Source organism: Podarcis liolepis (assembly GCF_965112155.1).
Source record: "Podarcis liolepis genome assembly, chromosome: 2".
NCBI classification, from domain to species: domain Eukaryota; kingdom Metazoa; phylum Chordata; class Lepidosauria; order Squamata; family Lacertidae; genus Podarcis; species Podarcis liolepis.
In genome coordinates, this window is record NC_139555.1 from 12,728,163 (window position 1) to 12,800,251 (window position 72,089).

General features: G+C 43.6%; 1 long non-coding RNA gene across 1 annotated transcript; it reads left to right on the forward strand.

The window, feature by feature from the left end:
* Positions 1-16,827: 16,827 nt before the first annotated feature.
* Positions 16,828-43,092, forward strand: LOC310700650. Its single transcript, XR_014522661.1, has 4 exons — positions 16,828-16,997; positions 19,488-19,615; positions 27,684-27,871; positions 42,827-43,092. It is a non-coding gene; the product is annotated as an uncharacterized lncRNA (long non-coding RNA).
* Positions 43,093-72,089: the final 28,997 nt, after the last annotated feature.

Here is a 72,089-nt window from a genome sequence, read left to right on the forward strand (position 1 = left end):
GGCCTTCTATTAGCACTTTCTTTCAGACTCCATGTGTGCATTTTCTCCTCTGGCTTACTGTTCTTTGGCTCCAAGACAATTGTCTATATGTCTTATGGCTGCAGGAACCAAAGCAACCACAACTGACATCCTCTGAGTGAGTTCACACCTGAGGTGATGTAGTATAGCAGTCACAATTGTGTCCTAGAAAGCCCATTGTTCTAATGCAACCTCATTCACGACCTCTCTAGATGGCCTTAGGCAAGGTATCATTTCTCAACCTCAAACCCTTACAACATCAAAAGCAATACTGACCTACCGGTACTTTACAGGGTTGCTGTAAGGATTACTATAATATTGCATGTGGAACATTAAAAATATTCTGAATGACTGGGGAAATGAGGAAGGTGTCCCAGGCAAGTTCAGATAAATGAATCCAATGCCTACCATGCTAGGTGATTTTACCTTCATTATGAAGACCATCACCCTGCTTTCAGAGCCAAATCTTAGAGGAGAATGGTAACTCACATGAAGAACTGCTGTTTATTACCTTCAGCATCCACCCTCCAAATCACTGTGATTGGAGTGGCCTCAGGACACAATTCACTGTGATTTCTAAGTAGATCTATCTATCTATCTATCTATCTATCTATCTATCTATCTATCTAAACATAAGATCCCTTCCCCACAACTCTTCAGCTCTTCCCTATCCTCTGCACCTCTTCTCCTTTCTAGCTCTGGGAGTCCCCCCAGTCAGTTTGATTTTATTTCTCAGAAAAAGAAAGGCAAAAGAAAGGAAAAGGAAAGGTAATCTATCTATCTATCTATCTATCTATCTATCTATCTATCTATCTATCTATCTATATCATCTACCTATCTATCTCAAGGCTGTTAGACACCTTGCTAATGGTTTACATTTTGGATTACTATATTAAACCAGTTCGCTACCTGCAGCATCTCTCAAGGATCGTTCTTCTCAATTTACATGACACAAAGCAGCTGATTGATCCAACTAATTGTGTTGCTTCCTAGGTACATTTTTTTAGCCAGAACTTTTGTAGAAGACTTCAGATAGTGACTGTTACATTAAGGTTGCAATCCTATATACACACTTCCCCTTGGGAGTACTGTAAGCCTTGTTCAACTCAACTAGACTTACGGTACCTATTAGTAGACAAACATAGGACTGAGACGTAGGCTATTAGATATTTGTGCACCACTATCCTTCTCTTTCTAAAATATCCATATACTTTTTCAGTCCTGGTGCAACATTTTCCAAATGTTGAGGGACTAAACTGAGCAAGAAGCTGGTGGAGAACTTTTTTTTTTAACATCAGAAGAGACTCTTGTTAAACCCAGGTGATATTTCAGCTCATGAAGACAAGGAAGAAGGCCAGTGGAGAATTTTAACATTACGCTAGAGACAGGAGTAGCCAAGGACTTCACAAATTTATATTTTTGTATTGGATCTATAAAGCCAAGACAGCAGGGAATTCCAGAATGCATTGTAGGCTGGTGTCTGCTTCCAGTCTTCATAGATCCACATGGATTGGAGAAATGTGTGTGTTAGATTATATATATATATTAAAAAATAACCTCATGTCTACAAAAATATTAATGTGCACCTGAGAGACGTGGAGGAATCATTTGGCAAGCACCTGTCCAGCAAACTCTTCCCCACTCCTGTTTTTACACCTTCTAAATTTCTGATCAAGAATGTCTTCTGGCCTTGAATTCCACTTTTGTTATGAGGCATGAAATAGTAAACCAATATACATATACTGTTTAGTACACATATTGATGTGTGCGCGCGAATCACACATATTTATGCAAGGACTGATATGATGTTGGGCAGTTTAGGTGACAAAATCATTTTCTGCAACTAGCAGTCTAGGAACAATTGGAGTATAAATAGGCTTTATACGAATCCAAAATCTACCATATTTGTCTGGTATGACATGATGTAATCTTTCCATGCAGTGTCCCTCAAACTGATGGATGTTTTCCAGGTGGGGAAAAGGCAATATATGTTCCAATGTTGCTGACGTAAGGCTCAGTCTAGGAATGCTATGAAACAGGTGGAAACATCCATCTATTTTAGTAATTTAGGCACTTGTGCTTAAAGCTGAGTTGGCATTATCAAATAGAACTGAGCTCTTCATGTGGCTCAAGCTTATATTTAGTAATAATAACTGGAGCAGTCAACTTTAGTTGATTAATCAGTACAATGCACCAAAAGTATGCTCCAGCACTCCTACACTGGGATGTGATTAGATGTTAGGAGAGGATATATTTATTAGCTATTATCCTTCCTTCCTCATGTTTGTAAGTTCAGCAGAGTGCCATACCTTTGCAGAATTAAATGGGAAGCTTAGATTGGCTAGTTTTAGCATTTTAGTTTAAGTAAACCTGGATGCCTTAAGGCAGACTGGATTTCCCTGGTATTTCCCCCTTAATAATCACACAAACTGTCTTGTAAAATATAACAATACATTTTCCTCACTCAGAATACTTGTTGAAGAGTAACAGAGCAGCTTTGTTCAGGGAAGCTTAAAATGGTAATTCAGTTACAAAGACATACTTAAGTCTGACTTAAGTGGAGTCTGAACATGGAGCTCAGACTTAGCAGATGCTTTTACAATGCCGGCATGGTGATGAGAGCAAGAGAGGAAGAGAACGTGTCCAGGCAGGTAGGAGAATATATATGGTAGCTACGCCCTACTCCTGTCAGGGCAGTGTGAGAGTGTCTCTCACAGAGTCTTCTCTAGGAAACTTACAGGAAACTCTGTGAGATTTAGTTCCTATCATGTGCCCATCTAGCATAATATGAATTGTTGGCTTTGACTGAATTTAAAATCTCTGTTCTCATATCCTGAACAGCAACTCAAGGTGGCAGGTATAGTTGAAGATCCCAAAACACAATAAATAAAAACCAGGACATGTGATTAAAAACATAGGAAATAAGTTTTGGCCTTTCTCAGCAAGTAAAATTCCTTATTTTGCATTGATACTTCCATGTCTTGATACTTTCCTCTTGACCATACACTTTAAAAAGCTATTTTCAATATAGTAAAAAACAAACCAACCACCTTTGCTTCTGTTGAAAAGCTTTTCATTTTGAATCCAGTGTAATATCAAATCTACTTCTACCCAGCAACCATTGACTGCTGCTTCTCCTACATCGATCATCTCATGTCTTATTGGAAGATTGACTTTTCCTTGGAAAATGTTCTCCTTCCCCTCCTGTGCTGACTTTATGTCGACATGAAATACCATCTAATTCCTTTCTTCTTTGGTATCCTGTTAAACATTTTGTGGCCTGCCTAGTTTTTGCTTGATAGGCTGTCTTCTGGTCATCCACATCTCCTTGAATATTGTGTATCTACACAATAGCAAATTGCTTCAGAAAGTGATGAACATTCTTCCAAGCCATTTTTTGTTGTTGCTTACTTTCGCTTCTATTGTGTGACCAATGCCAGATCCCCCAGCCTGGTACCCTCCAGATATTTTAGACTACAACTCCCAACAGCCTGGGACACGGGTGGCGCTGTGGGTAAAAGCCTCAGCGCCTAGGGCTTGCCGATCAAAAGGTCGGCGGTTCGAATCCCTGCGGCGGGGTGCGCTCCCGTTGCTCGGTCCCAGCGCCTCCCAACCTAGCAGTTCGAAAGCACCCCCGGGTGCAAGTAGATAAATAGGGACTGCTTACTGGCGGGAAGGTAAACGGCGTTTCCGTGTGTGGCTCTGGCTCGCCAGATGCGGCTTTGTCACGCTGGCCACGTGACCCGGAAGTGTCTCCAGACAGCGCTGGCCCCTGGCCTCTTAAGTGAGATGGGCGCACAACCCTAGAGTCTGTCAAGACTGGCCCATATGAGCAGGGGTACCTTTACCCTTTACCTTTACCCAACAGCCCAAGCCAACACAAAAGCTGGATGGGGCTGCTGGGACATGTAGTACAAAACATCTGGATGGCACTAGGTTGGCAAGGGCTGTATTAAGCACAACTGACGAGTTCTGAAGTCCATATTAGGGTAATGAATTTATTAAGCCAGGCTGAATAGTAATAGTAGTAGTAGTAGTAGTAGTAGTAGTAGTAGTAATAATAATAATAATAATAATAATAATAATAATAATAATAATATATAATATTGCATTTATATCCCACCTTTTTTCTCCAAGGAACTCGAGGTACTGCACATGGTTCTTCCTGCCCTAATTCCCACAACAACCCTGTGAGATAGGCTAGGCCAGGCATGGCCAAACTTGGCCCTCCAGCTGTTTTGGGACTACAACTCCCATCATCCCTAGCTAACAGGACCAGTGGTCAGGGGTGATGGGAATTGTAGTCCCTAAACAGCTGGAGGGCCAAGTTTGGCCATGCCTGCTGGGTTAGGCTGACAGGCAATGATTGGCACAGGGTCACCCAGTAAGCTTCATGGCCAAGTGAATATCACAACATCAAATTTTAGTTGATTATTTTATCTTTGGCAGAAGAATAGTATAATGGATTAGAATGCTAAAATGGTAGGCGTTAGATTAAAAGACGATCCACTGGACTTCCAGGAAGAAGATACAAGAAGTGAAGAATATAAATTGCATTTCCCCCAACAATAATTTCAATCTTAGACAATTGAGCATGTTAGGCTTTGAACATTTATGGCTGATGAAGGGCATGAATGAACAAACAACGTACAGGGTCAAATCAGTTGTTTTAGTATAACAACCGTCGCATGCACCTTCACTATTCTCCATAGTAGAGATAGGAAACTTGTGGCCCTCTAGATGTTGTTAGAAATAAGTTAAGAGATCCTGTGTAAGTAGAACAGATTAGGAACGGCATGAGGAAAGGGGTGAGGTGAAGAAAAGATATCTCAAAAACCAGTTCTGCATTTTAATTAGTAAGGCGGGATTCCCCGGGAGCTTCCATTTAATCTAAACTCCATTTAATTCAAATGTAAAAATAATTGACAAAAATAAGGGCCTTCTATCCAACGTGAACTGAAACAGATGAGCAATAAAAACCAGCAGGTCTTCTAGGGAGTTTTCTGGACAAGCTTCTGAGAAGATCTAACTATCCGAGATAAATATTAGCTGGGATATTCGCTACCACCGATGGTGAATGTGCGATGCCATGTTGAGTGGCCAACGGTCTGTGCGGGCTAATAAAGGCTGGAGATCCGGTCAATTAAAGGGATGGTGAGAGTGAGAGCCCTGTGTGTACAGGCAACCACGCATTAGGTCACTGATGGTGCCTGCAATGCATTATAGACCTGAACTCAGATTTGGTAGAGAGGCTATTTTGATCTGCACGGGAAGACTCGTGTGTGTGTGTGTGTGTGGAGCCTCAGAGCAGCCCACAATGGAGACATTTCTTTGGGGAAAGTGTAGAAAGAGGAAGACGAACGGATTGGACTCCCTTCCATGGTGGTTTACGAAGTCTGAGCAGGAGGTATGCAGCCATTTTTTGTTGTTCCAGCAGCCGCGCAAACCACGGAAAGAATTCAAGAAGGGTTTTTGCTCTGCTGTTCGTCCTGCCCCTTCACCCGCCCCGAGAGGCTGCGGCTTACAACCATGTCGGTAAACTGATCAGCCAAATAGTATTTTGGTGGGGATGGTGGGGGTACCTCCATATTCTTTATTAGACTGTTGCTTTGAGTTGCTTGGCGTCTTGACTCGCGCTTTCCACCACTTGGCCACCGACCACAGTTTGTTTTGGAATGTGCTTTCCTTTCACACCCCTTTGCACACACTTCTCTGCGATATTTGCGATATTTCTCTCTTGCAACCCACCCACCCTTTTTATTAAATATAGAGAGGTCCTTTCTTTCCAGATGGTCCGGATGCAATGTTTCAGACGCTTTGGCGTAGGCTTTAGTTTGAAGATTTACAGAAAAAAAATCCTTCCAGTAGCACCTTAAAGACCAACTAAGTTAGGTCTTGGTATGAGCTTTCGTGTGCATGCACACTTCTTCAGATTTCGTGTGCATGCACACTTCTTCAGATTTAAAGAAAAATATAGATTGGATCAGGGGTCATTCATTGTCAAACTAAAGAAGCGAAGTCGAAAGTGATTGGCTTCAATGATATTCAGAGCAGACCCGCTGAAATGAATGAACACGATTAACTTGATTTCAATGGGTTTACTTTGAACAGGACTCAGTTGAACCCAATCCATCATGGCCAAGCAGGCGCAGCACATATGCGTACGCGAATACACACAGAGAGTGTTGAGGCACAGTCACACAGGGAGAAAAAAGAGCAGAACTTGAACTTGATGATGGGGAGAATATAACTCCTTTCAGTAAATCTCCCGATTGCTTGTTTACTCAGTATGTTAAAACAAAACTGGGTTACAGCTAGGCGGACTGACATTCAGAAGAGATATACTCCTCTCACTGCCTTAATACATGTTAGTCCATTGCGGCCCTAGTAGTCAAGCTGCCCAAATCTATGCACGTTTTCTCAGAAGTAAATCAGGCCGAAGGCAGTGCCACTTACTTCCAAGTAAGGAACCGAGCCTTAGCTTTCTTTCTTCAGGAAATGTGCTGATAGTCCTTCGGCAAATATGCCTAATGAAAGGTAAGCTGGGCTCTGCGAAAGGACAGTTTTGCGCAGTTTCATCCCTCTCAAACCTATTTACCCGGAGACAAGTCTCACTGATTTCCAAATTCCTAACGTTCAGGAACGCATGAAACAAATCAGGATGTGCTCATTAGAATTTGTTGACCAAACTGAAGACATCATCTCTAAAATTTAAGGCCGTGGTCTTCTTACCAGTCCTATCTAAAATCTTTCCAAAAGTTAGCTTGGTTTTGAGCCTTTTGATTTGTGAGAGATTTAATCCGTGTGTGTGTGTGTGTGTGTGTGTGTGTGTGTGTGTGTGTGTACACACCACTGCGGCTAGTTTAGTAGAATGGCAAAGATAGTCACTATATGTTAATAAAAATAATATTTCTGTTTCGTTGCCGTCATTGTTTGCGTACCATCCTACTGTGTCTATGAGTTCTTTACAATCTATCTTGAGAATTAAAAACGTGGACAGTACTAGCTCGGGACACTTTAGACGTAGCTGGACTCCCACTCACTCCTCAAAAAACCCCTCCAAACTCTCAACTATCCCAGGATCATGAGTCAGTCAAAATTAAATGCTTCAGATTTCTCTAGACCTCAGTGGGTCAAAGTAGTGTGTTTAGGATGGCATCCAAATCCCTCCTATTGCAATCAATAGATCTTAAAAGTTCTTAATGGTGGCTGGACCCACACTAGGATTCCAAAGCAGTGTAAGAAATTGTATCTCATCATCTGTCTATCTATCACCTTACCTGTCTATTTACCCTCCTACCTAACCTTCCTAGCCCAACTATCGAATTATTAGCTGTGGATTGCGTTTTAAGAAATGTTGTAGTTTTCTTCAAATGACTGAAAGTTGACTATGTTGGAAACCAGAATTAAAGGGCTTGTTTTCCATTATTTTCCAAAGACGGTTGTTCTTAATAGGCAACTTGGAATATGCAGAAAAACCGTTGTTAGCCAGGCTGGGTCATTTGAAAAATATAATCTCCCACCTGTTTTAATTTTCCCATTTTTCAGATTTGGGGGGGCTTTTCTATCGTGTTTTAGAGCAAAAACGAGAGAGGGAAGTGGTGGAAAGACGACTGAGGAAACATCGAGGCAACTCTGTTGCAGTATATATTTTAGATTCTAGTTCTGGAGAAAGAGGATAGCATTTTGACTCTGTGAAGTCAATAAATCAATTTAAAAGAAAGTTGTGTTCCATACATTGTGTCTTCACGTTTGTAAATACACCCAGAATTGCAGTTCAGTATAATTTTTGCTCCCCCCTCCCGCGCCAAAAAATAAAATACACGAACTTGTCTTAGGAAAGAAAGCAGGAAATGACTGGACGTTTTGCGATCAACATGGTATTTGCGAGTGTATATACCGTAGTTTAAGAATAGATTTAGAGTTTTAATTCTAGAAATGGAGGGTTTTGTATAATTCAGTTCAACCTAGCAATCCTCCCCATACGATAAAACACCGGATTATCGACATCTTTGATATTTCCAAGGGCTTAAAAATACCAACTGATTAATTATGCCTAAACTTTGGTTTTGGTTTCTGCAAGTTCATTTCTAGAATACAGAGACCATTTGAATAATTTACATTTTGTTTTTAATATATGAAACGCAAATAAGAAAGTCCCGTAATTATAAATTCTTGAGGAGGGAGGGAATGAAGACACTAGTTTTAAAGCCCAGCATTTATAGTGTGTTTGTGTTTAAAAAATCTGTTTGGTATTTTCATTTCGCATTAAAAACGACCTTGCATTTATTCTTTTTTGTCCAATCTCCAATATAATAAACTAATAATAATAATAATAATAATAACAACTTATCTATACCCCGCCCATCTGGCTGGGTTTCCCCAGCTACTCTGGGCGACTCCCAACAGGATATTAAAAACACGATAAAACATCAAACATTAAAAACTTCCCTAAACAATACAAAAACTTTCCCACATTGTAATGTTAGCTGCAGATTTGTAGGGAAATCATTTAATAGTTTTTTGGGGGGGCGGCAGTTATGTCAACTAGTCCGTTCTCTGACTTGTTTTTTGTCAAGTGATTAATTTATTTAAATTTTATATGACTCGCTTATTAACTGGGCAGCAAAGAAAAACAAAATGTTTGAACCAAGCAAGATCGAATTCGTGCACAAGTTGGCTGAGGGTATGTGGGTGGGAACTAAGCGATTTTTAAAAATAAAAAATATTGTATTCAATTTTATAGGCTTTAAAATAGGACTTTTAAAGTTTCAGCGTTCCAGCATTTAAGTTCTGCAGTGGAGAGTTTAGAATCATAGTGTCAGTACCGGGAGGATAACAGAATTCCTTTACGGTCAAAGTTGGGCAATTCTTTACTCCGTGAAGTGACGGGATGATGTAATAAGGGTGAGGATTGCCGCCTCAAGTCAAACTCTCCAAGGAAGCAATACATGTGGGCTCCATATTACAGGTCCCTCTCTTTCTTTCTCTGGTAGTCAGCTTACTTTGGGAAAATTCAACATACCACATATGATGTACTTTAAAAGGGGGAAAACTCATATTGATTTCTGTGGACACCAAGGTGGAGTTTATTACTAGAGCTGTCAAGTACAACATTTTCCTGTTGCCTAGAATGGACACACAGGGGAATGTGGCTCCAGACAGGAAGGACTTTCTGTCATACCTGTTCTGGAGCTTTCTCTGTCTGTGTGTGACCAGGTAGATGGGCATGACCCTAGTTGACCAGATAAAAGAGCTGGTCGTGCAACCATCTCTCTTTTGGGCTCTTACTCTCTTACTCTTGAATTCTCCTGGCTCTTAGCCAGCTCATGGTTCAACCTTCACGTAGGATGGAGCCCACAAGCAGAGTCTGAGATGTCGCTCAGTCTTCTTTTGACTGTAACCACAAAAAAATGGCTGCCTTCAGATTACTGCTGTGAACTGAATGTGAGTAAAACTTTATTCTTACTTTTAAAGAAGACTACTATTTTAAGAGGGAAATAAAGGGGAAACTTACCAGGAACAATCCAGACTGGATTGCTTAATTACAGGATTCTAACGAATCATCATCAACTTGCTTCCAATAAGTTGCAAAGGGAATGTGCTCTGCTGTTTACTCACTAGCATGCGTGGGGAGTGAAAATATCAAAACACTACTGTATTTTCCCGTCTATAAGACCCCCCCCATGTATAAGATGCCCCCTATTTTTGGGGACTCAGATTTAAGAAAATGGGGGGGGGGGAGATATATCCTTGTATAATACGCCCCCCTAATTTTTGATTTTTTTTAAAGGGGGAAAACCTAGTCTTATACATGGAAAAATACGGTATATTCTTTCCTACCTTTCTTAACATTCCCCCAATTTCAGCATGCTTCTTTCCTCCTTTTAAATCAATGGTGCATTAACAGAGCAATCCTACACATGTCAACTCAGAAATAAACCACTGAGTTCAATGGGGCTTGCCGCCAAGTAAGTGGAGATAGGATCACAGTATTAATGTGATAATCTTGGACTGTTTTCACAATTGCTTGCCTTGCAGAGTGGCGTGTGAGAGCTTGGCTTTCAATGAACAGGTATATGCCTATTCATCTAGTTTTCCCTTGGCATGCGTGTTGTGAAGCATGATTTTCAGCTGTTGTAAGCATGCTGAGTGATAAGGCAGCAATTGCAATGAGTGAAGGAATGATTCCACTGAAACTGAGGAAGGGTATGGTTTAGCTCTAACTAAGGCTGGGAATTCTATGTGAACATGGACAGATAAAATAAAAACCAAACCTGCTCCATTAGGCCAACTGGTTTCTTTGTTTGTAGGATGGACGTGTGATATTCAAAGACAGGCCATTCTCCATAGTAGCTCCATAGAAATAATTGGACTTAATTTCAGTGGACCTTCTCCGAATGTGATCTGGTTGAGTATTACTCTGTCTGTGAGTAAACTGTGGGTTGTATTCACCCTGGTGCATTTCACCCTAAAACCACTTTCCTACAATAAGAACATTGGGATTCCATTATTTATCAGTTATCATATAGACTTCCTAACCCCTTTCTTATTCTTTCACAAATCCACCAATCTAGCCAATAAATAAGCACAGCAACATGTTATTTCATGATATCTTTGATATGTGGTGTGTAGGATTTTTATTAAAAAGCGGTATACAAATGTATGGAATGAATGAATGAATGAATGAATGAATGAATCCATCCATTCATGCATTGGCTTAACTTTCCTCCATGCAACACACATGCACCGCTTTACAAATATTCTGACTCCCTTCTACCTCTAAATGAAATGTTGCTAAACCACCCAAACATCCCGTCTGCCTGGTTTGGTTTGCCATTGCCGCAGAAGAGACCTGAATGCTTTGCTTGGGCTCAAACTCCTAATCCTTGGTGAGTGGGAAGCACTTGAATGGGGTGTGTGAGGAGGGGCACACAGTTGAGACTGGAAAGGCACTGGCAGGGTTAAAAAACAGCTGCTCTCCCCTCCTTTAAGCCCCTACACAGGTGATTTTGTTCATCAGGACCACCTGTGCAATTTCTGGCCTCATCAGCGGTGCTGTCAAGGGAAGGACTTTGGGGCAGAGGTCCAGAATCAGTACCATCGTGTCCCCAGACACACAAGGACTGCTTCACCACATTTTGGATTACTGAAGAAATGACATGGTGCACATTGCCATCTTAAAAAGTAAGACTATCAAGGCCAGAGTCTACATTTATGTAACTGCACCACCGGTTATGAGTAAAAGTATAAAAAGTAATCTGTTCTTTTTAAATTTTCCAATTCAGTCTGGGACATAACCTTTGAAGTATCTGGGTCTTGAAATCTTGCAACCAATCTCCTCTCCAGAAAACGTGCAATGGTGCTTGGAGTGTGTCCAATATTGTTTTAGGGAAGAGGGAGGAAATTCCAGGGAAATCCGGTGGGTGTGTAGACCTACTGCATTGAACATTATATCCATCACTTAACCCTATGGAGTTGTTGCATTAGGGCGGCAACTCCAACTCCTTTTGGTGGAAGCACAGTGGGATGTTCCAGAACCCATACCCATTGCAGTGGATGGTCTGGAAGGCTATATCCAGCACTTTTTCTTCTCTAAAATAGGTTTAGGGATACTGTCATTTTGACTCAAGAAAATCACCATTTTATAGTTCAAATCGGGGAAAATAAATACAGTAAATGGACAAAAGTTCAAAGAGCATATATTACCTCATATTATCACACATCCACATTCCACACTGCTTCACACATTAGGTGCTCGCTTCCGTCTGAGACTCAGAAAATGCCAGGAAAGGAAATGAAGCCCGGAGGTGGTATCAACGAAGCTGACCAATCAACATGCTACATTCCAACTCCTACTTCACACATTAAACGCTGGCTTCCATCTGAGACTCAGGAAACACCATGACAGGAAATGAGGCCGCCATCAGGGGTAGCAATGGAACTAATGATTCACTGTGCTAGAAAATTTTAATTTTTTTAGTTTCTTCTCCCGTTAGATTCACAAAATGTGTAGGGGTATGCATACCTCTGCATCTCCCCAGAATAAAGCACTGGCTATAACTAATAGAACAAACTTCTTGTTGATAGAGTTGACCTTCAAGCCTCACGCCTTCACTTCTAATTCACTCTTGTTTGAACATTACTCTACCCCACCTGCGGCAGATGGGAGATAAGGTGTTAGGAGTGGGGAATGTGGGACCTTCCAGATGTTCCAATTCCCACCATCATTGACCACTGACCTAGCTGGTGGGAGCTGGAGTCCAGCAGGTTTCCCACCACAAACACAGGAATACTTATGGTTCATCATGGGTGTCAGAAAAGAAGAAGCAGTTCCTGCGCTCTTCTAATTTTCAGGGACTCTGGAAACCAAGCAGTGTTCAAACATTCCTTAAAGGCATTATAAGAACAGCCTAATTTGACATCTTTAAGAGGAGATGACTGGCGACGACATTTATTTATTTAATTAATTAAAAGGTGTATCCCAGTGTGGCGATCACACAGGGTCCCCGGACGTTTTACCATCTATTGATCCCTGTGCCATCACTTGATTTCTCGCTGCCACCACCCAAGGCCCTACCTGGTACAATACTGAGTCCAGTCAGGGTTAAGTTGGAACATAAACTTTTGTTTATTTATTGCAGTTTAACAAGCGTGTGGTTTCATAAACGGTATTGGTCAATTACAATCATAGGGTGCCTATCCAGACCTATAACTTCTGCTACCTGCTCTCACTCACTAAACCACCTCTCAGATATTTACTTGTCTTCCTAGCTCCTAACTGTTCCCGACTCAACTTATTTCGATACACTAACTCAACCTACCCACAGACTCTATCCCAATTCACTCCCACTCCAACCAACCACCCAACTCCCAACAAACTCCCCTTTCGCTCCTCCCAGAGCTGGTCTGACTCCACCCCCTGGGTTCTGATTGGGTAACTTGTTTAACTAATTCACCTCCAGCACTCTCATATGTTAAGGTCACACCCAGTACCAATCACCTGACTGGCCCACATTCCCTAGGGGGGGGGGATTATTGCAATGCTTCACCTTAATGCCATCATTATCCTTCCCCCTCCCCAGTCATATTGTTATATTGTCTCATGTGCTCATTCCTTTCCTGCAAAGAAGGAAGAATTGAATCAATTATTTTCCCCTGACCCTTGAATTTGTCCAGGGAAGCCCCCTCTGATCCTTTAAAAATAGCAGAACGGCTAACTGAATTTGCAGTGGTTCAGGTCCATTCACACATTCTTTGCTCCCCTCACTCAGTTTCACATTTACTCCAAGACTTTCCCTGTCCTTAGTTGCAGCATAAACTCATTCGAACTTCAGGAAGCTACTCAAAAGCTGCAGGCTTGGAAGTAGGGTAGGGCACTTTCACTGTTCACAATCATGGGTTTTCACTTGTGTTCAGCGCCAAGGAAAAGTGAAATGAGAAAAGGTAATGGGTGATGCTATCTCACCATTTTCAAGGCTGAGCTTTGTTGTTGAAAGCAAATTACAGCCCTCTGTGAAAAACACCTTTGCAACTCTCTGAAATGTCATCATGACTTCCACTTGGTTTTGAATACGCAATAATCATCCATATTCCATACACAGGGAATGCCATAATAATAATAATAATAATAATAATAATAATAATAATAATAATAATAATAATAAATTATTTATACCCCACCCATCTGGCTGGGTTTCCCCAGCCACTCTGGGCAGCTTTCAACAAAACATTAAAACACAATAATTCATCAGATATTAAAAGCTTCCCTAAACAGGATTGCCTTCAGATGTCTTCTAAAAGTCAGATAGTTGTTAATTTCTTTGACATCTGATGGGAGGGTGTTCCACAGGGTGGGCGCCACTACCGAGAAGGCCCTCTGCCTGGTTCCCTGTAACTTTGCTTCTTGCAGTGAAGGAACTGCCAGAAGGCCCTCGGAGCTGGACCTCAGTGTCTGGGCAGAACAATAGGAGTGGAGACACTCCTTGAGGTATACAGGACCAAGCCCAGTTAGGGCTTTAAAGGTCAGCACCAACACTTTGAATTGTGCTCAGAAATGTACTGGGAGCCAATGTAGGTCTCGGTGGCCGCTTCCAGTCACCTGTCTAGCTGCCCCCTGAAGGGCTACTCTTTATGTAGGGGACGCGGGTGGCGCTGCGGTCTAAAAGACTGAACCTAGGGCTTGCCGATCAGAAGGTCAGTGGTTCGAATCCTCGCGAGGGGGTGAGCTATCATTGTTTGGTCCTAACTCCTGCCAACCTAGCACTGTGAAAGCACGTCAAAGTGCAAGTAGATAAATAGGTACCACTCTGGCGGGAAGTTAAATGGCGTTTCTGTACACTGCTCTGGTTCGCCAGAAGCGGCTTAGTCATGCTGACCACATGACCCGGAAGCTGTCTGTGGACAAACGCCAGATCCCTTGGCCTGTAGAACAAGATGAGCACTGCAACCCCAGAGTCATCCACGACTGGACCTAACGGTCAGGGGTACCTTTACCTTACTCTTTATGCTCCAGTTTTTACTGAATTGCTTACAAGAGTTAATCTTATCTGAATAAATGTCATATTTGGCTGTTTTTCTCTTGCTATGTTTGGTAGCTTTCCACGAGACATTTACAGAAGCCGCAGTGTTAAAAACAGGTTTTTATGTATAGTTACTACTATTATTTCCAACCTCAAGATGAAATAGAGCATTCAGATCATGGCTTGTTTGGGTTCTCTTTCCCTCCTCCCCACTTGTCCACAAGAAAGTCTTAGTTCATACAGGGCTGGGAGTTGGAATATTAATCTTGGAAGTACTACCATGCCCAATTGGCACAGTTACCTGCACGTAAAAGCATTTAACATATACAATATATGTGTCTGCATTTCAATGCAGAAGCTTGTTGGGACTGACCGCCAGATAAGTGTGTATAGGAATGCAGCAAGAGTGGCTACTAGGGAAGTTTTTAGCTGGGCTTCTTTGGACTGGAATGATGCCCCTCAAATAAATGTACCTCATAGCTATTGTGCGGCATGGTGGTATTTAGTACATTTCAGTCAAATACTGATGCCTGCCTACAGTGGTACTATCAGGGGTAGGACTCTGGGGCAGAAAACTAAGACCAAACCCAGCAGAATGAGCAGATAAGCTCTGCATTGCAGCAGGGCTGTCTAACTACCTTTTCAAGCAAGCAAAGCAATGGAGGTACCCAGGGCCATAGCTAGCCCCCCCCCCCGCCATGGGCACAGGTGATGGGGGGCATGCAAATTCGGCTAAAATATGTCCATAAATATATTGATTATTGCCTCATAAGAACTGGTTTTAAATAGAGGGTGAATTGAATGGGGGGGGATTGGAGGAGAGGTGGAAATAAGAGCTAATTTGTCCGTGGCTAGGGGCACAATTTGGACGGTTCTGCCAGGGGCGCAAGATCACCTAGCTATGGCTCTGGAGGTACCCCTGTAAGATAATTAAGTCCAGACCAGAAAATTACCTCGCTCCTCTGTCAGCCTACACTAGAAACTTATATCAGTCTTAAAATACTTAAGCCACCAAGAACTCCATAAAATAATATTGGGGATTTGTACTGTTGGGATGTGAATAGATGCTAGGAGATGATATATTTATTAGATATTACCCTTCCTTCCTCACGTTTGTGAGTTTAGCAGAGTGCATCCCTTTGCAGCTTAAAAGGGAAGTTTAGCTAGACTAAAATAGGATTATGTAATCCTGGATGCTTTAAGGAGGCCTTGATTTTCCTGGTATTACCCTCTTTTCTCCCCCTTAACACAATAATCACAAAATCAGTCTTGCAAAAGATAAAAACAACATTTAATCACTCAGAATACTTGCTGAAGAGTAAGGGGTACAGGAGCTTGGTTCAGGCAGGCTTAAAATGGTAGTTCTGTTACAAAGACATAGTTAAAGGTAAAGGGACCCCTGACCATTAGGTCCAGTCGTGGCCAACTCTGGGGTTGCGGCGCTCATCTCGCTTTATTGGCCGAGGGAGCCGGCGTACAGCTTCCGGGTCATGTGATCAGCATGACTAAGCCGCTTCTGGCGAACCAGAGAGGCGCCGTTTACCTTCCCGCTGGAGCGGTACCTATTTATCTACTTGCACTTGACGTGCTTTCGAACTGCTAGGTTGGCAGGAGCAGGGACTGAGTAACGGGAGCTCACCCCGTCGTCGCAGGGATTCAAACTGCTGACCTACTGATCGGCAAGTCCTAGGCTCTGAGGTTTAACCCACAGTGGTCTAGCTTAAAAAGGGTGTCTGAGCTTGGAGATCAGACAAGCAGATGTCTGGCAGAACGGAAGGAGATGGAAAGGTAGGGTGTGTCCAGGCAGGTGGGATTCTCACGGAGTGTCTCTCACGGAGTGCTCTCTATCAAGATTACAGGAAAACACTGTGAGCTTCAGCTCCTATCCTGTGCCTATCTAGCAAAACACGAATCGTCAGTTGAAATGTCCCACAGTACCTTGGTGAAGTAGTTGGGAGTTCTCTGCTGCAGACCACCCTCCTACAATTCCTAGAATTCATTGGATGAGGGAATGTGAAGCAAAGACTATAAGTATGGACACACTCCAAAATAGGAGAAACTTCCCACTTCTCTTTTCTCAAAACTAGAAAGCTCCCAAGTCTTTCAACACAGAGATGTTTCTTCAGTACCTAGATGAGAAGTTCAGCTGCCCTGTACCACTCAGGTAGCCTTCTCCTGCGCTTAGGCCCATACTCTGAGAAGTCCAACGAATGGCTTTCGTTACAATGCACCCGTTATTACAAGGCATGTAAAATATGCAAGCGGTACTCCAGAATCATCAAAATAAGTACAGCACGCAGCAGGTGCCTCAGTTTGTGGGACCTTGTTGAAGAACGAGGCTGAAGAAGGAGTTTCTCTTTGAAACTGGGATCAACGGGCTCCAGCCCTGTTTGCTACAGATGCTCCGACGCTTCCAATAATTCTTGCTTCGGAGATAATGAAAACATATCATTAATTGTAATACGTATTGTACTTATTTTGATGATTCTGGAGTACCGCTTGTATGTACTACATGCCTTGTAATAGCGGGTACATTGAGACGAATACAATTCGTTGTACTTTGCTTGCCATATACTGTGTCTTTGTATGCTGGCCCGAACCCCTGGTTTTTCTATTTGTGTACGTTTTCATACAGCGGGTTCCTTATTTTGGTGCAAACTCTGAGAAGCGCAGGCCGGCCAGTTCTTCGGGAAAGGCGCGGAGTCAACTTGCGCTTCACGGTTTGGGGCTTTAGGAATCTCACGTTCATAGTTAATACTTTTATATTTCCTAGTTATTTAACTTCTCCCTAGACGCCTTTCTCTCCCGCCGCCCGCCACTTCCCCAACAGAAGCTCGGTTTTTCTTCTTCTATTTTATTTTATTCCTTAGTTTGGGCACTAATTAATTTTTTAAGTATCTTTTTTATTCCTCCTCCTGCTGGGAAATGGTTCTAGTTTAGCCCTATATACTTTTCTCCCCCTCCGCTTTTTTTCCCTTTTCGCCCTATCTGGAGCGGCGGTTCAATAAATAACTTTAATGAGGATGGTTTAATTGCTTTTGGATGCGGACTGCAGACGAAACGTTTGGCTGAATTATTTCTTCGGGAGGAGAGTCGGAGTTTACTTTCCTTATCCAGGCTGCCAAAACTGTCTTCATAAATACTCTCAATCTTCTCTCTCTCTCTCTCTCTGTTTAAGTGACTCTGGCGTGTGTGCTTGGAGGGGGTGGGGAGATCATTGGAAAGATGCTTATCATTTTTTTCTTTATTTACCATTCCCCATTCTGTTCTGGAAGACGCCTCTAACCTGAGAAATGTATTCCATTTGAAAGTTTCTTTGCTGAGCCCGAGACTCCTTAATCAAGAATCCCCCCACCCACCCCCGTAATGTTAATCCTCCCACCCTTTCGTCCTTTTCACTCCCTTTTCCCGCCTAATTTTAAGTTCCGCGTAAATCCAGCAAAATAAACATGTCAGCTGGGGAGACTAACAAGTCAGGCCGCCGTGAGTAACTGCCCTGCCGATCTGACAAATACGGTAGATTATGAGCCGGAGTGCGCCATCCATTTGAGAGAGACAGAGGGACTGAGTAGGGCTCCCTGTTGGCTTGGGAGAGAGAGGGTAGCTTTAAAATTGATGGCTCTGTGCGGCCCGTTATTATTAATAATAAAACGTCTCCAGCCTGGTGAGTAATCTTGAAAAGGGCTTTTTGAGTGGCGGGCTCTGAAATGAGTTACCGCTTTCCCACGGGACGCGGGCCGAATCTGGGAATTGGAGAATTCGTAGGACCGGAAGGAAGGAAGGAAGATCCTATATGTACTAAAAGCGAGCTGCCTTATCCAGTGGAGGATGGTCCATTAGGGCATGTGGGGTGCTGCCCCACCAACTTTCGTCGTCCCTCAGTCAGCCCACACCTGCCTATTTTCTCTTTTGCTGTCAGCTTCCGCTTCCTCAGTCTCTGTGAAACTCAAGAGCAGGCATAGGCAAACACGCCCCCCCCAGATCTTTTGGGACTACAACTCCCATCATCCCTACCTAACAGGACCAGTGGTCAGGGATGATGGGAGTTGTAGTCCCAAAACATCTGGAGGGCCGAGTTTGCCTATGCCTGCTCAAGAGGGAGGAAGATGCCAAACTAGAATTAGTTGGCTGTGCTTGTCATGGGCTCTGTGGCGCCATCTAATGATAGGCTCCCTGTCTTCCTCCCTACCGGTTCTAATGGACACCAGCCACCACTGCTGTTATCCTAGCACCATCTTTGCAGAAGAAGGAGGTGTCTGCAGGCTTAGGAGAACCCAGGGAGAACTGGCAATGCTTAGTGGGTTGGGAACGCTGACTGGCTATGGAAGGAGGTTAATGGAATGGGGTGTCCCGGGAAAGGGCATGGTTGGGTGGAGCCCAGAGCAGGAGTGCTCCACACAGCAACATTATGTTGCATGGCTATGGAGGCCCAAATTAAGGTCTGTTGAATATCAGGGAAAGTGGGACATGGGATTGGGTAGAGAGGAAGAAAGATGCATTAATGGACAAACATGGACCAAGGTAGCCTTTCAAACATTGGTGGTTTAATTGAACAGGACTAGAATATCCTGCTTTACTTAAACTAGCTAAGGGAAGTTCAGGGTCTTCACCATTGGGAGACAATGAAAGGTTGGCATACTACCACACCATGATTTACAGGATTGCAACTAACCTTCAGTAGAAATTATTATGTAAGGCCTTTAGAGAGAGCCATTAGGTGAATGCAGCACAATTCAATAAAATCTACTCAGAATTAAGTCCCACTGAATTCAATGGGGCTTAACGCCAGTTAAGTGAGCATAGGATTTGTGGGAGGATGTGCAGGTAAATCACAAATGCATGATTGCTAGATAGTCATATCCTCTAAACTTCTGTGGCAGAAGGGGAACAACACAAACTTAATATTTACTTCTTCCTGTCACTAAACACTCCTTTTCTTACCTCCAGTGGGGCAGGATGTCTGTTAGCTCTCCTCCAAAGAGCACACTCAATTTTGAACTGGTCTATGGACTTCTGCAAACTTGGCTGCCTGGTTTTCATCACTGTAACTGTTGAATCCCGGCAAACCGTTTGAGGTGAGTAAATATTTTCTAGTTAATAGTCAGAGAGTGATTTCTTTGCTAAAAGAGAAACATAAATGGGAGAAGATAATAATCTAAGTCAGCCTAAAACATCATTGGGTATCATAATTGTTATAAAAGGTTATGCAACCTTGGCCTAATAGCTTATAGAGCGATAAGCTGCACACAGGGGGTGATTTTAACTCTGCTGAAATAGCTATTTGCATTTTTATGAAGGTGAGAAAGGGTAAAGATAATTAATAAATAAGATATCATCTCCTACTCATCTAAGTCCATCCAACAGGATTGACCCTGGATTCCCATGGCACTGAATGACAGTCAGTTGCTACTGTTTTTAAACAGCAGATGGGAAGAAAAAAACCCCAGAAGAGGAGAAACAAGGCGCAACTGTTCCTTTCTCTATCTGCATTTTGGTCCCAGATTAGGATGCGTTGGTTTTTTCAGGCCTATGGAAAGGAATAATGTGAGACCTAGACAGCCGTTGGGTTGTTTGATCTTCTGATTATCTGATGCTTTGGGCTGGTTGTGGTTATATTTGTTTTATCTTTTGTCGGTTTTATGGTCCTTGTATTGATTTGTGCAATTTAATAGATGGTTGTGCGCCACCCTGGGAATGTTGGGGGTCGAAGGACTGAATACAAGTGTCATTTATTCATTTATTCATTCAATTTATACCCTACCCATCCTCCCAAGCAGCTCAGGGCAGTGATAGATAGATAGACAGACAGACAGACAGACAGACAGACAGACAGACAGACAGACAGACAGGCGGATAGATAGATCCTTCACTTTGCCTGCTACCTCAACTCAGATGGAGGTCAAAGTACTGTAGTTCAGTATGCTGAAGGCATTGCTTAAAAAAAAACAACAAACTACAACAGTGTAGTCATTAACATTTTAAGGACCCTTGGGTCTTTTATGATTTTTTTAAAGTATTGTTCAGACTGTGTCCAGGATATGCAAACCCACTGAAGGGACTTTTCACCGCTTCGGTAATACATAGAAGACTGCTGAAGTCAAACAGGTTAATCCCCATAGAGTTATGGAAGGGAGATAATTCAGGAGTAGCCAACATTGTGCCCTCCAGATGTTTTGGACTACAACTCCCATCAGACCTGACCCTACTGGCTGAGAGTGCTGGGAGTTGATAGTTCATTAACCCAGGTAAGCATTGGCCTACCTGGGTTAAGGAAAGGAACAAACGCGATCAAAAGGTTTAGCTTGGAGCCAGGCAAAAACATTCCTTTATAACCACGGCTTTGCCTGATTAAACACTGTGTGGCTTTTTAAAGGTGTTTGTGAGAGGTGGGGGTTATTGGGTTGTTTCTTTTTCTGTCTGTTTTTATTATGTTATGTATTTTGTGTTTTTATGCTGTAAACTGCCCTGTAACCCCGCCGTGATCTTCAGATAAAAGGCAGTATATAAATTTAATAAAAAATAAAATAAAGGTTTGGGACATTTGCAGTGCAATCATGTCTACTCAGAAGTCCTAATTAATTCAATGGGGATTTCTCCTGGGTAAATGGGGTTAAGTCTGCAGCAGGAGACTTCAGCTCTAAACATGCTTACTAGGAGTCAAGCCCTATTTAACACAGTGGTACCTCGGGTTAAGTACTTAATTCGTACCGGAGGTCCGTTCTTAACCTGAAACTGTTCTTAACCTTAGCCGCCGCACGATTTCTGTTCTCATCCTGAAGCAAAGTTCTTAACCCGAGGTAATATTTCTGGGTTAGCAGAGTCTGTAACATGAAGCATATGTAACCCGAGGTACCACTGTACAAGTGAGATTACCTTGAAGTCAATATTGTTACAAAAGTCGGGTGTTTCCCGCTCTCTCTGCCAAACAGTGGCCAGAGCCCATGGGGTTCCACTCCCTCCCTCAGGGTTTGTGGTCCTTCGGAGAATTGAAGATGCTGCGGGGACTGCCGTAGCTTTAAGAAATTTAATTTATTCACATATTTACACCTTCAGTGTGCATGGAGGCAGTCCAGATCTTACAGCACGGTCATCTCAAGAGGGGTTTGTCTCCCGCAGCAGTCCAGTCCAAGGCATATCTCCATTCTCATGTTCCTAAACAACAAGCCTCTTTTATTCCGTTCTAGTCGTCAGGTCTTTTGATGTTTTGAAGTACTAATGGCTAATCTCAGGAGTTTGCCGAGTTCATCAACACTTGTAGGATTAAGGACTGGTACACAATTAGGACATTTACATACTTTAATCAACTCTTCACATGCTAATTGCTGATGCTCAGAAGTAGGTACACGCCTTCCAGTACACATGGATCTTGATCACATTCTCTAAGCCTGACACAGTCTTTACACATCAACATCTCACACCCCTTGCATAGCCTCCTTTCTAATACACATTGAGACGGTCTTATATCCCAGTTATACAAGTTCTAATTAAATCCTCATATTTACTAAACCTAAACATTTAGCCACAGAGCTATCACAATATGAATAGGATAGCACTGTTACAAGAGTCCCGATTGTCCGGGAATATAAAACCGAGGGACTGACCGGAACTGCCTATAGAAAAAGGAGGGAGAAACTCCTAGGTAGTTGTCAATGGAAGAGGGATGAGACGCCCTCCAATTGCCCTCCTACTCCCAGCATCAAATCTCAATGGGTTTGTTCTTTCCCAGTCCAGGGAATCTGCTGGGACACACAGACTTCTCCAAATAGCAGAAGGAGGCGGCGGTTTCATCATAAAATGAGAGCCGGCTTCTGAGCCAATCGACCACTGAGTCACCCTGAGGCTTGGCTCCGGGTTGACTCTACTTGGCGAAGGAGCTCGGTTTCTTTCACTAGAACAAACAGCTCGTTCTCCCGTGCCAGCTCCCTCCTCCTGACAGCTCAGCTCTCCCTGGAGGAGACCAGGGCGCTAGTTCAGATGTCAGTCGGACCAACATTCTGCAAACTCCCAGATGAAGGAGAGAGGCATTTGTTTTGCTTATATTCTTTTCAGTCCTTAGGAACCCAAGAAGCTGCCTTATACCGAATCAGACCACAGGTCTCTCTAGCTCAGTGTTGTCTATACACTGATCGGTGGTGACTCTTCAGGATTTCCAGCAGGGCTTTCCAGCCCAGCCCTACCCGGAGATAACCAGGCTCGAACCTGTAGGCTCTGCCACTCAGCTACAGCTCTTCCCCAAGAACCTCAGGGAACTATGGCAATGCGAAGAGAACAAATATTTTGAAGCAATGGACTCTGTGCCTTTAACATCATCTAGTGCACAGGTCAATCTCCTTGTTTAAAGCAATAGTCACTGCTACCAGTGATTTCGTACGCCAATCAATCAATCAATCACCAATCAACCAACCAACCAACCAACAACATGCGTTCTGATTACTCTTCAGATTCCTTTCCCTTCTTTAAATCACAACCTTATTCTTTGGGCAACTCGTTCTTTCTATCAAGAGAAAGAAAACAGAAGAAGGCAATTGTGAGGAAAGGGACTACAGATAATGTTATGGTAGTCTATTATGTGGTCACATTTAGCCCTCGTTTATGAGTGCAAGTAAATTTCTGGGCTCTCTGTTGCAAAAGGACTTCATAGAGTGAGCCAATCTACGCGAAAGATAAAATAAAATAACTAAGGAGCACTCGAGCGTTTGAATTTTTGTTTTCTACATTTGTTTTGGTGGGGAGACGACGCGGAGGATACGAGACAGATTTATAAAATTATGGACGGAGACAAGCGAAGGAAATCTCTCGAGCCCCCCCCCCCCAACAAGCCCACTTTTATTAAAAGTGTATGCGTTGTTACTAGACTTGGAGCAACGCAATGAAATTAGTTGGGGGGGAAATCTAAACTACCCAAATCAATTGTTTCTGTGGTTGGTGGCCATCATTTTTAAAAGGCCCTTTAAAAAACCAGTTAAAGACAAACCCATGAAGAACAGGACTATCAGATGGCATGGCTGTTAATGAGGGATACATATTCAGAGAGTGTACGTATATCCCAAACAACAGGTGAAGGCGATCGTATTCAAATCCTGCTTCTAGACTTCCAGGAAGCAGCTGGCTGGCACTGGGCAACATAGAAAACTGCCTCACAATGAGTCAGAAACTGGGGACCATTTGCACGCAGGGCAGATGTTTTGCCACCGAGCTATGGGACTTTCCTGTAGGAAGAGGATGCTCAGTGCGATAAACAGACCTCTGGTCTGTTCTAGCAAAGCGGGGGTGGGGTGGCGGAGACTTACTTGGGCTCCAAATGTGTAGCTGTGGTGGTGAGCGGGTCAAGGGGATCGAAGATCTGCTACTATTCCTGCAATGGGTATCTGTCTCCAGCGTCCTATAGCCGCTCAACCAACCTGAAAGGGGAGCTTTCTTCCCACTCTTTGTGCTTAATAGAGCCAATCAGAGAGAAAGGAGACGGGTCAGCTGCTGAGGGTTATTCTGGGCAAGGTGTGCGCAATGAGAAGTTGTTTCATATGCTCCAAAGCTAAGCATTTAAGGAACACTGAAAACACAAGGTGCTTACATGTCAAGAATACAAGTGCACAAGTTCTGTACAATGGAAGAGAAATATCATCTAAGTCCTCTGAAAAATATTATTGGACTGCAGTGGTACCTCGGGTTACATATGCTTCAGCTTACATACGCTTCAGGTTACAGACTCCGCTAACCCAGAAATAGTGCTTCAGGTTAAGAACTTTGCTTCAGGATGAGAACAGAAATCGTGCTCCCGCAGCACGGCAGCAGCAGGAGGCCCCAATCTTAGAAGGGGGTGCGGCTGTGAGGTTGTGTGGCTGTGACTATCATGAAATGATCCTTCACTTCTGAATTTGCCACTATGCCACCACTTGCCACTGCAAAGAGTAAAGTTTGCTGTATCTGAGGTGCCTCTGGTTGCAGTGGTGTCTTAGGCAATTTGAGATTCTGGACTTCATAGCTTTCCCCACCCACCCTTCTTGAGATGGAAATGTGTAGTTCTTCACTTCTTTCAAAGTGTGGTTAGCCAGCCCTGCTGCGTTGGAGGGCTCTGCTCGTTCTGCTGAGTGGGACTCTGAATTTCTACCCTCAAGTGGTGTCCTGATGGAATCATGGCTCTGCTGCGCGTGGATAGTTAGGAATGAATTTGACAAAAATGCCAGGAGGAGTATCTCTCTCACCCCACCGCCTTGTTCAGTATAAGGCTGCAAGCCTAACCCCATTTACCTGGGAGGAATCCCTATTTAATTCAATGGGACTTACTTCTAAGTAGACACCATTAGGCTTGCAGCCACAGACACAAACGTTCCTCTTCTGATGACACATAGGTCTTTTGATCACTGCAGATGGTGACAGCAGTCACGAAATTAAAAGACGCCTGCATCTTGGGAGAAAAGCAATGGCAAACCTAGACAGCATCTTAAAAAGCAGAGACATCACCTTGCCAACAAAGGTCCGTATAGCTATGGTTTTCCCAGTAGTGATGTATGGAAGTGAGAGGTGGACCATAAAGAAGGCTGATCGCCGAAGAATGGATGCTTTTGAATTCTGGTGCTGGAGGAGACTCTTGAGAGTCCCATGGACTGCAAGAAGATCAAATCTCTCCATTCTGAAGGAAATCAGCCCTGAGTGCTCACTGGAAGGACAGATCCTGAAGCTCAGGCTCCAATACTTTGGCCACCTCATGAGAAGAGAAGACTCCCCCCTGGAAAAGACCCTGATGTTGGGAAAGATGGAGGGCACAAGGAGAAGGGGACGACAGAGGACGAGATGGTTGGACAGTGTTCTCGAAGCTACCAGCATGAGTTTGACCAAACTGCGGGAGGCAGTGGAAGACAGGAGTGCCTGGCGTGCTCTGGTCCATGGGGTCACGAAGAGTCGGACCTGTCTAAACAACAGCAACAGGTCTTTTGACACTGTGTGACACCCCGCCTTCCCTCAATACACACTTGCAACAGCAATACAACGCAATCTTGTTTCCAGGACGAGTTTTGCTTTCCTTCATCCAAATCGCATTGAAAACAAACTGGGAAAAGGGGCCTTCAAGGAAACTTAATGACCTAAGGGAAGATACTAGGATGGGAAGGTAGCCCACTTGGCAAAGCCGTAGGCAGCTGGAGGAGCAGGGGCCCTGCGCCAGGATTTTGCATTGTTGCCACTGGATGCAGTTGTGGGAAGCCACGAGTGAAAGTATTTTATGGGATAAGACCGCTCGTTACATTCTCGTTGGGATATTGAGGCGGGAAGAGGATTGGATCGTGTAGCTCCTTTTGCCAATATTTGTATTATTATTTATTGGATGTATTCCCTGCACCTTCCCGCAAGGAGCCCAGGGCGGCAGTGTAGATACCAAAGGTGCCATCTCCCTGGGGCACTGGGTGCCCGAACACCCACAAAATTCCCCATGAAGGAGCCGGTCACCCGAAAATTTGCATGGCACCCACGGCCCGGCCACTCACGGTCGCGGGGGGCCAAGCTGGAACTCCTGGTATCACCCACTTCTAGGTATATAGCAGGGGTCAGCAAACTTTTTCAACAGGGGGCCGGTCCACTGTTCCAATAATGAGCGAATTCCTATGCCCCACAAATAACCCAGAGATGCATTTTGAATAAAAGCACACATTCTACTCATGTAAAAACACCAGGCAGGCCCCACAAATAACCCAGAGATGCATTTTAAATAAAAGGACACAATCTACTCATGTAAAAACACGCTGATTTCCGGACCGTCCGCAGGACGGATTGAGAAGGCGATTGGGCGGGATTCGGCCCCAGGCCTTAGTTTCCCTACCCATGGTATATAGGACTGGGACCGTGGAAGGAAAACCACTGTCTATTTGTACAGTACAGTGGTACCTCGGGTTAAGTACTTAATTCGTTCCGGAGGTCCGTACTTAACCTGAAACTGTTCTTAACCTGAAGCACCACTTTAGCTAATGGGCCTACTGCTGCAGCTGCGCCGCCGCTGCGCGATTTCCGTTCTCATCCTGAAGCAAAGTTCTTAACCCGAGGTAATATTTCTGGGTTAGCGGAGTCTGTAACCTGAAGCGTATGTAACCCGAGGTACCACTGTATCTTACTGCCTGGCTAAATGCCCGCCCCCGCCCGCTGAAATATCTTTTGCATTGATAGGTACTAGCAAGTCGAGAAGCTACAGGGGTAAGTAAAGAGGGGCAGAGTCCTCTATGCTTGAAATTCTTTGAAGGCTCGTCTTTTTCATTAGCCACGTGCTTCAGGCTTTCCCGTTGAAGTCAATGGGAAAGTTGGGCTGGACTCGACTCCCTACGCTAGCAGGGGACAGGGAGAGTTTTACGACCCGCCAGCCTGTTGGTTATAAATAACGCGCCGTGCACGTGCTTCGAAAGAGCCCATTTCAATAAAATCCAGCGCGGTGACAAACGGTCAAGGATTAAAATGAATAATATATGCCGGGCTGTATAAAAATTACAGTCTTACAAAACCAGCCTATAAATTTAAATTTCCGCTCTAGACTAGCGTGTGTGTGTGTTTGAGCAGCTCCAAATTGTTCCTTGACAAGACCAGCCGTGGCTTAGGAGCAGGCAGCTATCGCTAAGAGAAACATACATTTGTCCTGGGGGATGTTGCTAGGATGTCCTCATACACGCACTCCTTTACGTGTGAAGTGGAGTCTGGGTCATCAAGACTTTTGCCACCGCAACTTTACCAGTTTTTAAGGTGCCGCAAGATGTGATAGCGCGGTCGCATATCACGTTTACCCAAAAGTAAATCCCATTGAGTTCAATTAGACCCACACTTAGAGAAGTGCGGGTCGTGTGTAATACAACTCCACGTGTCTGGGAGTCAGCCCCGTTAAATTCAGTAGGACTTACTTCTGAGTAGACACGTGTAGGACCCCCCGATGCTCGTGTACATTTACTTAGCGTGGAGGGATGGGGAGAAGAAGCGCCACTCGTTAAATAAATGTCTGGCTACTGTCGGGTCCACTTCCGAAGAGAAAAGGAACTCTGCCAGAAAACGCCGTGGGCTGGAGAGACGGAAATGTTGGCAACGGTATTCTGTTCACCTCCTCCCCCGACCAAATACAATTTTGTCCTTCCTTTTGACCGGTGGGAATGTTTTGCATGAAACATCCACCACAAGACAGGTGGCTCCTGTGACGTCACAGTGCTAGTCAGGCAAGAGGATGACGCCATGTCTCGTCTGATCTTACCACTTACCGGAAAAGGATGAAGGAGAAGAGAGGGCTAGGCTGCAGGATGCTCGCTCGGTCCCCCATTGATGCAGAGAACCTGGACTCGTGGATGCTATGACCAAACTTTTCCTGAAAGGTTAGCTCTCCGTTGCTTTGACTATCCTTCATTTTGGGGGGTGTATGTGTGTGTAAAGCACGTTAGGAAGCTGTAAATACCTCAGCCTTTTCCTCTCCTCTCCTCTCCTCTCCTCTCCTCTCCTCCTCTTTGTTTTCTCCTCCACTCCTGACCAGATTTAGACTGTAAACTCCTCAGGGCAGAGCTCCCTCATATGCTGATGTTAATTTGTGTAATTGCATGCCTATGCTAATGAAGACTAGCTTTGAACGAGGGATCATCAGAGGGATTAAAAACTGGTCCAAGCGTGATTTTCTCTTTTGTTTACTTGGAAACTAATCCGGGCTAGAGGCTGTTGGTTATGTAGCTCAGGGGGTATAGTCACTCCAGTTTAATTAACATGGAATAGAGGAGGGCCCTGATTCCGTGTATACATGCGTCCTAAGAATCACTGGAATGCCAGTTGTTGGGAATCAAAAGTTGGGAGAGTACTATCGCCCTCATGGCCTGCTGGTGGGCTTCCTATTGTGGGCCGGCTTGTTGGCCCCTGGGGGGACAGAGCACTGGACTCAATGGGCCTGATCTAGCAGGTCTCCTCTTAGACAGATAAGAATAACCTGGAAGCAAATATCATATTTGAGGAGCGTGCGGCTACCTGTTTGCGTTTACATACCGAAATGCAGTCGCGTTATTTTTTGCTCGATATGTCGCAGGGCTCAGGTTAGGCCCTCTCCGAGTGAAAAACGTCTTCAATCTTAGTGATTTCTTAGGAGTCAAAACCGATTAGTTGTCTTTGTAAAGACTGATTGCTGCACTTGTGAATGGTTTCTGCATAGTATCTGGGCAGGGGCTCATCCTTCCATCCTCGATGTGTTTAGCCGTCTACATCACGTCTCAACCCCCACCCCAGGGGAGTGTTCTCTTACACCCCTCTCTAGCAAATTTCCGGAAGGCTCTGTGAGCCTCAGCTCCCTGATGCAAAACATGAACTGTTGGTTTGACTGCATTTTAAATACCCCACAGTAGTCAGGCTTCCCAAGAAACCATGGGCAGTTTATTTAATTTATTACATTTATTACATTACCTTTATCTTCTAAGGATCTCAAGGTGGTGTTCACACGTGTATGTACACAACTCTATTACGTTAAGACAGATTATTTATTGGGGACAAGTTTACCAGCTGGTGAGGCAGACAAACACATATAACTTCAGGAATATATATATTCCAGATAAATGGGAATTATGTGAACTGACATCATCGTTAAAAAGCGTTGCCATTTGTTCTGTTTATGGGGCTCTATCTGTGATGGCCCATTCACATGCATGCAAGTTGTCCTTTCCTGTTGCACGTGTGAAGGAGCTTCAGGTTTCACCTCTCTCTCCAGAATGTGTCTCCCCCAATATCCGAGCTGTAGCTGTGCTCTCCGAGTCAAACATTTTTGACGCCACGCTTTGAGGTGGATTACATGTGCACATTTATCACTTGATATTTCATAACTCAGTAGTTCAACTGAATACAGTGGTACCTCAGGTTACATACGCTTCAGGTTACAGACTCCGCTAACCCAGAAATAGTGCTTCAGGTTAAGAACTTTGCTTCAGGATGAGAACAGAAATTGTGCTCCGGCAGCGCGGCAGCAGCAGGAGGCCCCATTAGCTAAAGTGGTGCTTCAGGTTAAGAACAGTTTCAGGTTAAGAACGGACCTCCGGAACGAATTAAGTACTTAACCCGAGGTACCACTGTATGTGAATTGCTTCCTCTTAGAAAACGTTGTGTTCGAGGTAATGTGAGAAGCTGGAAAACCAACCTCGGTGCTTCCTTAAGGCGTTTGGAGGAAAGAAGGGATATAAATGTAATAATACATTTTTTTTAAAAAAAAAGTTCTGCTGAAAATGGTAATGATGACTGTCCCAGACATGTTGCCTGCTGTTTATGGCGAGCCTCTTGTTTCAACAGCCAATGATGGCATTAAACAGGCCTGACAGGCTTGCATTCTTTCAAACTCGGTCATGTTTTTTTAAAAACGACCATATAAACAATGCGTGTCATTGTTCTTAATATTTTATCTCGCACCATTGTTATATACGGCACTTCAGAGAGTCATATAAGCAAAAGGCCAGATCTCTGCCCCGGGGGAGATTACAGTTTAAACCGCAAGAGGCTAGGAAGAATATCCGGGAAAGCAGTTACACTTACTTGGGCATGTGGACTAAAGGAGTGAGGACAAAATTTGGAGAATGTAAAACGTGCATACCAAAGGGAATTCAGAAATATCTGCAGCAGGCATTCCAAATATGACTATATTCAGCTTAATTATGTTACAATGATACCTCGGGTTACAGACTCCGCTAACCCAGAAATAGTGCTTCAGGTTAAGAACTTTACTTCCGGATGAGAACAGAAATCGTGCAGTGGCAGCAGGAGGCCCCATTAGCTTAACCTGAAGTGCTTCAGGTTAAGAACAGATCTCCAGAACGAATTAAGTTCTTAACCCGAGGTACCACTGTATTCCCTGTGATTGATTGGTTTCAAATAATTGTGCAATATAGTTTTAATTAATTCTGCAACTGGTTGTTCCTTCTGTCCTCTCTTGGCACAAGGAAAGCAAAACAAAAATAACCTCTGTGCTGCCCGAGTTACAGGAGGATGGGTCCATTCCTGCCAGATTAAGCAAAAGATGGGCTTCATTCCAGCGACGCGTGTTTCTTAATTCACCCTCCTACGGTCCACGTTCTGTTGCGGAGTCAGTAGAGGAACCTGAGTGAGGAAGGCAGGAGTGGAAAAAACAACCCCTCCTCTGCTTGACATGGGAGCTAACATTAAACAAAACTCTCTGGAAATGAATTATTATCATGCTTTTTTAAATTAACCACGTTGTTTCCTCATTGGAGTGGCTTTTTTTGTTGTTGCTGCTTGTTTTTGTTTTCCCATTAAAAGTTCAATCTGGCATCAGGATGTCATCAATCTGCCTTATTATCGCCAGTCAATGAAATACACATTGGCTTTTATGATGTTGCTTCTGAAGCAAACCGAGATACACAAAAGCGGCGGGATTCAAGTAGCAACCAATAAAAAGTTACTGGTGCCGGGAAGCGGCAGACGGGTTGGAAGTGGGGAAGGGGCGCGGGGGGTGGGGGGTGGGAAGGAGAGACAGGGCCGGCGAAGATCTGCGGTCACTGTCTACCATCTGCGGTTCGGGTGAGAAGGAGGACGATGACGTCAGCGCCCTCTCAGCATCCTATTAATGCCTAGTTTTAAAAGGCCGGAATGCCGCCTCTGAGTCGGAAGGGGAGGTTGCCCCCCCACCCCACCGCCAGTCACGCCCCTCCCTGATAAACGACAGAGATAATGAAACCCAGGACATAGGGTTTACATGAGTCAGAGGAACTGATCCCTCGAGTTTAGTGTTGTCTGCACGGACCGGCAGCGGCTTTCCAGGGTTTCAGGTGGGGGGCATTCCCAGCCCCATCTGGAGAAGCCAGGGCTTGAACCTGGGACCTTCTGCATGCTTTGGTGTTGAGCTGCAGCCTCCACCCCCATCGTTCTGCCCGGACACTGAGGTCCAGCGCCGAGGGCCTTCTGGCGGTTCCCTCACTGCCAGAAGCCAAGTTACAGGGAACGAGGCAGAGGGCCTTCTCGGTAGTGGCGCCCGCCCTGTGGAACGCCCTCCCACCAGATGTCAAAAAGAACAACAAGAAGAAGAAGAGTTTGGATTTGATACCCCGCTTTATCACTACCCGAAGGAGTCTCAAAGCGGCTAACCATCTCCTTTCCCTTCCTCCCCCACAACAAACACTCTGTGAGGTGAGTGGGGCTGAGAGACTTCACAGAAGTGTGACTGGCCCAAGGTCACCCAGCAGCTGCATGTGGAGGAGCGGAGACACGAACCCGGTTTCCCAGATTACATGACTACCGCTCTTAACCACTACACCACACTGGCTCTCAGACTTTTAGAAGACTTTTATCAGACTTTTAGAAGACATCTGAAGGCAGCCCTCTTTAGGGAAGCTTTTAATGTTTGATGTATTAGAGTATTTTAATATATTTTTTTTGGAAGCTGCCCAGAGTGGCTGGGGAAGCCCAGCCAGATGGGCGGGGTATAAATAATATATTATTATTATTATTATTATTATTATTATTATTATTATTATTATTATTATTATTATTTCACCATCAGCTTCATTGAGTGGACAGTTTAGAAACAACTAAGCCAGCACTAAGATTCTTGGGAGTGTTATCCCTCATGCAAGTTTTATGATGCTCTTAGGATGCTCTCCTGTACACCTACAAAGCGTCCCCCCACAAACAGGTGTGGTACCACAAATTCTACCAGACATCTGCATTATGAGCAGTTTTAAAAACCCCTAATCATCCTCAGCAGTTGGCAGGGTAATTCAGAAGACCAAACTACCCTGGGATAAGAGAGCTCGTTGTGTTATAAAAGGTAAAAGGACCCCTGACCATTAGGTCCAGTCGTGGACGACTCTGGGGTTGCGGCGCTCATCTAACTCTATAGGCCGAGGGAGCTGGCGTTTGTCCACAGACAGCTTCCAGGTCATGTGGCCAGCATGACTTAGCCGCTTCTGGCAAACCAGAGCAGAGCATGGAAACGTTGTTTACCTTCCCGCCAGAGTGGTACCTATTTATCTACTTGCACTTTACGTGCTTTCAAACTGCTAGATTGGCAGGAGCAGGGACCAAGCAACGGGAGCTCACCCCGTCACGGGGATTCAAACCGCTGACCTTCTGAATGGAAGCCCTAGGCTCAGTGGTTTAGACCACAGCAGCGGGGGGGACGGGGACATCAGACTTGGAACCCAAATGTGGTTCTCCAAGCCTCTCCCCCCCCCCAAGCCATATGCCTTTCATTGGCCTCCTTAAGGGCTTTTGCCTGGCTGCTAAGTGTCCTTAAGCTTTGTCACTGCCTCTTGCCTGCCTGGATGAAGAGATCTCTCTAGAAAGAAACTCTGGCTTCTGTGTGGCTCACTGTAGTAGAAAGATAAGAGTCACACCTGTCACTCTGCCCACTTTTGCCTGTATGGGTTCAAACGTTTTCATGTGTTCATACCTGAACACGTCAAACATGGAGCCACCTGAGTACCTCACTTGCAGTGACCATGAAAGCAATGCAAATACTTCTTGTTCATGGGGCCTTGTTCACACATGCATGATTGACCTGAAATACATCTTGAGAGACCTTTCTCTGCTTTGGATGAAAGCAGCACTGGGCAAAGAGCTAATCAGAAACACAAAACTCGATAGCTCAATCGTCATGATTACAGCCATTTCCTCACGTCACAACAAATGGAATTTGGAGAAATATCATGATGCCCCCCCCCCCCACCCCGCAATGAAGCCAGACTATACACATTGAAAGCTGCAGACTTACCCAGGAGTAAGCTCCGTGGAACACAGTGGGACTTACACCTGAGCAAGCGTGCGCAGGGTTGCACAGTTGGTAAGCTAGAAGCCAACCTTGTGCAGACCAGTAAAGTAGCCTATACAGTGGCACCTGGTGTTACATACGCTTCATGTTACAGACTCTGCAAACCAAGAAATAGTACCTCGGGTTCAGAACTTTGCTTCAGGATGAGAACAGAAATCGTGCTCCCGCAGCACGGCAGCAGCAGGAGGCCCCAATCTTAGAAGGGGGTGCGGCTGTGAGGTTAAATATATGCCGATGTGAAATGTGCAGGCTTCTGTATGAGAGATCACAAGACGAGTAGTACTGTAATAACAATTATGACTTTATTTATTTTATTTGTAAAATTATTTATATGCTGCCTTTTGGGTCCCAGCCCAATATCATAAAAGCTCAATAAATACAGTGATCTAAAGCAATCAAAATTAACAAAGGCATCATCATTAACAAATATTTAAAAGGCCAGTGAAAACATTTACAAAGACTAGTAAAAGACTTACTGCACTCTTCAGTATGCCAAGTGCCTCACAATTCTTAGCCATTTGGTTAGAGGCATGCATATGTGTGGTAGGTGCATTATGTAAGACTGTGTTCGTGGAAGACAACCTTACTCGGCTACGAGTGAATGCAGAAGAAGAAGAAGAAGAAGAAGAAGAAGAAGAAGAAGAAGAAGAAGAAGAAGAAGAAGAAGAAGGTGGTGGCGGCTGTGGAACAAGGAAGCCCAAATGAGCTTGTTATCTAAATATGGGGCTCCATTATTTTTCTGTCTGCACTGGGTGAATTCTGGCACAGAATCTTCAAACAAATGTTCTGGAAGAGGCCCACTCAAACATGTGCAACTCGTTAGGAGCAAACAGCTTGAAGATGATAGCCAGAATTGATAAGCAGAAGTATGGTATAGAAATTGAGAGTGGATAGAGAGAAGACCCTCCAAGACCCTCTAGATTAGTGGTTCTCAACCTGTGAATCCCCAGATGTTGTTGGACTACAACTCCCATCATCCCTGAACTCTGGCCTTGCTAGTGAGGGGTATGGGAGTTGTAGTTCAACAACATCTGGGGACCCACAGGTTGAGAAAGGCCGCTCTAGATGCTCATTTAACCTGTGCTGACCTTCCTTAGGCCAAAATACTATGCTTAGAGTTACTGACCTCATTTCCTTCTCCCGCCTTCTCCATGCCGTTCTCTTGAGGGGAAACATCAATTTTCGGATCTCTCTCCATCCAGGGGTGACAATTTGAATAAAATATGGGGGGGCAGTAAGCCCCATGCTGCATAATCATTCAGAAGACATGGCACATGCACATTTTTTGAATGGCAATGCCTATCAACTTGGGGGCCCCCTGGCCCCCTCAAATATTTTATTTTGTGGGCCAAAAGGACCTTGGTTGCTAGGAGTTGGCTCCTATGTCTCCCGCCATGCTGCAAGAGCAAGCAGGGCCTGTTAGCTAGAACTAGGGACCTTTCTTATCAAATATGTATTGTATGCATGTATGTATGTGTGTATGTATGTATGTATGTATGTATGTATTGGAGAACAGCCTTTACCAAAGTTGTCATGGACTTTGAAGACGCTCAAACTCAGGATGAAAGGAAGAAACATGCTAAGAGGAAGGCACATTTGGCAAACCCTCCCCATGATCAACTCCAACCCACGACCTATGTCTCCACTGTGGAAGGATGTGTGGATCCAGAATTGGCCTCCACAGTCACTTATGGACTCACTGTTAAGAGTGTGTTCATGGAAGACAATCTTACTCGGCTGCGAGTGAGTGCCAAAGAAGAAGAAAAAGATTTCTTGCAATTAATGTAGCTTATTTTCCAAACTCAGAGTCTGCGTGTTATTATACCCAGGGCAAAGTGTGCTCCTCCAGCAGGAATTTCAGTATTCAGTTCAGCATCAGCCAGCATTTTAACTCCAAAGTCCAATATCTTATACGCCCTCACACAAGTACATACTGAAATTTTTAATCCTTAACATCATTTTGCATTCATCCAGTAACCTATACATTCCTTTCAACTGCTGCCAAGAAGCATAAAGGGTGTTCTGCCCCTACAGGGATCAGTTATTTAGTGACAGCAAATCTCTGTATTAGTATTAGGTAGAAGGAATAACAATGCTTCCCCTTTAAGGAAACACAGTGCTTTCCCCCCTTTTTAGACCCCAAGGCAGGTTGGGAAATGTAGGCACAGCAATAGTCTACTTTCTATTGGCTCTGCCAGAGAGCGGGGGGGGGGGGGATACCTCCCTTCTATTGGCAGTAGCCAGAGCAGGAATAAATCTCCCTTCCTCCTTCGTAATCTAGTAGCAGTCTAGTTATGGCAAACCCAAGAAGGGCAAACTGATTTCGTCCTTACTGTTCAATCTGGAGATTTCTCTCTCTTTCTGGATAGTATTAACAAAACTCCACAAAGCTCTCATACATAGATTTATGTATGAAGATAATCATACATAGATTTATGTATGAAGATAATCAAGGCACGTGTAGAAATATTACTCCCATTCCAATAGGCTGTTGTATGGTTCTGAATAAAGATGGTTAGAAACTTTCTATGAAGTTCTCTGTGGAGCTCTGTAAAGATGAAGTGAGTTGATAGTGTGAAGTGGAATGTCCAGGGTTCAAATCCTAACTCAGCAATTGACTCACATAAAGGGTCCTTAAGCAAGCCATTGTTCTTCTCATAGGAGCCACCTCCTAGGGACCAAGGTCCAAGGTCCCTTCTCCCACCCCAATAATTTTTTGAGAGGGCCAGCTCCCCCCAAGTTAATGCACATTGCCATTCAAATGGTGTGTGCACACCGTGTCTTGTGATTGATTATGCTGGGTGGGGCTTATCTCAGTCCCTCCAATATTTTATTCAAGTTGGCATCCCTGGTTTGTTTAGTCTTGGCTATGGGCCACAACCTCATACACATGTACCTGGGAATAAGCTCTACTGAACTCAACACAACTTGTGAGGAAACATGTATGAGATTGTGCTGTCAGAGGTATTACAAACCTACCTTACAATTATTCTAATGCTTGTTGAAATCAAATGAAGTGATTCAAACATTTAAAACATATTTTGTAGATTTAGAGTTTTCCTGTTATCAAAGAAGACTCTAACTAGCTTTTGAAGAATGAAATATATATTTTATCCACTGAAACGAAACAAAAAGGGGCAGGGGCAGTGGAGGTTAGGATACACCAGGGTGCATTAGCTGGAGTTACATCTCTTCTCAACAGTAAATAAAAATTAACAACACTACCCTTAAAAAATAATAATGAAATGTCTTCAATGCAGTTTTCTAAAGGAAGTTAGCTCTCTCTCTCTCTAGCAAAGAACATTCCTGACAAAGGAATGTTAGTGTGTGTGATAACCTGTCCCCAGATCCAGAAAGTGCTGGTGTGAATTCTAACACTACATAAAAACTTGGCATTTCTCAGAACTCCCCATAAAACATATGTAAAAGAATTGCTACCCGCAATTCATCTGCAGCATTACAGTTTTTGCAGCCTCTAGGGATGACTCAGCAAATCTTCCTCCATTATCTCAGTAACTGGAGCTTCAGCCGAAAACTCCAGACTCCAGACACCGGTGTCAGCGACACCTGACGCAGCAAAATCATAAACTGCCGAGTCATGAGTGATGGTCCGAGGAATCTGAACTGGGCGAAATCCTGATCCATTAAATTTAATGGGATCGCCATTAGCTTTAATGCGAGCAGGACTTCAGCCAAAGTGAATTAAAGTCAGTCGAAGGACAATGTTTTCCTTGAGGCAGCACAATATTTGTGGTGTTGATCTCGTTTCCTTCCCCCACCCGCAGTACTGGAATTACGACGAAATCATATCATCTACCAAAAGATGATAAATATTGAGTGCCTTCCTCCCCCTACCCACCAAGCCTCAACCTTCACCGGTTCCAAATGTGTGACCCAGATGTAACCATTTCCATTTACACCTGGAGTGTTGAAGTAGACTAATTCATTAAAAACAAACTAAAGCAGAATTAAACAGCTATAATAGCGTTAACTCACAATAAATCTCTCCCAAGAAGTAATCGAGATCCGCTGGGAATCTTGTACCTAACAAAGTATGCAAAATATGTGTCTAACTTGGTCCCCTAGTTTGGAAATAGAGACCCCCCCCCAATAGTTTATTAGCTCAAGGAATGGGGGCAACTTAGTGGGAGCCCCAACTTGTGGGCTTCCCAGAAGCACATAGCAGGCCACTGTGGAAAAAAGTTCTATCAAGTTCAATAGAGTTCCTTGCCAAATAAGTGTGTACAGTACAGGATTGTGGCCTTAGAATACATCCTTATGCATACCTACCCAGGTAAATCCGTATAGAGATGTAGCCTCAACCTGATCCAGCAGGGTTATTTTTCTAATTACCTTTATATTGACCCTGTAACGTTACAGACTCTTGAGAGTCCCATGGACTGCAAGAAGACCAAACCTATCCATTCTTAAGGAAATCAGCCCTGAGCGCTCACTGGAAGGACAGATCGTGAAGCTGAGGCTCCAATACTTTGGCCACCTCATGAGAAGAGAAGACTCCCTGGAAAAGGCCCGGATGGTGGGAAAGATGGAGGGCACAAGGAGAAGGGGACGACAGAGGACGAGATGGTTGGATAGTGTTGACCAAACTGCGGGAGGCAGTGGAAGACAGGAGTGCCTGGCATGCTCTGGTCCAGGGGGTCACGAAGAGTCGGACACGACTAAACGACTAAACAACAACAACAACGTTATAGAAGGTAATGTAGAAAATGGACCCAGGTGGTAAGGCAGAAGGTGGATCCAGATCTGGGTGATCCACTCCCAATTGTTTAAGGATAGCAATAACAAACAGGCTCTTTCCACACCCTTTGTCCCCTAAATTAAGTTGCTGAAACCAATACAGGAGTGTGATGCGAAAGGATTGTGAGCTCAGCGCTTGGACCAATTCCTAGGCTGAGTTTAAAAAGGCATCTTGTCCCTTAATTATGTTTCTCTTTCCCTCCCCCCATTTCACACCTGGCTTGCGTTCGTGGATCTCGAGGTCCTGGTTAAAAAACGAAACAGATCCCTTAATACTAAAGGTTTGTCCGCACCTACCACGCAGGGCTGTTGCACTGTTTACTCTACAGCAAGCTGAGGTCCGTGAAATGCTCTGAGCCCTAGAACTCGCTATATAAAATTATTGAAGGATAACTAAACAGCACCGAATGTACTTTTAGACGTCGGCGCAGAATACGTCCTTGTGCCTTTCTGGTTTTTGCAGTCCCGCTGCTTTCCAAAAAGCAGCCTCCGCAGAAGGAGGGAAGAATCATTTGTCCGATTCAACCGCTCTGGGGCGAAGCTTAACTCGGGGCTCAGGGCAATGGCTGGAATAAGGTGAACTAGCTCTTTATCCGTCAGGTACAGAGAGCTCCACGCGCTGTGTTGAAAGGCTCCCTTTGGAAACAGTACGCTTTGGGCTCAAGGACAATCTGGATTTGACGCAATGATGGATTGCAACGGCGGTCGCTGCCAAGTTTCAATGTTCAGCAGGGTTGCAAAAATTATAATAATATTAAAAAAAATAGAGGTAATCCCCCCTCCCTTCAGGAACCTTTACAAGGGAGAACAGCCACCCCGCCCCAACAATCATGGATTGGCTTTTAATTACTACGGGGCAGGCTGAGTTTAGAAAGCGTTTGGGGCTGTGGCAAGGACGATCGCTTTTGGCCTTTGTTGCTACAGCCAAAAGAAAGGATTTATGGTGATGATTCATTTATTCTATACAGCACCTTCAAAGTACTTGGCGTTATGTAAGAGAAAGAAAAAAATAGCCGTGCGCAGTCCCGAAGAGTTATCAACCTAAACCATGAAAGTAGGGCAGGTAGGGAAGAGAAGATTACTTTCTTCAGGAGAGACTGGTTAGGAGGAGATCCTTTCTAAACATGCAGGGAGATTCTATTATATGGGTAACCTCTCATGTGGGTGGCTGCTTTGAGCAGGGCCTGATTTAGGGTTGATGAGGCCCTAAGCTCCTGAAGGTAATGGGGCCCTTTATATGTCCACATATAAATTGTCCTTTGTCAACATCAAATTGTCACTGTTTTTTGTGTTGAACATACGCTATATGGTAATTTATGGACCTAGTAGGTATCTAAAGCCATTTGCACATAACAAAATATGGATTTTATTAAAGTAATTGTTGAACTGAAATACAATTAAGAAGTATATTAATAGTGAAGGGATGCGGGTGGCACTGTGGTCTAAACCACTGAGCCTCTTGGGCTGCTGATCGGAAGGTTGACAGTTCAAATCCCCTTGATGGGGTGAGCTCCTGTTGCTCGGTCCCTGCTCCTGCCCACATAGCAGTTCGAAAGCACATCAAAGTGCAAGTAGATAAATAGGTACTGCTCTAGTGGGAAGGTAAATGGCATTTCTGTGCACTGCTCTGGTTTCACCAGAAGCAGCTTAGTCATGCTGCTTAGTCATGCTGGCCATATGACCTGGAAAAATTGTCTGCGGACTAACGTCGGCTCCCTTGGCCAGTAAAGCAAGATGAGCACCGCAACCCCAGAGTTCATGAATGGACTTAACTGCCAGGGGTCCGTTACCTTTTTATATTAATAGTGAATTTTTTGGGGGGGCCCCAAGAGAGTGGGGCCCTAAGCTATAGCTTGTTTAGCTTATACGTAAATCCAGCACTGGCTTTGAGCTTCCTGGAGCTGTTAATAGTTAATAATTTATTTTATTTACTATAGCACACTAGTGGTTCTCTTGTAGCAAACAGTCTGGGAAGTACTGGATTGTGGGCTTAAGCCAAAAACCTTACAGGAAAAAGTCATGTTTGCTATATTCCCCCTTCCTCCGTGGTGACCTACATTCCAAACTGCCATACATGGCTGCAACCAGGGGTTTAGGGATCCATTTTGTGGGGAATGGAGGTCTTGCCCTGCGATTGCAAAACTCCAGGCAGGGTGGGATCTGTCACACAGCTGGCAGGTGGGCATACATCCTGGCAGAACACAAGTGGGCAGCTTGCTGTAGCAGAAAGCAGGCATAGGCAAACTCAGCCCTCCAGATATTTTGGGACTACAACTCCCATCATTCCTAGCTAACAGGACCATTGGTCAGGGATGATGGGAGTTGTAGTCCCAAAAAACATCTGGAGGGCTGTGTTTGCCTATGCCTGGCATACAGCAAGGTTTGCTAATCTTTGCCCCTCCAGATCTTACTGGACTCCAACTCACAACATTGCTGACAATAGACCATAATGGCTAGAGCTGATAGGAGTTTATCAACATCTGGCAGTAAGCCCCGCCCCCTTTCCAGGTATAAAGCAAGGCAGGTGACAGTGACCTCAGAGAAGATGCCACAAAATATAGTATTTGTTGTTTAGTCGTTTAGTCGTGTCCGACTCTTATGACCCCATGGACCAGAGCATGCCAGGCACTTCTGTCTTCCACTGCCTCCCGCAGTTTGGTCAAACTCATGCTGGTAGCTTTGAGAACACCGTCCAACCATCTCGTCCTCTGTCATCCCCTTCTCCTTGTGCCCTCAATCTTTCCCAACATCAGGGTCTTTTCCAGGGAGTCTTCTCTTCTCATGATGTGACCAAAGTATTGGAGCCTCAGCTTCAGGATCTGTCCTTCCAGTGAGCACTCAGGGCTGATTTCCTTCAGAATGGATAGGTTTGATCTTCTTGCAGTCTATCATAGTCAAGGTCATTGAACCCAGGATGACTTTCTCTTCAGAGTGATCTATGCTGTGATTTCAGAGTGATCGGCTTTGCTTTCATCTGCAGAGAATAGCAGAAGGGTGTATGTTGCCGTGCTGTGTATGCTTAATGTACTTGACGACGCATTGCTCTTCTGGATTAATTAGTGGTACAAGTTTGCACATATGTATGGCTTGGAACAACTCAGCAGAACTTTGTAAGCATATGAAATGATTTCAACAAAGCAGGGGTGGTTTGCTTTTGCACCACTGGAACTGAATGCATTTCTAGGCATGGGCTAGAAGTATGTACTTGCCACACAATATGCCCATGTTTCTCACTGGGAAAATTGAAATTTTCTCCCATATTTAGTGGGGTACTGCAAAGGCCAGACAAATTGCTGGTGGGAGCCAGCGTGTTATGGTGGTTGGATTATTGAGAGCGGGACTTGGAGGACCAGGGTTTAAATCACCACTCAGACGTAGAGCTAACTGGGTGACCTGGGGTCGGCCACTATCTCTCAACCTAACCTATTTCACACGGTTGTTGTGTGGATAAAAAGGAGAGGGGGGAAACCATGTATGCCCCTTTGAGCTCCTTGGAGGAAATGTGGGGTATAAATGTAGTAATCAGAGCAGCAGTAGTAAATAACAACAACAGCAACAACTACAGATGACTTGTGGACTGCCAACAGGCTTTGCCTGACATAAAAATAAAACTCCGTAATTATCCCAGAGAATTCAAATCTCAAAACAAAAGTTTTAGAAAAAATATGCAGATCCACACATTGCAAAATGTATTTCAAAAACAAAAGCAACTTTCCTTCCTTTTTGTTCTCTCTCTCTTTAAAACTGATGAGTCCCTCCTCTGTTGGACATAGAAAATTATTATTATTATTATATTTATTTATTTATTTATACCCCGCCCATCTGGCTGGGCTTCCCCAGCCACTCTGGGCAGCTTCCAACAAAATATTAAAATACAGTAATGCATCAAACATTAAAAGCTTCCCTAAACAGGGCTGCCTTCAGATGTCTTCTAAAAGTCAGATAGTTGTTTATTTACTTGACACCTGATGGGAGGGCATTCCACAGGGTAGGCGCCACTACCCAGAAGGCCCTCTGCCTGGTTCCCTGTAACTTGGCTTCTCGCAGTGAGGGAACCACCAGAAGGCCTTCGGCGCTGGACCTCAGTGTCCTGGTAGAATGGTGAGAGTGGAGGTGCTCCTTCAGATATACTGAAAAAATTATTTGACTGTGAGGGTAAAACAACCATCCTGTGCTGCCTTGGAGTATTTGACTTGTACCCAGTGCTGTGCCAGCAGGGTTCAGCTCTATCACAATGCAACTTCCATGTCTTCTTCTCTCCCCATAACCCCCAAAATCGGCTCCTGAAAGTCCTACTACCCTTCAGTGCCAATTTTGAGGGTGTAGGAGTGGGACTGAAGGGGAAATGAAAGGAGCAGGAGGTCCCAGCTTGTGTACACAAGTCCCATGCCATGCAGCCCTTTTTATCCAAGGAATTTTTATTTTTTTAGCTATCAGCTTTTATTTCCCATTTTTCTTTATTCCTTTTTCTTTTTCTAGGGGAGGGAAGCACTGCATCCAGTGGCGTAGCGTGGGTTGTCAGCACCCGGGGCAAGGCAAGTAATTTGCGCCCCCTAACCCGTGGATTTGCGCCCCCTAACCCATGGATTTGCGCCCCCTAACCCGTGGGTTTGCACCCCCTAACCCTACCCCCCAGATGTTGCGCCTGGTGCGGCCGGCCCCCCTGCACCCCCCACGCTACGCCACTGACTGCATCTCCCCGTAAGATGAAAGACCACATTGAAATGCAAAGCATGATGATGATTGCTATACTTTACTTTTTATATGCTAGGTGTTGCAACATTACAGACAACGTTTGAGAACCATAAATGCCCATGACTGCATCAAAAGAAAGTTACAAGGAGAAACCAATAATTATTGTTGAGAGAGAAAGAGAGGGAAAAAAAACCCCAACAGCTCAATCAGAGGAAGCGGAAGGCCAGCCAGTTCACTTTCCTCCTGTCATTTCTTCCCGGTATGTTCTTCTCTCCACCCCAACAACAACAACCCTCCACCTTCTTTTCTAATAAATTACCAGCCATACTGTTAAACACTTTACTGGCAGCCTTTAAGAGCATTCTGTCCCCTCAATCCCTAATGCTGTGCTATCTGGCAAAGGTGTTTTTAAACAGTGGACACTAACTGTATTGATTTTTTTGTGAACTTGGAGATGAATGATAAACCTGGGTAGCTGCAGTGATTTATGGCATTTGCTATATTAGGAATGCACTTTCATATTATGCTGTTGTGGTATATACAGTCTTGGTGAACGGAAGTTATTTTTCAGGCTAGTGATGATGATGGTGGTGATGGTGCTTCCATGGAGTTTTGCAGAGGAGCATAAGCAAGGGTAGACAAAACAATAAATAAAAGACCTACAAGTAAAACTGTGGTACGTTGACTGCAGTCAAACCCATACTTTTATCAGGATACAGTGGTACCTCGGGTTAAGTACTTAATTCATTCCGGAGGTCCGTTCTTAACCTGAAACTGTTCTTAGCCTGAAGCACTACTTTAACCAATGGTGCCGTGCCGCTGGAGCCTGATTTCTGTTCTTATCCTGAAGCAAAGTTCTTAACCTGAAGCACTATTTCTGGGTAAGCAGAGTGTGTAACCTGAAGCCTATGTAACCTGAAGCGTATGTAACCCAAGGTACCACTGTATTTGCTCTGATAGCTTAGAACACAAGGATGTGTCTGTGTATATGTATAAAAAATTCTGTCCTATTAAGCAACGAGTAGAGTCCAGAATCTGATGGGTACTTAAATGACAAAGTGATGCAGGTAGGAAGGAACGTGTTTGATTCTTAATTACACAGAATTATGGTCTAATTCCAATGCTGAGTGAACACAATGGAGTTTGCTTTGTGCTTGAAATGTAAGAGTAGTCCTGGCCTGAGTGCTCTGACTGCCAATTGGTTTCTGGGCCCAATTCAAAGTGCTGGTTTTGACCTCTAAAGCTTTAAACAGCTCAGGACCACAATACCTTAAGGATTGCCTCTCCCTATATGAAACCAACCCAAACCCCACGATCACCTTCTGAGGCCCTTCTTCATGTGTCCCCTCAAGAGGTCTGGAGAGCAGCAACATGGGAATGGGCCTGTTCTGCTGTGGCTCCCTGTATGTGGAATGCTCTCCTCAGGGAGGCTCACCTGGTGCTTGGCTGCAGGAGTTGCCAGAAGGAAGCATAAAAAACACCATCCAACTTCCTTAGGGACTTCACCACCTTCTTGACCATTGAGCCCACTACTGCTCTTCTCCACTCAATCCTCCTGAGCCTGTCTTTGCATGCAGAGGAAGACCCTAACTTACCAAGGGTTTGAGACCCATCTGCTACTGTCACCTGGTTTATCCGGCCAGTCAAAGCCATTCCTGGGGTTAAACCACATAAACTGGCTGTCCCCTTCTTTCTCTGCCTATGTACATATACAGGTAGCCAACAGTGCAGCTAGGTCTGGACCTCAAGCAAAAGTCCAGGCTGCCCAGAGAGTGGCAGTCAATAGGGGCAGCATCATACATCTTCTTTGGCGATCACTCGTAGCCGAGTAAGATTGTCTTCCATGAACATGGTCTTAACAGTGAGTCCGTAAGTGACTGTGGAGGCCAATTCTGGATCCACACGTCTTTCCACAGTGGAGACATAGGTTTCTGGGTGGGAGTTGATCATGGGGAGGGTTTGCCAAATGTGGCTTCCTCTTAGCATGTTTCTTCCTTTCATCCTGAGTTCAAGCATCTTCAAAGTCCACGACACCTTTGGTAAAGGATGTTCTCTAATTGAAGTGCTGGTAGGCCAGTGTTTCTCTGTTTTTGGTGTTTATACTACATTTTTAAATCTTTGCCTTCAGAGGGTTTTTAAACCTCTTTTGTTGACCACCAGCATCACACTTTCCATTTTAAAGTTCAGAATAGAGTAGTTGCTTTGGAAGACGATAATCAGGCATCCAAACATGACCAGTCCAACAAATTTGATGTTGAAGAATCATTGCTTCGACACTGGTGATCTTTGCTTCTTCCAATACACTGGCATTAGTTCACCTGTCTTCCCAAATTATATGTAAATTTTTTTGGAGACACCATTGTTGGAATCTTTCAAGGAGCTGGCGATGGTATTTAGAAGTGGTCCATGTTTCACAAGCATATAGTAAGGTTGGTAGCACAATAGCTTTGTAAACAAGCATTTTGGTTTCCCTGTGAATGTCCCGGTCCTCAAACACTCTGTGCTTCAATCAAGAGAAAGCAACATTCGCAGAGCTCAGGAGGTGCTGGATTTCGGCATAATGTCGGCCCTCGTGTAAAGATAACTGCCCAGGTAGGAGAAGTGATTGACACTTTCCAATGTTACATTATTGAGTTGGATTTGTGGTGCTGCACCTTGGTTTTTTGGACATTGAGCGATAGGCCAAGCTTTTCATAAACTTCTGCAAAGATATTTCGGATGGTTTGGAGGTCATCCTCTGAGTGTGCACACACTACGTTGTCATCAGCATACTGAAGCTCTGTGACGGAGGTTATGGTACCATTACTCTTTGCTTTCAGCCTACTCAGATGAGAGAGCTTTCCATGTGTTCGATATATGATTTCTACCCTGGTGGAGAGTTTCCCTTTGACAATGTCTAGGATCATGGCCATGGGAATAATAAATAGAGTTGAGGCGATAACACAACCCTGTTTAACACCTGATCCCACTGTGAGTGGTTCACTTTGAGAACCATTGTTATCTGCGATTGTTGCTGCCATATTATCATGGAGGAGTTGAAGGAGGTTCACAAATTTATCTGGGCAGCTGATTTTCAAAAGCACAGTCCACAGGGCATTATGAAGGTCAGGTCAATAAATGCCATATACAGGGGTTGGTTTTGCTTTCTGCATTTTTCACAAGGTTTAATGGGAACGTGCAAGCCCACTCACCATGACAAGGTGATGATCCAGCGAGGGAGAACGTCATACATACTAGCTCCTGGGCTGGTGTGTATATGCATTGGGGCTGATGGCCTGATGCAGTGGCGTAGCGTGGGGGGTGCAGGGGGGCCAGCCGCACCGGGCACAACATCTGGGGGTTAGGGTTAGGGGGCGCAAATCCACAGGTTAGGGGGCAGAAATCCACAGGTTAGGGGGCACAAATTTATTGCCTTGCCCCGGGTGCTGACAACCCACGCTACGCCACTGGCCTGATGCCAAGTGGCACAACTGTTTAAAAACTTTTTTGTTTTTTAATTATAGTCAGGAGTGGTTGGCCAGGCATGTGCACCTAGTATTATTCTATTTATTTCTAAACGTATTTCTATACGGTTATGTAATAAAAAAAACCAGGGGCACGTAAAGCATTAAAACATAAGAACACAATTAAAAACAATGCAGAAAATCATTAAAGAGTATGGCTAATTATTTTCTGTTCCACCCTTCTGCCCAAAGCAGCCCAGAGTGGCTCAAAGGGCTACAAATGCTCATTTTATTATAATTATTTTACTTAAAAATACGGTATATTATCCTTTGTCTACAACAAACTGCTGCTTCCCCCCCCCCGCCCCCACGTCAACATGTTTAGCCTCAGGGAAGCAGAAGCAAACCCCATTTTTAAATCCCTGTAGTCTAGAGATGTTGCTATGTGTTAAGTGATTTTAACATGAGAAAGTGCACATGCTCAGACGAATTCCTTCATTTTTTCTTCTTCTTGAAATCAGCGATTCTGAAATGTTGGTGCAAAAACAAACGAAAGCAAATCAGGAATGCAGAAGCAGCTGTAAAATGAAATGGCGGGGTGGGGGGAAGATGGGAATAGACCCTACTGGGCTACATGGACGGGGGGTGGAAATAGTCTGATGAAAACTTCCTGCGTTTTGTAATAGACAAGTGGAACCTGTAATGCAGTGTTCCAGTGTGGAGTGCTCCTGTTCAGGGTTCCAGACAGACAATCCCACCATGACATCGTGCCTGAGATTTCTGCCATCCCCACCATGTAACCGTCAGCCAGAATTCTGTGCTCACTGGGCATGCTCAGACCTCATTGAGCTTGTTCTGGGGCTCTTCCTTTTAGGGTTCCCTCTTCCCCCCTTTTGGTACCTCTGCAAACCATGCTGTTTTCTTCAGTCTGCTGATGGATGGCACCGGTGTTACTTCCCTAGAAAAAGAGGTGCCAGAACTTGCCATGGATGCCTCCCTTGTTCTCTTATAATGGCAATGGCACACACCTGAGAGGTGCCAGAACTGAGTTCTGTTGAATTGCGGCTGAAAAAAAGTCCTGGGTGGTACTGTTCGGGCTACATAGGAATTCATAAACATGGCCAAACCGAATATTCCAATGGCACCAATGGGAACTCCCTGCCATTGCGAAGAGCAGGCACAGCAGGTGGGGTGTGATTCTGTTTGGGACAGTGGTTGGGGCAAAGGCCTAAAGCCCCTCTTATGTGCCTCATGCCATTGTTCCAACCCACTCTCCCCATTTAAGAAGGAAATCATTCTTTTAAAAAATAATAATTAAAGATTTTCTTGTTTTACAGAAGCATGTGTAATGCCTCTCGTATTTTTTCCATGTAACATTTTTACAAATCAGTTTCATTTGTTGAGACATTGGGGGGGAGGGGGGAATATGGGAGGGTCAGGTGGCAATGTTTCTATTTTGCTTAATGTATGTAGGGTTTCGTGTCAGCGTTGCTCGTGCAGGTTCTCTGCTGTTCATTTGTGTTTCTTTGGTGGTGAGAGTTGGTGGGGTTGGCCTATGGTGTGGTTGTTTGTTTGTGATTGGCTGTGGTGATCTTTGTTTTCGTGTGTGAGTGGGTGTTTTGGATCAGGTTAGACATATTGATTTGTATGCTGTTGGTGGATTATTGTCATTGTCTTGTTGGGCTGTGTGTGTGATAAAGGGGAGCCATACCGGGGTAAAGGCATCTTCTTCTGCTTGTCCCCGTGTCAGTTTCAGTTTATTGGTTAATTTTTCTAGTAGGGCTGTTTCCCATACTATTTAGTATCATTGGTCCATGTTTACTTCTGACAGGTCTCTCCAGTGTCTGGTTATGGTGTTTCTGGCTGCTGAAAGTAGGTGGGTTATGAGTTCTTTGTGGTGTAAATGGGCATTGTTGTCTTGGAAGATGTTTAGTAGGGCCAATTCTGGGGTGGTGTCTAATACTTGCTTAGTTATTTTACATATTTCTTGTATGGCTGTTGCCCAGAATAGTTGGATTTTGGGACACTCCCACCACATGTGGAGGTATGTGCCTGTGGAGGTGCATCCTCTCCAGCATTTTGGTGAGGTTCCTGGGTATATTAGCGCTAGTTTTCTTGTTGTTAGGTACCACCTGTAGGTGAGTTTCAGAGTGAGTTATTTTCTTTTCGTTGATACGGATTTAAAGGGGGGTTTAGACCACATTCTGGTCCATTGAGTGGGGTTAATGACATAGCCTATGTCATTCTCCCAATGTTTTTTGATTGTATCTATGCAACATAAGAACAAAGGAAGCTGCCTTCTTCTGAGTCAGACCATTGTTCCATCCTGCTCAGTAGTGCCCACACTGGCTGCAAGCAGCTGTCCAGGACTTCAGACATGGTTGTCTCCCAGCTCTGCTGGAAGAGGCCAGGGATCGAACCTGACACTTCTTCTGCATGCCCAGCCACCCACAGCCCTTCTCGAAGCTGTGGTACATGACCAATTCCACATCTAAGTTTGGCCCTCAGAGTGGTTCGTAAAGAGGATGAGCATGTGGTGGTGAGCCCCATCTACCTTCACGTCGGAGCTGTGATTTCATAGGTCTGTCTGTCCCTCCCCCCCCCTTCCCTCTCAAGTGGCTGCAGATCTGTGAGAGAAAATTGCACAGTGCCTCCAGGAATACGATGATGTGGTAGAATGTTTGTTATATGGGTCTCACCCAAGTTTGCACGTCAGTGGCCCAAGAGATTATCCCAGGCATGAAGAGCTCTCATTATTTCTTAATATTCAGTGTCTTGATTACAGGTTGGATAATTACAGCTGCACGGCTTGCAGTTGGAGCTTGGTGGCTCAGAGACTTTCTGAAGCTGCAGTGTATGTACAGTTTCTGAAAGCAGAACAGGAATGGTGTGTGTGCGTGTCTGCGTGCTTGGTGATTCACGAAGGCCTTTCTTGCAAAGAACATAAATCATGGGAAGGATTCGTAAATCAATCCTTTCCCGAGCCCCATAGCCCACAAATGCAAAGGAGCTGATGATTGAAAAGACTGTGCTCTGTAGACAACATGTGAGCCAGGAAGCCTTTTTCTTAAAAAGAAAAAGAAAAAAGGATTAAATTTAAGAGAAGACTTGATGATCTAAAAGCACCTCACTAATCAAATGCAAACAGGGCACAAGGACAGATGTTAAAAGGAGACAGGCAAAGAGCTTCATAAACTCCTCACAGCTACCATGAAAAACATTTCCATAATGTACTAAAGCATTCCATTTTGGTCATATTTAATGCCTTCTAAGAGAAATCATGAACCTAGGCAGTGCTATTTTTCTAGAAAAAGAGATGAACACCTTCCTTGATCAATGGCACATAGCTGAGAGGTGCCGGAGCTGAGTTCTGGTGAGTTCCAGATGAAAAACAACAACAATGAACATAGGCTTGGAAAACCCAGCTCTTTCTAGTGTGCTAGGCACCAGGATGGGAAACCACAAGCTCTGGGGACAAACGAGGACCCCCCCCCCGGGATCTCTGTCTGGCCTATGAGACTCTCCTCAGGCCATATTCTCTCGCCCCAAGTGACATCCATTACCAATCTTGCTTTGCATGCTCCTTGAATGGTTCTACCTGACTGGAATGTGTCCTTGAACATAACTCTTCATGTTCACCTGGATGGAGAACAGAGAAAGCTGTGTGGAGAGATTAGCCAGCTGTGCATAGGTAAAATTTGTATTCCATACCCTCCAAGTGTCCCAATTTTCCAGGGACAGTCCTGGAATTACAGAAGCCATCCTTGTTTCTGATTTGATCCTGGATTGTCCCGGATTCCCTTTTTCTTCTCTCCTATGTCTTGGAGAACAATTAAAAGTGGTGTGTGTGTGTGTGTGTGTAGGTGCAAATACTGAATCCTGTTTATACTGAAAATAAAATACTTGCACCAAATGAAGGAAATAGTGAAGCTGGAATATGAAGCCCTTCCTATAATTTTGAAGGGAAATGTAAGCAATCTACTTTAAATGCTTTAACTGCAATGCTTCAGCAACCAGCCATTTTTAAAAAATGAAATGTGTGGAGTGTTCATTTATTATAAATGGAACCTTACACTGTCTACTCAGAATTAAGTCCCACTGTATTAAATGGTTCTTACTCCCAGGTAATTGGGTAAAGACTCTGCAGCCTTATTTTTTTACTCAGAACTAATTCCCACGGAATCAATGGGATTTGCTCTCTGGTATGTTTCTGATCATTCTCACTGTTGTTGTTGTTGTTGTTGTTGTTGTTGTTGTTGTTGTTGTTGTTGTTGTTGTTGTTGTTGTTGTTGTTATATCCCACCTTTTCCCATGACAAGGACTCAAGGCAGCTTGTAGCTAAAATTTTATTTCATTCCATTTATCTATGGAAGGTGTTGTATATGATCCATTCTCGCGCACATTTTTTTTCTGTACAACAATCCTGTGAGCACTGGCAGAGGAAGAGGAGTGCGGGGGAGCGCACCGCCCCTGGCAGCGCGATCCCGGTAGGGTGCCATCGCGGCTGCCCCCCGTCCATGCTGGGCGCCATGCCCTGCAGGCGCCACACCCCCAGGACACGCGTCACGCCCCCAGGATGCGCACCAGCCCCGCCTCTGCCTGTTCTCCACCTCCCCAGTGCCGGAGCATGAAGCTCCACCACTGCCTGTGAGGTAGGTGAGGCTGAGAAGTTGTAATTGGCTCAAGGTGACTCATGTAAATTGTGTATATGATGTTTATGTGTACAGGAGATCAAATGTGGGAGAAGCTTCCTGATGTAGAATAGAATGTCCCTATTCTCATCCGAGAAATCTCGGAGGGTATGGATTGATAGCTCTATTCATTTTTGACTCTGGTCCCCCACATGACTGGCATGTGGTCTCTGGAAAATTGCCCAAAAAGGGATGCGGTCTGTAGACTGAAAAAGGATTCCACATCCCTGGCATGCATGAAAAGCCACAACAATGGCTGCATTGCAACTTTACCCTGGTGACTGTTTTATAACTCCACACTTGATTCTTCAGTCAATGAATGGTGTGTAACACCTTTGGAAATACCTGGGGACTTTTAAATTCTCCAGGTGTTCTTCTAAAATTCATCACCGATTCCTCTTACAGTATCTTTCCCTTCCTTTTCCCCTGTTAAGAAAAAAATGATTTCAAAGTACACTCTTTTTATGCGCACAGTATATGCATTAAATCTAGAGTGCTGTATTGGCATTGCTCATTTTATTATGACCAATAATGATTGTATGAGCTGCATGTGTGTTTAATATAGTCCTACAGAAATATAGACAATGTACATAATACACAGTTCTGTCAGATTAATCTGATATAAAAATCAGCAACTGCCTATGAGCTTGATAGGCACTGCCTTGCAAATGTCCAGTCTTGTTTAAATAGATTGTAATCTCGCCCTTTTCATGTATGCTAGTACCCAAACAACTTTTCAAACTCTATGAATTCATCACCATGGAATGTGAAATAATGAAGACACACATGAAATGGATTTTTCAAAATATTAATTATTTTGCTACTGGAAGCTCTTGAGATATGACCACAATCTTTGCCATATCTCCCCTGACTTTGCTCCCTCCCTGTCTTTCTTTGTGGTTCTTCAGATATTTCTGGATGTCATCGACCATCCGGCCAGAGTCAGCATGGTCGATGGTTAGGGAGGATGGGACCTGAAGTCACACAAATAAAAACAAACAAGAGATAAAACTAAAATCTGCATTTAATGGAGGTATGCCAGAAAAAAGAGTCAAAAACTTTTTAACTATGGAGGAACATTCAAACATACATCGATACCCACAGCTGCAGTCTGAGGGGGTATTAGTACCATGTTGCATTTCTGAGACATTTGAACTGGCTTATTGTGTAGCATGAGCCAGGCTGGCTGGGTGTCACTGAAAAACGGGGAGATTTTCTGGTGTGAGGGGAAATACACCATAATATGTCACCCTCTGGCCGGAGAGGTAAGGCAAGATGAGGGCACGATCATCGGTGTGGGTAATATTGCTACTACTGCTGCTGTTATTACTTAACAGCACTTTACAATAAAATTAATACAACACAAATAAAATGCTACGTATACTGTAATAACCTATAAAACAAACTGTCAGCACTATTCATAAAATCAATTACATGTCAAATGAAATGCCTGGGTAAAAAGAAATGTTTCAAAGCATTTCCAAAGTGGCAGGAACCCCTAAGCAGGAAGTTTACCACTCCAAAAATAAATAAATCAGAGAATACATTTTGTCCTCGGTTTATTATTTAGCATCCAGGGGTAGCCCAAGTTTTTTTTTGCCACCAGAGGTAAAGGGTGAGATTCATATTTATGTATAAGCTAAACAAGCTATAGCTTAGGGCCCCACTCTCTTGGGGGCCCCCAAAAAATTGAAAGGGAAAAAACTGGTTGTACATTTCCAAAATATAAGATAAGAAACAAATAAAATAAAACCAACATACAGCAACAGTGTTTTGTGTTGTGTAGGCTCCTACGATGTAAGTAAGGGGCCTTGCCTGCTAGCCTGCTCCCTAAAATATCACTGGTTCGTTCATTTCTATATATAGGATGCCTACATTCTGCATGGACTGGTTGTAAATGGCTTTAGATACCTATCAGGTCCATAAATTACCATACAGCATATATTCAACACAAAAAAACCGTGACAATTTGTTGTTGACAAAGGACAGCTGGACATATAAAGGGCCCCATTACCTTCCATAGCTTAGGGCCTCATCAAACAAAAATCCAGCCCTGGGTGAGAAACACACACACACACACACACACACACACACACACACACACTCCTCTTACAGAAGCAAATCAAATCTTACTGTTGAATCTTACTTCAATACTGGCAGCATCTTTCACTGTTTGTGAAGGAAGCAGTCTAGGCAAGGAGTCTTAGGGCAGGATGCATATGATCAATGCACCTCTGTTCTCCAGTACCTTGCTACTGCTCCCCTCTCAAAGCACCCACTGCCTCAGTCTGCCTAATGGCAGAGCGGACCCTATCAGCATCTACAGCTGAATGGTTGGGTAGCAGACAATGTGAAGGTTCATTGCCTGTCGTCCTGGAGAACTGCTGTTACTTGGGTAAATAGTCTGACCTTGTTGTGCCCTTCAGTGTCCTGTCCCCCATCCAGATCTCAAACCTGGTCTTCCTCCTGGGTTTTGAGAGAAGAAGAAGCTGGGAGAGCACTTTTAGGAACTAGACAATCTTTTCCCTCAATGCTACTGAGAAAGCTCTTTCAATTCCAAACAGTTTCGACAGTGAGCCAAGGAGATCTCATCCATCACTACTGTCATTTTTGTACATGAAAAAGAACTTACCTTTTTGTTCCAAGAAGCACTTAGTTAGTGGAGCTTTTGCCTGCAGGCTGAAATGGTACAGTCAAAAGAAACGTGTATGACTTTAGCTGCTTACTTGTGAGAATGAGACCTTGGCTACAGCTGGGAATGAAGACATAGGAGTGAGGCCAAAGGCATACCCTCCAACATTTCTCTGAAGAAAATAAGGAACTCCTATTCGATAATAATAATGATGATGATGATGATGATGATGATGATGATGATGATAATAATACTTGGGGTGGCTTCCAACACATATAAAACATAATAAAACTATGTAGGGCTGCCTTCAGGTGTCTTCTCAAGGTTGTATAATTGCTTATCTCCTTAGCTCCTTAACTCCATACCCTCCAACATTTATCTGATGAAAATAAGGATGTCCTAAGAAAAAGTGGGAACTTCTGGAATCAAATAAAAAACTGGGAAGACTTCTGTAAATTCAGGATGTCCCTGGGAAATAGGGACACTTGGAGGGTCTACAAAGGTATCATGGAAAAGGTGGGGTTGTGGGATGTGTTTGAAGGGACGGGGGAGAGAGATCACTTCAGTATACATATGTTCAGGGAGGGATTTCTACATATATGGGGTGATAAAAGAAATGGGCAGTAACTCACTAGCATGGGCAGAGGGCAACAGGAAGGAAGAGCTGGAAGAAAATGCTAGAGAAGGTTGTGAGAATGCTATAAAGCTAAGGATCAGGGTTTTGTGCTGGGTACAGAAGCAAATGCTGAGAGCGCCCTCCTCTTCTGATCCAGCACTGGTAAAAATTAGTATCACCCCAGATAAGGGATGGGGAGTATTTAGTCCTCTTGGCTTCTTGCTCCTCTTGATCTCAGCTAGCATGGTCAATGGTCAGAGATGATGGGACTTGTAATCCAGACAGCTGGAGTTCAATAAAGAGTTTCCTATACCTGTTTTAGTGCTTTGTAATAGGGGTTCCCCCTGAAATTTAAGGTAGTTGCAGAAATCACCTTGTGCAGAAGGGATAGGCTTCTCACACGATGCTCATCTCCAAATACATTGGGGAAAATCAATAAAGTTCTTCCAAACTGGAGATTAATATTGTAAACAATGCATTTATAATATGGGTCATTGTTAAACAGATTTAGTGTGTGTATAAGACTTCTCTTTCGAAAGGGCGAAATTGGATTAAATGGAGTGGGGGCAATTTCAGACAGATTTCAGATGTTCCAAAAAAGAAAAAGAAAAACAAGACTTGCACGCTTAAGGAGAACCAATTCCACAACAATCAGAAATGCACCAAGAGTGGCAAGACTGTAAGCGGGACAGGTTGGTGCCCCCTACTTTAACTCAGCTGTTCTCCTGTGAATGTATTGCAAGCCAAGAAGCCATAAATCTGATCCCTTTATACGCAGCTGTTTTAAATGATTTCCAGTAATCTGGAACAGTGATCCATGGCCAAACATGACTGCTATGTGCTTTTGCAAATTCAGGTAAAGCCCAGCAATGTGGCGTCAATTGAATTCACGTGCAAAGGTTTTCATCTCTCTCTCGACATAACTGGAATCTACTGTTCTCCTTTTAAAATGACACACCAAAACAAGAAAGATATATTTTTTGCAGGTACTTTAAAACCATGCTTGGCAAACCTGTAGTACTATAAATTATCTGCTAATACAATGAAAGAATGCACCCAAGCAAGAAAGATCAATGAACATTGTCGGTCATTAAGAGGGGGAAGCTGAACATGAAACCTCTAAAAAATGTTAACACTAAATTTATCATTGTCATGTGTCTCTCTCCCTCCTCCACCATTATTTACAGAGTCTCAGAGGCTCTTTAGACAAATAGTTCATTGCGAAGTAAAATTCTTCCTTGAAAAATAAACTTCAGCGTGCAAGTGGTGGACTGCAGGATTGAATATTCCTCTGTGGAAAATAAATTATGTACATATAGAAATGTAGCATGTCAGGATGGAAAGCTAGGTTAGAAGCCTTCTCCTTGACATATAGATTTCTAAGTGTAGGGAGTTCTTCTTCTTCTTTAGCATTCGAGAATTGTGACAGGGGCAAGCTGTAGGCCCTCCAGTTCTTTAACCATGTCATTAATATAAAAATTAAACAGGAAAGGCGCCAAAATGCATCCCTGTTTGACTCCATTAATGGTGAGATGGCCAGTCAGATCCACCTTTACTTGTATCGATGTGTCAGTATATAATGTTTTGATGAGAAATAATAGACGGAGGTCTATATTTCTCTTTTCCAATTTTTGCCACAATGCATGTCTTGGGACCGTATCGAAAGCTGACTTTAGATTGATAAAAGCGACATATAATTTTTGCTTCAAATTATGGATGTATTTGGGACACGGGTGGCACTGTGGGTTAAACCACAGAGCCTAGGACTTGCCGATCAGAAGGTCAGTGGTTCGAATCGCCACGATGGGGTGAGCTCCCGTTGCTCGGTCCCTGCTCCTGCCAACCTAGCAGTTCGAAAGCACGTCAAAGTGAAAGTAGATAAATAGGTACCGCTCCGGCGGGAAGGTAAACGGCGTTTTTGTGCGCTGCTCTGGTTTGCCAGAAGCGGCTTAGTCATGCTGGCCACGTGACTGGGAAGCTGTACCCCGGCTCCCTCGGCCAATAAAGCGAGATGAGCGCCGCAACCCCAGAGTCGGCCACGACTGGACCTAATGGTCAGGGGTCCCTTTACCTTTTATGGATGTATTTACATAGCAGAAAGTTTATCACAAAGCACTGGTCCAATGTGGATTTCCCTCTTTGGAAACCTGCCTGGCCTTCAGATATCACCTTATTTGTATCTGCCTTTAGCATTCAGTTATGTAATTCTTCATTTTACATATATAAAAAACCCTACTGTATTGGCCTGAATATAAGCCACACCCGAATATAAGCTGCACCTTTAAAATTGGAGGGGTGGGGGAAGAAAGAAAAAAGATACCCGAATATAAGCCACTCCATTTCTCGTTGCACCTGGCTGCTTACTGGGGGGGGGGGGGCAGAGAGCCGTGGTACATTGTCAGCGGCCTTTTCCCTTCCTCACTCTCTCCCTTCCCGGTCTTGGGACAGAGGATGGGGGACTACGTCCTTGGTGGGGGCTGCTTTGCCGTGCTCCTGGCGCTGTTCGCACCATGCTCCTGGCTGCATAACGTAAGGTCGTGAATATAATCCGTACTTTAACTTTTCATGGTTGGAATTTGGGGAAAAAGTGAGACTTATATTCAGGCCGATACGGTATTTCAAATCCAATGCAGATACCAAAATGGGATTTTACAAATCCTGGACAAATGCCAGAGAGACAACAGAAATGGCACCATGTAATTTGGGGATTTGGGGTGGGGGTGGAATTTGATTCAGTTTGCATTTAAAGGTGGACTTAGCTAATTCACAGCTTCCAAAACTACACACAGACAGCAACACAGCAACACAGCAACACAGCTATCCTTCAAAATTCCCTGGCACATATTTGCAACAGCTGCTTATTTTTAAAGCTGGGAGTTCCAACACATCCCTTTAAATTTCTGTTCCATTGCCCAGCTGATCTTATGGCTGAATGAATCTCCCTGATATTTTCCCTCCTGTGCAATGAGAACACTATTATTTTTAAAATTTAATTTCTCTTTTTTTAAAAAAATATTAATCCTTCCACGTAATGAAGTGGTTTCAAAAATTAACAAGAATGAAAAAAGTGCAAAATGTATAAATACAAATAAATTGAGTGGTACGGCAATCTTCACCATATCTTTGCAGAAGTAAGTCTCATTACCGGTAATTCAAGGGGGCTTATTCCCAGTGAGTGGGGTTAGGATTGCAGCTATTACATAGGAACTACAAAACTAACTCTAAAGGGAAGGATCCTTACAGCAACTCTAGCTTCCTTGTTTTGCTTGTTTCTGCATAAAGAAACACTTGTCCTTTTATTTTATTTTCAATTTTTAAAATTAATTTTCCACATTTATAATGGAAATAACATACAAAACACACAAAAAAAGACACATTACAATACTAAAGAGAAAATATAAAAATAAACACACTTATTACTTCTAAGACCTAATTTAACTTCCATTGTTAAGTGATTTCCTCAAATCCCCCCTAACTGAATTTTATTGTATCACCTTGTAACCGTTCTCCAAAATCATATGCCTAATATAATTAACTCCTTCAATTTACTATCCTCTTTTATTGGTATTCTTATCTTTAATGCTTTACAATCCAGTCTTATTCTAATCCTAAGCCTATTTATTACTTCCAAGTAACTTCTATTTATCTTATATCACAATATTTAGCTAAGTATTCTTTAAATTTCTTGCAATCTTCTTATATCTCCTCTTCTTTCTGGTCGTGGATTCTTCCGGTCAGGTCAGCCAGCTCCAAAAAGTCCAACATCTTCATCTGCCATTCTTCTATTGTTGGTTTTTCTTGAGATTTCCAATTTTTAGCTAATAGCAGTCTTGCCACTGTAGTGGCATACAAAAACAATCTAACATCTTTTTTGGGCAATTCCAATCCTATAACACTTCTCCTTTTAAGCTCACAAGTTTGCATAGTGTCAGCAAAACCACAAATTGCTGCTACAGTGTTTTGTAGGGAGGCCTGCCCAATTTTCTATTAGCACTTCTGAACTTGCAAAGGTGTGAAACTTTGCGCTCGCCCTCAACCACCTCACATTAGAACAGAGGTAGGGGACCTTTTTCAGATGAAGGGCCACATACCTTTCTATGGAACTTTCCAGGGGCCATAGGGGCCGTATGCCAGTGGTGGTTGAGGCCAGAGACAAGTTGGTAGAGCAACAGACAAGAGGCGTACTATGGAAAAGTTATGTGTTTCCACCAAGGCTGTTCAACCCACACACCTTGATTTGAGTCTTCATATTTGAAGGCTGACCCGACCTGAATCTGTGCCATGAACTGAATCAGGAACCTTGCACGGTCACGTTGTCCTGTGTGTGTGCATGTGTTCCATTGTAATATGAAAGAGTCAGTTGACAGCAATGTTGTCTTTTTTTTTTTTTTTACATTTTGAGATTAGGTAAAGACTAACCTGTTGCCTGTTGGCTCTGGGTTCTGGCATGCTGCTACAACTGAGGAGCTGTGTTTGAATCTATGGATTCATCTCTCAGATTGTTATTTAACAACATTGTGTGCTTTTTACCTGCTCTTTTGATGATTTATTGGAGCACTGTTCATATTTTGTAGTGTTTTCGTTGTTCGCTGCTCACCCATAGTATGAAAGCAGCAGCAACAACAGCGGCAGCAGCAACAAGAAATGATACTGGGAGCACCTTCCTTGGGCAGTTGTTGATTCCCTACCCATCTTGTACTCTGTAGGTGGTACCAGGAGAGGGCAAGTGGCTTCTTCTATGTGCTCCAATTATTGTTCTTTTTTTTTAGAAATCTATCATGGGATTCAAGGTACCCTCTCCCCATCAGCTTCTTCTGTGCTTTCCACACAATATTTTCCCCACCAATACTATCACTGCTGCACTCTTGTGTAACTCAGAGCAGTTCAGATAACAGTGGCTGTTCCCATATTGCATGAAAGGGGATAGTTACATGTAGCCTGTGTGTCATTATATATAGCTTGTATATAGTTTGGGGGTGAGGATAGCTAATTACCATATTTTTCGCTCTATAAGACACACCAGACCACAAGACGCACCTAGTTTTTGGAGGAGGAAAAGAAGAAAAAAATATTCTGAATCTCAGAAGCCAGAACAGCAAGAGGGATCGCTGCGCAGTGAAAGCAGCAATCCCTCTCGCTGTTCTGGCTTCTGGGATAACTGTGCAGCCTGCATTCGCTCCATAAGACGCACACACATTTCCCCTTACTTTTTAGAAGGAAAAAAGTGAGTCTTATAGAGCAAAAAATACGGTATGTGATTTGTCCCAGGGTCTCCCAAATTCTGCTGCAAACACTTCCACACTAAATAGCATGAGCTGCATTTTAAATAATAATAATAATAATAATAATAATAATAATAATAATAATAATAATAATTTGCACAATGTATTCTGCCTTTTACTATATGATAACAGGGCAAGACATCTTAAAGAGCACCAAATTCCCACTCCTTAACTACTGCCTCATTGCCCCACTCAGTCCCCCTGCCTTCCTCCACCCCACCGCCCATTCTGAGATTTGAGCAGACACTGCCCTACGTCTTCTAGCCTTGAAGTTGAAGACACCTTTTTTAGCAAGACGAAGTGCTAGAAACATGGTCCACAAAGGCCGGTCCAGGTGAAGCACCTTTTGATCCTGTATATTTCAAAGGATGTGCTTCATTCTCATCCATCAAGGTAAATGGAACTTAAATGTTCTCTTCCTGAAGTGCTGCTGTCAGCCAGTGTTAGTAACACTGGCCTGACTCAGTAGAAGGCAACTTCCTAGGCTCCTGGCATCATCAAATTTATCACACACGTGTAAATAGACCAAGTATCATGAATTTCCACAGTGGTTTGCAGCCAGGCAAGCAGGACTTCCCAGTATGTGTTTTGAGAGCAAAACAGAAGGAAGTAATTTCTAGTTTCCTGTCTCTAATTCTGATGACTTGTCCAGCTTGATTTTTCCCCACCAATTGTTCACTCAGTAACAAAACTGAAAACAACACCAAGGCATTTGCAGTGTTTTGTCTCTTTTGGCTCGCTCTTCAGCCATTGCACAAAATATCTTTGTGTCTATTAGTTTTCCCAGTAATTCATTTGGTGGGTATCTTGTCTCAACTTGTACTTTGACCTAATTACACAATGTGTTATATTCTGCCAACTGCAAATGAATGCTTTCTCGCATTTCTTCTTGTACATTTGTTTGCAGTTTTTTTAAAAAATGACAATATAATAAAATAAATTTGAGAAAGTATTCCCACAACAACAACAACAACAACAACCACAACAACAGCACATTTCATTGTTGGAGGGAAAAGTTGTGTGTCCTTTTGTGCTCTGCCCCAAAGTGGCAAGTTCCTCTAGACCAGCGCTCAGCAACATTTTTTAGCTATGGGCCAGTCCACTGTCCCTCAGACCATGTAGTAGGATGGACTATATTTTTTTTGGGGGGGGGGGGAAATAATGAACGAATTCCTATGCCCCACAAATAACCCAGAGATGCATTTTAAATAAAAGCATACATTCTACTCATGTAAAAACACCAGGCAGGCCCCACAAATAATCCACAGATGCAGTTTAAATAAAAGCACACATTCTACTCATGTAAAGCATGCTGATTCCTGGACCGTCTGCGGGCCGGATTTAGAAGGCGATTGGGCTGGATCCAGCCCCTGGGCCTTAGTTTGCCTACCCATGCTCTAGATTCTGGATTTAAATATTTTTGAAAACTATCTGGCAATCAAAAACCCAAGGACACCCACCAGTCAATTTTTTAAATTAGTCTTGCTTTTGTAATATAGCATAGCCACTTCACAGATTTGTCCCACCCCACTTGTGTTTAGCTGGTACAATTGTGTATTCATGTTGTTCATTGGGTCCCAATGTCCCCACTGTGGAAGGATGTGTGGATCCAGAATTGGCCTCCACAGTCACTTACAGACTCATTGTTTAAACTGTGTTTATAGAAGACTGCTTTAAAGGACTTAGATGTAATGCAGATGTCCAGCCCCATCTGAAGTTGATGGGTAGTAAGTTCAACCTAGGTTTCTACAGGGACTAGCTGTTCAATCAAGTTCCCCATGGAATAGCCAATTCAGTCATGTCTCTACCTTACATATGACATCAGGTATGGTGCAAGCAGCTGTGGGTTGTGGAAAAACATGGGCCAATTGGGGCCCATCCCATGCCAAATTTGACTCATGGGCCTGAGGTTCCCCACCTCTGTTCTACAAGCTGACTTGCTATCATTTCTGCCTACATTACACATTCATTTTATTACTAAAAATGCTCTCCAAGTGACTTGGAAAAATATAGAAAACACCATTTTATTAGCAAAAACCAAAACAAACTTATTACAAAAAAAATCATAACACTGATGGTGTGCCAGCTAGAAGAAAAACAGCAGGAACTTCCATTTCAGTAGCCAGGAAAAGTTTTCAGAAGAAGAAGGAAGTCTGCCAGACAGGTTTTTCTATTTTTACTCTGCTGCTGATCTACAGTTTTTATGATGTTGTTATTTATACGTGCAATTTAAATGGTTATTGGATTTATATTGGTTTTATTAATTTATATTGTGTTGTAAGCTGCCCTGAGGGTTCTGGGGATCTGTCTATGGTTGGAAAGAGAAAAGGGCGAGGGGGGAAAAGGTAAAGAGGATCTCTCTGGACAAGAAACCTTAAAAGGGTGGGTGCCAAGAAGAAAGACGAATGCCCTGTATCCCAATCAGTCAGAGCAAAACGTAAGCTTTCTGGTCTGACAAAAGGTCCATATATTTCAAGAAAGACAAGGGAAATGCCTCAATCCCATTTTGATCACAGGATCCAAGCTTTGGGAGGTTTCCCAGCAGCTTGAACGGAACCAAATCTGAAGCTAGCATAGATGTTGATGACATCTTCTGCTGTTCTTCCATTATATTAGCTAGCTGCTAGCACAGGCTTCCTCAGCCTCAGCCCTCCAGATGTTTTTGGCCTACAACTCCCATGATCTCTAGCTAGCAGGACCAGTGGTCAGGGATGATGGGATTTGTAGTCTCAAAACATCTGGAGGGCTGAGGTTGAGGAAGCCTGTGCTAGCAGGTTCCAGAGCTTCACCTGCAGCTTCCAAACTGTCATCAAGAACAATCCTATGTAGAATCAGGGCCATAGCTGCGGGGTGGTGAGGTGGGCCCCTGCCAGGGGCGCAGGTGATGGGGGGGCACAAAATGGGCTTTAAAAAGTCCATAAATATCAATATCAATTGTTGCCTCATAAGAAATGGTTTTAAACAGAGGGTGAATTGAATGGGGGGGGGGGGTTGAAGGAGAGGCAGAAAGAAGAGCTAATTTGTCAGTGGCTAGGGGGCGCAATCTGGATGGTTCTGCCAGGGGTGCAAGATCACCTAGCTACGGCTCTGTGTAGAGTGCACTGCAGTAATCAGAGATAGACAAATCTGTCAGTTTCACTTTCTCTCAGTTTCTCAATTCTGCCCCCAACAATGTTAAATACAGTTCCCAACTTTTCTACAGCCATTTGCATTTAAAAAATACTCATGAAAATTAATCAAAATTTCTCTTTATACCCACTTTTTCTTAATGCGCACATTTTTGTATGCAACTTTGACTAATAAACACATTTTTGCAATTTCCTCCAATGCAACACATTTTTTTTATTTTCACTACTGCATACATTTTAATGCATTTTACCCTAGGATGTGCATTTTTGTACATTTTACCCTAGTGTGTGCATTTTTGTACACTTCAGTTGGTGAACCAAAAAATTTGGCGGGTGGTGCATTTTGAAGGGTAATTGTGTGTTGGTTCACGAATTGGTTCAGGAAGTGCAAAAATACAAATTACCGTATTTTTTGCACCATAACACTCACTTTTTTCCTCCTATAAAGTAAGGGGAAATGTCTGTGCGTGTTATGGAGGGAATGCCTACGGGTGGCATGCCTACGGGTTTTCCTCCTCTAAAAACTACGTGCGTGTTATGGTCGGGTGCGTGTTATAGAGCGAAAAATATGGTATACTACCAAATTCATTAAAATACTGCAGGGAGGGTAAATTTTTCTCCCACCCCCAGCAGGTACCCAGTTGGGAGGTTACTGGGGTATACTAGTGTGCTCTGGAACTGAACTGTAAGTTGGCATACATTTGAGTATTTCAACTGTGCGGGATGGTAGCTTGATTTGCTACATCAACCCACTTGAAGCTCAATCTGGGTTACCAAACCTATCTGTGAGAAGATAGGTGAATAGCTGTCACACTGCACAATTCAGGGGTCAAAATTAAAAAATTCCTTCCAGTAGCACCTTAAAGACCAACTAAGTTAGTTCTTGGTATGAGCTTTCGTGTGCATGCACACTTCTTCAGATACACTGAAACAGAAGTTGCCAGATCCTTCTATATACAGTAGTGTGAAGGGTGGTGGTTGCCTTTTCCTGTAAGACCTATTGCAGTCGTTAAGAGTCGTCAACAGGCTCATCTCATCTCCCATTCCCACCACCCTTCTGAGTAATACCCCTCCCCACCTTCACACTATATAGAAGGATGTGGCAACTTCTGTTTCAGTGTATCTGAAGAAGTGTGCATGCACACGAAAGCTCATACCAAGAACTAACTTAGTTGGTCTTTAAGGTGCTACTGGAAGGATTTTTTTTATTTTGACTATGGCAGACCAACACGGCTACCTATCTGTAACTGAATTCAGGGGTAGTCACTGTGGTACTCTCTGGATATTCTTCGATTACAACTCCCATCCCCTGGCCATTTGGCCATGCCAACTGCAGCTGTGGGGTGTTATTGTACAAAAGCATGTGGAGGGCACCACATTGCCTATCCCTAACATAACATAACATGCCCACGCCCCACATCATATTGAGTTATACAAGTTTTTAAAACCCTGACAATTTTAAGGGGCAATTCAGTAAAATTCTTCCAGTGAGACTGCTACAGGATGAGAAATGGATTTTAAATATAGATAATAACCCCCTTGGTATCCTTTAAAACAAAGTAGAATGTGAGTTTGGCTGCGCATAGTCTTACATGCCTGAAATGGCTTTTGGAACTGGATTTACGTACCCCAGCATGGTGAGAAATGTCTCAACAGTTGCATAACCGAATGAGACAAAACCATTTTCTAAAAGCTGCTGCGTCTGCAGTGAAATCTTCCTTACCATCAATTATCCTTGGAGAGACATCAGGCATCATCCTTGTTATGTAAAATGCAGGTCAATTGCTTGAAGAAGCAAATTTGCAAGGTGTGGAACAGGCAGGCGGAAAATGCGGGGTGGAATTTTCTTCGTCATCTCAAGGTACACCTAGTTGAAGCTGTAACCCAGGGGTCAGCAAAGTTTTTCAGCCGTGGGCCGGTCCACTGTCCCTCAGACCTTGTGGGGGGTAGGACTATATTTTGAAAAAATAATAATAAGCGAATTCCTATGCCCCACAAATAACCCAGAGATGCATTTTAAATAAAAGGACACATTCTACTCATGTAAAAACACACTGATTCCCGGACCGGATTGAAAAGGCGATTGGGCCGGATGTGGCCCCCAGGCCTTAATTTGCCTACCCATGCTGTAACCTCTGAAAGATATGCAAAGTATAATGTCTGGGGAGCAAGTGTAGCTACCATCCTGACTACTCTAACAAAATGCATTTAGCGTCTGCTGAATATTAGGTGAACTGGTAGATTCCCTGGCCAAAGGGTTCACAACCTGCTTTAGCGAGGGGAGGGGACCACCCTGGAGGGAAAAACTCTGCTGGATTAGATTAAAAATCCACCCAGCAGTGGCCGGCTAAATGCTTCCAGGAACCTCAAACAGAGGACATGAAGGCAACTGATCTGCACAAGTTGTTGACCTGAGCATCTGATAATCAGAGGTAGACTACTGTTGAACCTTGCTTTCCTGACTGATAGCCATTGAAGTTAGCAGCCAGATAGAGATTAGGAATTTAAGGTAGGCCAGAAAGAGGGTAAGAATTTATAAGGGGTAGCATGAGTGGGATGCGGGAAAGTTGGCGGTGGGGAGGGAACCATGGGGAAAGGCTCGACAAGAAGGGATTTAAAGGAGGAGAGAAGTAGCTAAAATGATGAAAGAAGGGGATTTCTTCCCAGGCCTAAGTAACAGTATGGCAGGATGCACAGAATGGATGTGAGAGGGGAGGAAGGGCATGGGGAGCCTACAAGCGAGCAATCATTCACAGATTGAGAAAGAGTGTAAGGCAGGGTTGGTGAAATCTCCCAGATGGTTCTCCAGACCCCAAAACCATTAGCCATGCCAGCTGGGGCTAGTAGCAGATGGATTTGAACAATAGCTATATTCTAACAACATCTGGAGAGCCACAGGTTCCCCCCATCATTGGTGTAAGGAAACAGAAAGGATGGCATATAATCAGGTGGAAGAGCAGAGAGTGTTGGTTGAAAGTAAGGTCCAGGAATAGGCAACCCATCTTTAACCCTCTGAGAGCATTCCTGAAGAAAAATGGTATGTGATGGATGACCCATGGGAAAATCCATCTGGCCAGTTGGCTTTCCACATCCAATAATATTTCCATTGTGCACATGCATGTTTCAGTGTTCTTTATACCTCTTTGACCCTCTCCTTAACTAAAGAAACCAGAAAAGATAAGTGCAAAACAGCAAATAGTGCAGACTAGGCTGTACAAAAATAAAAGAAATCACGCAAATGTGTTCAAAGTGCATAATGTATTCACGTCACTAAATTCATGTTTTCTGGACGCAGAATACTATTTATTGATTGATGAAGATTGATGAAGATGCTTCCTCAGCCTCGGCCCTCCACATGTTTTGAGACTACAATTCCCATCATCCCTGACCACTGGTCCTGCTAGCTAGGGATCATGGGAGTTGTAGGCCAAAAACATCTGGAGGGCTGAGGTTGAGGAAGCCTGGAGTGTGTGTGTGTGTGTGTGTGTGTGTGTGTATCTCACCGTAATCAAAGGTGAAAAGCCTGAAGACTACTGATGTAAGGCAAGTTGTAGAGCAGGATACTAGCCATACCCTCCAACATTTCTCTGATGAAAATAAGGACATCACATTCCATAATGATAATTTTACTATTTATACCCCACACATCTTATTGGGTTGCCCCAGCACTTTGGGCGGCTTCCAACATATATAAAAACATAATAAAACATTAGACATTTTTTTAAAAACCTTCCCTATACAGGGCTGCCTTCAGATGGCTCGGAGATTGGATAACTTGATATCCCCCCCAACATTTCTACAATGAAAATAAGGACATCCTAAGGAAAATCAGGGACACCCCTTGAAAATAGGGACACTTGGTGGGTCTGCCCTCAACGGACAAAGAAAGATCTTTACTCTCCATGGACAAAGACCACATGCAAAAGGTTCCCCAATATAGACAGATAAAATAAACCACTGACAAAGTTCAGTGTACTAGTGATATTGCTGGCCAGTTGTCAGCACCTGTTAAATATCTAGGAGAGAAGTGGGAAGAGATTCTTCAAATGTCTCGGCTACTTTCCTAAATGACATTTTGCCGAGACAGAATTTCCCAGCAGCTCCTATAAAACTGCAAATGCCTGACCTAGGCTGGGATCCTCACATCACTTGCTGTGAAGTAAGTGAAACAAAAACAACAAGGAGTCTCATCTTGCCAGTTATTACTTTGTACAGAGCAGATGCTTTTTATCAAGTTCCATTTTAATGGATGCATAGTGTCAATTCTATGAATGTTTGCTTGAGAAATCCCAGTGTGTCCAACAGGGGTTCCTTCCAGGAAATTTGAGTATAGGATTTCAGCCTTGGTCAGCAATTCAAGACAAGCTTACTAGGAAACAAACCCCAATGAGCTCTATGGGATCTGTTGTTGTTGTTGTTTAGTCATTTAGCCGTGTTTGACTCTTCGTGACCCCCTGGACCAGAGCACGCCAGGGACTCCTGTCTTCCACTGCCTCCCGCAGTTTGGTCAAACTCATGCTGGTAGCTTCGAGAACACTGTCCAACCATCTCATCCTCTGTCGTCCCCTTCTCCTTGTGCCCTCCATCTTTCCCAACATCAGGGTCTTTTCCAGGGAGTCTTCTCTTCTCATGAGGTGGCCAAAGTATTGGAGCCTCAGCTTCAGGATCTGTCCTTCCAGTGAGCACTCAGGGCTGATTTCCTTCAGAATGGAGAGGTTTGATTTTCTTGCAGTCCATGGGACTCTCAAGAGTCTCCTCCAGCACCATAATTCAAAAGCATCAATTCTTTGGCGATCAGCCTTCTTTATGGTCCAGCTCTCACTTCCATACATCACTACTGAGAAAACCATAGCTTTAACTATACGGACCTTTATTGGCAAGGTGATGTCTTTGGAGCAAACATACTTAAGATTGTACTGCAAGGTGCACACTTAACATGGGAGGAATCCCAGTGGGATCAGCGGAATTCTTTTTTGAGTAAGAATTAGTTGGATTAGATGGCAACTGTATGCTCACTTCAAAGGCAGATCTAGGGGAGCGCAACTGGTTTAGAGCTCCTGGGGTGCTGCCGCAGGCACCACAGCAATGGTGTCCAACAGAAGGCAAGAGGTGTGTGGGTTGGGGAGGTGGATTTTGGTATCACACAGGGTACCACTGGAATTTGTGACACCAAAGTCTGTCACTGCTCACTTTCTTTGGAACAAGTCCCATCAAATTCAGTGGGACATTCTACTTAAGCATGTAGCATATTTGCCTCCTTGACTTACAATCAACATTTTAAGGTTCAGATTTTTTATCTTTCTGAGCCCTGCAAATACAAAACATAATGGTGTATAATTTTTAGTTTGGGCATATGGCAGACCCCTACAATATTCTTCGCAGCTGATGTATCTGCTATTACTTTTGGCTCCAGCTCATTTTCGGAGTGCATTGCTCCACTTGCCTAATTAATTCCAGCTTGAATCAGTACAAAAGAAATTACCGGCAGTCTGGTCTACTACCAATTTTGCATCCTGCCTACATCCCTCTTCCTACTACTTCAGTGCTTGATGACACATAGGGTCAACAAGATCTTGGCCCAGAGTACATATAAACTTCATTTACACACAGCATTTATTGTTCTAATGTAACCGTTATGGCACGATCTGATAACTCATAAAACGTAACAGGTGCACAGCACGTTCTAATGTGGAGACATGTACTAAGTTACACCAGCTCCGTGCAACCACTTGGCTCTCCAAATAAAGGCCCTATCAGCGCCATACAGTTAAAGCAGTACCATGCCACTATAAACAGCCATGGCTTCCTTCAAAGCATTCTGGGAAATGTAGTTTGTTAAGGGTGCTGAGAGTTGTTGGGAGACTCCTCTTCCCCTCACAGTGCTGCAATTTACAGAGTTCCCTGAGAAGAGGGATTGATCGTTAAAACCAGGGGTCAGGAACCTTTTCCAGCTGTGGGCCGGTCCACGGTCCCTCAGACCTTGTGGTGGGATGGACTATATTTTGAAAAAGAAAAATGAATGAATTCCTATGCCCGACAAATAACCCAGAGATGCATTTTAAATAAAAGCACACATTCTACTCATGTAAAAACACCAGGCAGGCTCCACAAATAACTCAGAGATGCATTTTAAATTAAAGGACACAGTCTACTCTTGTAAAAACATACTGATTCCTGGACCGTCCGCGAGCCGGATTGAGAAGGCGATTGGCCCCCGGGCCCAAGGTTGCCTACCCCTGGTTAAAACACTCTGTGAATGGCTGCACTGTGAATAGTTTCATATAAATTCTTTGGGTGGAAGAGGTGGTGGTGGAATCTGACCATACATGAGAAGAAGGCATAGGAAATTATATTTTCCAAATCTGGTCTAATGGCCAGCCATAAAATGTATTACACTTTTCTTTTCTTTTAAGCCTTAAAAATAGATTTTCGTTGGTAACACTTTGCTCCATTTTTAATGAATATCCCTTCCCGCCTTTGGCACAACTTCGCTACTCCCTCTGATGCATGACTTTATTGATGGTCCCTTGCTCCGGATATGCAGGGAACATTTCTGGATTTTAAAAGCCCGTGGAGATTCTGCAACATGCTTGTTTGCAAAGCTATTTTACCACCACAAAAAGAAAACTGTACAGAACAAGCAACACAATAAAACTCAAATGTGACAAGTCGGTGGGCTTGCAACCCGTCCACTACACAGTACAGAAAACTATAATAATAACTTTCGGATTTGATAAAATACAGCAAGGTGTAGGATTTGGTCTGCTGGCTTCTTTACTTCACTTTTATATATAAGCTTGCCAGGAAAGAGATTTTGCTTTCCATCTTAACCAAAATACCTTAGATATTTATAGAAAATAAAATAAAATTGGGTTTTGGAGCAGAAAAGTGAGTTGATGGTGATCACAATGACAGTAACACCAACAACACAACCAGTAGTACATAGTGCTTGAGTACTTTATACAAAAACAAACCAGGTCTCTAATGCAAGGAGCTTACAATCTAAATCTAATCAGGGGGTAACAGCGAAGAGTCTCCCTTCACTCTAGGAAATGCATGTATTAAAGGAGATGATTGTGAACAAATTTATTTGCATGTACCCTGGCTTCATTTTACTTGGGCATGAAGCAGGAGTGCCAACTTCAAATATTTTTTTTGGGGGGACACACTAAGACTTTTTTCTGAGTAGTCATATATACAATGACACTGTAATCCTATACAGTGCATAGTTTACGTACTGACCTGTCAGTAAGTCCCATTGAACTCAGTGGTTCATAATTCTGATTAAGCTCATGGGGCTAAGCCAAAGGCTTCAAAGAACAGGTGGATTTTGACCTGTACAGTTGCCCAGTTTGCAGCAGCTGCAAGAAAACATAGGAGAAAGTTTGTTCAACCAATGTTATGGGTTGTTACACTTCCTCTGGTATGTCACTGCAGAGTTTTATTACCTCTATGTATTGTTTATAGCTATAGATTTGTATGATTGAGTGTTATGGCCTGCAGCTAGAACAATAAAAAGTTATATTATTGACATTTGATATAATATACATCAATAAATTATCTATATTTGACTTATTTTCCAACCTGAACTCGGCACTTTTCAAAACAGACTTAATGGAACTTGAGAGAAGATAGTTTTGCAAATGGGGACAACAGCCCAAGGAGAAAGGACTTGCCAACCCCAGCGGCTTCTTTTAAAAACAAAAAGAATCATATGGAAGACTTTATGGTTTGCTTGGATTCCACACCCACTTCCATAGAGCTCAGGATATTTTTTAAAACCCACTAAAACACACCACTGTAATATATCACCCTATAAAACAGAAGCGCTCATGAGACTAATGACATTAAAAGCCCAGTTTGACCCTGTGCTCCCTCCGTTCCTGACTGACCTGGGGAATAAACAAATTGGCTTGCCGGCTCTTCTGCATTTAACAGCTAGCTTGATTTGCAGGAATCGGTAGGTTCATAAGCAGGGAGAAAAATCTTTATCCCCTGCTAATGTTCATTGAAGGGACGCGGGTGGCGCTGTGGGTTAAACCACAGAGCCTAGGACTTGCCGATCAGAAGGCCGGAGGTTCAAATCCCCGCAAAGGGGTGAGCTCCCGTTGCTCAGTCCCTGCTCCTGCCAACCTAGCAGTTTCAAAGCACATCAAAGTGCAAGTAGATAAATAGGTACCACTGTGGCGGGAAGGTAAACGGTGTTTCCCTGTGCTGCTCTGGTTCGCCAGAAGTGGCTTAGTCATGCCGGCCACATGACCCGGAAGCTGTACGCCGGCTCCCTCGACCAATAAAGCAAGATAAGTGCCTCAACCTCAGAGTTGGTCAAAACTGAACCTAATGGTCAGGGGTCTCTTTACCTTTACTTTTAATGTTCATTGATCAAGGGGCTGTTCCAGACACCAGTTGTTGTTGCAGTCATGCCCTATCTGTGGGCTTCCCATAGGGGTACCTGCTTGACCGCTGTGAGAACAGAATGCTGGTAGGGTTGTTTCCCAGATGGTTTGGTACCAGTGGTCCATGTTGACTCCTGACAGGTCCCTCCAGTGTCTGGTTAGGATGGTCCTGGCTGCTGAGACCATGTGGCTTATGAGTTCTTTGTAGTGCATCTGTACTAGGAAAACTAACCAACGAACTCAAACTAACATGGGGACAAACAAAAGAGGACGTCTTCATCCCAGTGTGGCTCTCCTCTATTATATACACAGCCCAACAAGACCACAACAGGAGCACACTGACAGCATATGAATCGATATGGCTAAGTTGACCCAACAACCTCCCACCACCCACCCACACAAACAAAATTCACTGCAGTCAGCTATAGGCAACCAACCTTGCTTTGTCTGCCCCATCTCTCTCACTGCCAACAAAAAATAATAAATGAATAGATATAGAACCTACCCACATGACACTAACACAAAAAACTTTCTCATACAGTGGTACCTCGGGTTAAGAACTTAATTCGTTCTGGAGGTCCGTTCTTAACCTGAAACTGTTCTTAATCTGAGGTACCACTTTAGCTAATGGGGCCTCCTGCTGCCGCTGCACCGCTGCCGCACGATTTCTGTTCTCATCCTGAAGCAAAGTTCTTAACCTGAGGTACTATGAATGAACTTTATTACGGTCTCAGACCAGGATAAAAAACAACAACATATAAATAAAATAGCAGTTAGGGTTGTTTTTTTAACTGATAAATGTTGGAGCAAATAAGGACAAAGAAACAAGCACAGGATAAAACATCTGAATAAAATACAAGATTAAACACGGATAATGGATGGATAAAAACTGATAATTAAAACAGATAAGAAATAAAAACATGGAGTTAAAACAACTGTAAGAGCGTAAGGACTAAAAGACTCACAGTTAAAACAACTATAAGAGGCTGCAGAGTAGAAGCCTGTGAAATAGAGGACACTCACAGCATTAGAAACTGATGTGCAAATATGGTTAAAACAGACAATTAAAACAATGTACAATAATAAATTTAGAAACAATGTGCAACAATAAACTATCCCAAGGAGTTGACTCAGAGTCACCCATGGAACCG